General features: G+C 38.9%; 1 protein-coding gene across 2 annotated transcripts; it reads right to left on the bottom strand.

Moving 5' to 3' along the window:
• Positions 1-252: 252 nt before the first annotated feature.
• Positions 253-36,955, bottom strand: SEL1L (SEL1L adaptor subunit of SYVN1 ubiquitin ligase). 2 transcript variants are annotated; one of them, XM_075753762.1, is made up of 21 exons: positions 36,770-36,955; positions 28,986-29,023; positions 28,403-28,625; positions 24,637-24,804; positions 23,936-24,041; positions 22,006-22,168; positions 20,141-20,194; positions 20,001-20,060; positions 19,305-19,386; positions 18,811-18,965; positions 18,002-18,058; positions 17,212-17,280; positions 15,824-15,901; positions 14,790-14,852; positions 13,929-14,016; positions 13,525-13,673; positions 12,810-12,975; positions 11,136-11,210; positions 9,861-10,033; positions 6,196-6,324; positions 253-4,229 (listed from the first exon to the last, which is right to left on the bottom strand). In XM_075753762.1, the coding sequence occupies exons 1-21, from the start codon at positions 36,840-36,842 to the stop codon at positions 4,026-4,028; spliced, it is 2,373 nt and encodes a 790-aa protein (XP_075609877.1). In that variant the 5' UTR covers positions 36,843-36,955; the 3' UTR covers positions 253-4,025. The 2 variants fall into 2 exon arrangements, with proteins under 2 accessions (XP_075609877.1, XP_075609878.1); XM_075753763.1 differs by having other exon boundaries at positions 11,136-11,207; positions 36,770-36,928.
• Between the last annotated feature and the right edge of the window lie 23,993 nt (positions 36,956-60,948).

Here is a 60,948-nt window from a genome sequence, read left to right as displayed (position 1 = left end):
AGGGGACAAGTTTCTAGCACAGCTGAAGATACAATGCTTAATTTTCTATTCCCATGCCCCTCCTAAATTAAGAGTTTGGTGGTTTTGGGTTTTTTTGTTTTTTTTTTTTTTTTTGTTTTTTTTTTTTTTTAAGAGGAATAGAAGTGAAAGAAGTGTGAGTATCCTTTTAGGATGGAATGCAGCGGCATGTATCAGTGCATATGACTAACAGTTGACATCCTCTGTTACCATAACCACTGTGAACACTGAGGGTAACCACACAGGTGGTATCTTTATTTCACAAGATTAAAGATACAGTACAAAATGAATCTGTACATCTTTCTATTAACAGAATTTGTTTACACAATTATATTACATTTGACCAGCCTTTATACTGATTTTAAATACAAAATAAATTTACAAAACTCCTACAAGACCCTTTAAAGAACTGCAGCTGATAAAAACAAAGGGTTCCCCCCAATAGTCCCTATTTGCCATATGCATTTGCAGTAGTTCAAATCAAACTAAATCTTTTTAGTTTAATGTTCTCCAAAACAAAAATAGAATTTCAGTTCATTGTTGCCTATCTAAAAAGGAAGCAACTTGCAAAGGTGAGTGTGATCCCCTTTTATAGGCCAAAACTAGCATATAATAGGTGGAAACTAGATAATGCATAGTCTTAAAAGTCCTTTCACAATCCATGTTTTAATGTTCTTCTCCAAAAAGAGTAACATTTGATAAGTGTTTTGTTTTTTTTTACTTTAATAAGAGCAGCTGACTTATGGAAGATGACTGAAAAGTGAGTAAAACTGGCTCATAAGAGTCTCATTGGGAAGTTTGTATCAAAGGCCTTATCTTCTATTACATTGTCCCGCAATGGACAACATGAAGCAAGGAAAATTATTTCAATGGACAGCTCTGGGACAAATTTCAGAGTGATGAACTAGAATCCTGTTTTCTAAACAGTTCAGTGTTTCTTTCAACCAGCAAGAACAGCTAGTGTGTTTGATTAATTGAGTTTCAGAACAATGTTTTCCTCCATATCTTTCCACAGTTTTCCTGCATATAAAACTCCCACCGACAACAGTTACTGCTCTGTAGTTCCAATCTCCCTGCAGGGAAAGAAGAGCATATGTCTGGGAAGGTCAAATAGGCAGGCTCTGGCCTACGTTACTACAGACAAAGAGTTTTTCCATTCAAAGCATGCTGAACATACCCAGAAAGGCTTCTCTGATCAAGTTTTCCTTCTAAAATACTCCTGCATATAAACTGTAAGATAACCTCTGTGCTACCAAAATGGAATAGTACTTCACTGCAGTAAACTGAGCAACCCAGCTCCCTTAGGAAAAAAGCTGCTTGATAAACTGAGTGTGCAACAAGAAACATATTGCTAGTAAGAGTTAAATATACTTCCCTCAACATGCAAGTTTCTGAACAGAGTAGCAAGGGATTGTCACAAAAACTTAAGTCATGTTGTAGACAACTGATTTAGAAAACTTATTCATTTCTTTAATCCCTGAGTTAACTTGTCATTACCTATGTTAAGTACCTTTTTACTACTACCGCTTCATTCAAATGAATGTCATCTGAAAAAAGTTAGTGGTAGTGATTTGGTGGAAGGGAAAAAAGCATGAGAAAGACTTCCTTATTGCTTCTTCAAAAAGCAGTTCTTTAAAGCAAAATATCTTGCTGATCTTCAATCATTTTCTTCTGCTGATTTCTTGGATATAAAAATGCATCAGGTTCAGTGAAAGTCAGCTGTAAGACTGTCACATAGCAGCAATGATGAGAGATTCTCATGCAAATAGGATAGAGCTTTTAGAATTTAGTTCTAGTAGATCAAACAACCAAAACATTTTAATAACACAGTAACAAAATTGTTCAACAACCTAAGAGACCAATATCAATGAACCAACGGCATTTAACTGGGAAAAAAAAAATTTTCCATATAATCTTTAATTTATTCATGCCAAGCTAGAAAGAGCTATTAAGTGACAGAGGCAAAAACACTTCAGAGGGAGTGTTCAGAAGTCACAGATATCTTAGAAATGCAGCTGGGGAGTGCTGTACATTTTAGACACTACATTTAAAGTTCAATACTGTTCCATCTGCTAATGATGATTAAGACTGAACAAGACATTCCTCTATCACATGCTGCAACCTTCCAAACTAAAAGGAAAGATTTGTCTTCACATAACCAGCATAAGCATTTTGAAGTACTGAGAAGTTCTACTTATATTTTAATACTAGCCATCCATGACATTTCAGTTTACAAAAGAGCGGATTGCTTATCTTCTCTCCCAAACTACAGATATATGGTCTCCTTACAAATGTATTGAGTATGAAACCATACCAAAATCTCAATTCTAAATAAAGTGTATTGATCTGTTGCTGCCAATCCATTGGAAAAAGATTTGCATGAAAGGAAGCCCTTAACCCTTTAAACTCAACATCTTTTGTGATAAGGTAGTTAAAGCCTCCTCATTTGTATTTCATTCAGCTTTAAGACAGTATATTCAGAGGGTTTAATGCTAGTACAGAAACAAATATTTAACTGCCATTGGTAAATAAGAACAGAAACTTCTGCACTTCTTGCATCTAAGCTACTCCCCCCCACCCCGCTTCCCACTCCCAATCCCTGAAATTATAGTTCAATGAAAATCATTACTAAGTGAAGATTCTTGCAGTCCATCAGTCCACAAGTTGTATTCTCACACTCATTAAAAAGTCTTTGCACTGACCTGGTGGTATCAAGAAGCCATAAACCATTAGTCATCTTTCTCTTTGGATTTTCTTGTTATAAGGGATCCTCAAGATGGCACAGCCAGAGACATTATTTTGACTTTCTCATGTATGCCAAGTACAAGAGGTTGGTGACAGCCAGAGCACTGCTGTAATCTAACAAACAATTTTTATCAGTCAGCCAAACTTTGGAGTAGCACCACTGGCACAGGCCCTTTTGTAGAGACTATGCATCTTTGGGGGCCTTTTTTGCAGATGCATTAAACAGATGCATGCATGAGATACCACACGTTTCCTTCCTGCAGTGCAGATCACACACAAAATTGCTGAAAATTAAATACAGAACTTCCACCTGTAAAAACAACAAAAAAAGTAAGCTAACTCACCGAGATTTCTGGCTCTGTCCTTTCTTCACTGTCCACAATAATACTGGTGCTTTCTGTAATCTAGATTCAGCCTCCTTGCAAGAGCAAGTTTAAATAATTTAGGAACATTACCAATTTGTTTTTATGTCATGAAGTATTGCAAAGTACATAGGCTCCAAAACAGTTTTAGAAGGATGCAAGATCTGGGCATCTGTGGATAGTTTTCAACTGATGAGCTTTACAGACCCAATCTGTCCCAATTCACCTCCTGGGCTACATACTGTCTGCTGAGAACTGTCTACTCTAAGGGGAATGGAGGAAAATACTCAAAAGAAAAAAGCAAAACTGGAGAGTGGCATGTTTGCTGGCTTAGAGTTTATAAATAATCCATGTTAAACCATCCAAGACAGCATAAAAGACCAAAGTGTAAGAAATAATGAAATAAGAACTGTAGAAATACTTGGGATGCAGATCAGAATATACGTTCATACAGCTCTAGTCTTTTTAGTTTGAATATAGTTCAGTTTCTTGGACTTAAATTGGCCATAAAATAATTATTGTTATTACTTTTACATAGGGCAACTGCTATCAAGCAGGCAAAAACCTTCCAATGCTAGCCTTCTGCTCTCTCTAGGAGATGAAAAGGACTCTGAGTACAGAGGAACTAGATACAGCAGGCAACATTTTTGTAGTAGCACTCTCGTGTTTCCATGAAAAAAGCCATAGTGTTATTCCATTGGCACTGAAATAACATTCAAATGTTTCAAAAGAATTTTCTTATCCCTGAAAAAAGGCATCATTCTAAGCAGCTTTCAGACTTTTTTTTTTTAAACCTCTTTGCGCCTCTTTTGGGGGAGGGACTGTTGATCCACAGTCCTAAATCACAATGAAAACTGTTCCTTTTGGAAAAATCCAGTTCTTTCACTGAGGCTGTTGTTGCTATTGTGGTGGTTGATGCTCTGGTGGTGGTTCTTGTTGAGGCACAGCTGGCCGCAGTCCTGCTGGTCTGGGAATTGCCTGATGTTGCCTTTGTCTGTAGGCTATAATTGTTCCCAGAAGCAAGGCGATGATGGTCATAAGGTAAAGGTCCCACTCAGGCCCCAGCAACTGGTCCATATCAATATGTGAGAATATCTCCCTTATCTAAGAAACAAGAAGTCCACATCATGTCAAAGAGCAAGAATGGGAAGTTACTTTCATTTTAGATTTGACTTGTAACATTTTTACTGTACCAGTTTTAAAACTCCAGTAGCTCTTTTCCTCTGAAAAAATAGTATCACATCAGTGAAATTCTTAATTTCCATGAACTAAATGCCAATAAGACTAAGAGGCATGCTGTACAGGATGAGCTATTCTATTTTCTGTTCTAGAGATGAAGGCTCTTGATACATAGCTTTGTGGCTTTCACATACAGAGCATTAAAGTACACAATTTAAATCAGAATGAGGTAAGTAACCATACTAGTTGTCTTAAAGAGGAGCAAGTACCACATATAGTGAACTGATCAGTCCAGCCAAATTAGAAGCCATCAGCTTCCAATGTCAAATTACCATGAATGACAGAACATTAAGGATACTTATGTGGTACAATGCTGAGATTTGTGCAGATAACGTACAGGGAAGTTAAAGTGACTTACTGTTAGTTTTGATTGAACTACTTTTTTATTGGACTTCTATTTGCATAAGCATTAGCCAACACACTTTATGCTTCGATGGTATAGAGAGTCATTGTCAATTTAAAACTTGGAATGTCCGTGTTTTGCATACTAGCTTCTGAGAGGTACTTACTCAATTGATTTAGAGTATTTTGACTGTCCAATCCTGAAAGTCTAGTCTCAAGACTACTGTATTTTGTCAAACTTAGCTGTTTTGCCTGAACTTGCATTTGCTCTAAGTGGTAATAACTTCCATACCATTTGAACTTATGAAGTAAACCAAAAGGCAGTAAGGCGTCAGAACAGTGAGAAATATTTCAGTCACTATATGGTGTGCTGGTTTTGGCTGGGATACAGTTAAATTTCTTCATAGCAGCTAGTATGGGGCTATGTTTTGGATTTGTGCTGAAAACAGTGTTGATAACAGATGTTTACATTACTGCTGAGCAGAGCTTACAAAGAGCCAAGGCCTTTTCTGTCTCTCACCCCACCCCACCAGCGAGTAGACTGGGGGTGCACAAGGAGTTGGGAGGGGACACAGCCGGGACAGCTGACCCCAACTGGCCAAAGGGATATTCCATACCATATGATGTCATGCTCAGCATATAAAGCTAAGGGTAGAAGGGAGGGGAACATTTGGAGTGGTGGCATTTGTCTTCCCAAGTAACACATGATGGAGTTACACATGATGGAGCCCTGCTTTCCTGGGGATGGCTGAACACCTGCCTGCCCATGGGAAGTGATGAATGAATTCCTTGCTTTGCTTGCGTGTGCGACTTCTGCTTTACCTATTAAACTGTCTTGATTTCAACCCACAATTTTTCTCACTTCTATTCTTCTGATTCCGTCCTCCACCCCACTGGGAGGGGAGGAGTGAGCAAGGGGCTGTGTGGTGGGTGCTCAGTTGCCATCTGGGGTTAAACCATGACAATGGAAAGACTGCACCTAGATTCCAGGCAAATATTTTTCTCAGTGCCTTCACTCAGCAGAAACTCTGCATAACAACTAAACTAACACAAATAGTATTTTTTCCCCTAGAAATCAAACACAACTCAAGTGGGACTGTTACAGCTGAATATAAAATAGCATGAGAATTAGGGCTACAAAAAAGTATTTCTTTTTTCCTGAACAGGGATTATGTCATTGTAATCATCTGCTTAAGTTTGATAGCAGATGGTCATAGATAAGAACAGTCAAACAGGTTAACTAAATTCTCTTCAAGGAAAGAACAGCACAGAAGAGCACTGACTGCACATTTCAGTTTCACACAATTGCACAAGAAATAGGAATCACAGCTTCAGTAATTTTCTCAATATGCAGCAATACAAACCACACCTATCCTAATTTTTCAGAATGCTCGTGTGAAACTTCTACTTAAGTAAGACTACAACTGAAGCTTCTTTTAAAAATGGAAAACACTAATGCAGAGTTAAAAGGAAAATCAGCAAAACTTACATTGATTTCTCGTACATACTGCAAGGAATAAATCACTCCAAGCTTGCAAAGCGCTAGGAAGACTGGAACCTGGGCATCTGGGCTTGCTTCAGCTGCCATATCATAGAATCGTTTTGCAAGATGAATATCCTAAAGTTAAGGAAATACAAAGCTCAATTTTGAAGAACTTGATAAATTAACCATAAAACAGAGCTTTTTCTATAAGCTATTGTACATTGTCATTTGAATACAAGATTTTTGGTCAAGTTAAATGAAAACCATTCACTAAAACTTCCCCTTTTATTCTGAGGGATGTTCACCTTTGCATAGACAAGTAAAGGGAACCTTTGATCTGAGGATGAAGCTATTGTAACTGATGCTAGAATTGAAGGTCACAAAGAGGTTAGTATTAACATATTCAACCTATGCACTGTAAACTAAGGCATATATTTAGGTAACTAGTACACTTTAACATCTCCAACACCACACCAAACATGAAAGACTAAGAAAACATGAGTCAGAATTACACAGCAGCAGCTCCTCCCAGTTATACTACAACATGCCTGCTGCATAGTGCAGCTTCTAACCATTTCTGCACGTACTCCCAAATTAGATTCTACTCCTTATTCAAAATGGACATAACTTGTATTAGTGAGGGCAGCCTGGCAAAAGCATAAGCACAATCAGCCAGCAACTTCAGGAAGAGCTTAAATTAGTGTTTTCTTTTGTGGTAGCTGAAGCAAGATGGCAACTCTAGCAAGAGCAAAGAACATGTGTACCTGAATAGTTTAACTTTCCTTATTTGTTTGGGGTTTTTTTGGCTCCACTTCAGATACATATTGCACAATGTTAGGATACTTGGATACAAACTGCCTATGTTCACTCAGTGATGTGAAGAACAGGCCTGTGTAAGACCTACCTCTGGAAGTGTTCCAAGTCGGACACTTAAAATGAACATGTGGCATGAAGTCCTGGAGATTTCTCTAATTTTATAATTTTAATCCTGATTGTGAAATGCCATAAAGATTTTCTGTTCATTGTTACAGCAAAGCTTAATTCCGTAACACATGTGGAAATAACAGTATGAAAATCAACACATTATGTGAATGAGATGTACTAGCTCACATTTTAGTATTTTAATTCAATAGAACAACTCTGAATAACTCCTTGAGCCTGGGAAGTCTGTCTTTTGTATAACTATTTAAAAGAGTTTCCTTACCTCCTTTGTACTGCGCTAGGATCTGCTTCATACACCGATACTATATCATGGCTTATTTTCATTTCTAATTAGCAAGTATTGCATTCTGCTTATACATTCTTCACTCTCACTTGACAGACAAGTGAGAACTGTAGGAGTCTGAGCTTTAACACATAAATAGCATTGAAATACCATGCCAAATCTTAAAAGACAACCATGAGAAAATTAATTTGTTCTTTTTTTGAGCCATATACAGAAACAGTCTCCATTCTGACATGCAGGCTCAGGAATTGGACAACATTAAATCTATGAAAAGTGTATAACAGTGTACACATGTGAGATTTCTAAAGGAGCTTAATAATTGGTATGAGTCTGAAAACCATCTACATACAGGAAGCATAGCATAGAATCCTGTAAGTAAGAACAACTATTTATTCAATAAGAGAGAATAAGGCAAAAGCTGTTTAGGAAAAAACCCAATAAGAAATACTGTATTTATTCAGGATTATCCAGAATGAACAGTGACCCGAATTGAAGTTGCACAGGCCACTTTATTGGATCATTCTCCCTACCTATGGAGTGCTTGCAATCTTAATGACGTGGCCATAGGTGGGGAAAGAATAAGAATACACATCCTTTTCTTCAAGAAACTAAATCCCCAATTCGTTAGATACTATAGTGCTAACACTTTATACTTCTCTTCCACAGGCCTCTAGTGGAAGAATAGACTTCATTGGCAGACATCACCTGCTACATCAGGAAGCATGATTTTAACTGTCAGTCATTTGCAGAGGTACTCAAAATTCAGCAGTTTCCATTCTGGGAAAAGCAAGCCAAATACTCTTTTGCTTCATTCAAAACTCAGTCTTTTTCAGACTACTCTAGCCCAGGGCCATTTTAGTCTTATCTAGTCTGTCCTATATCTCCACCTTCTCATCTTTCAGTTGTAAAGTTTAAGGACACAGCAAGCAAAGGCAGCACGTATCCAGAATTCCTAAGACAGGTTTTATACAGGGAATTTCCTTGCTTAGACATTCTCAGTGCTTCTTTCCCGTATCTGTACTATCTCCGTTTCCCTTGCAGTTCAACTCTTCCTTCCACAGTGGATTTGTATGAGAGGAAAGCATTATTCATCTGCATAAAGCAAGGCTGCACATGCTCATTGTGACCCCCTGCGTACTCATTTCAGCTGTGTAGCAATCTCTGCTTCAGGTTGGAGAATACTCTGTGCAAATGGTAGCATTAGGACTCATTTTTCTCAAATTCTTAGCAGTTATACTGAATATTTTGCTCTAAATTGGGTTGTTTTCAAAGCAGAAGAAATAACAAAGTCCATGTCTGAAAGGATTTTTTTTTTTAATTTTAAAGAAAACCTCCCAACTTTAGCACTGTGGCTTTTAGCTGGAGGCTCCTTTTTAGAAGTTAACTAGTTTTGAGGACTCAGTTTAAAGAAAAAACAGTCCTAAAATAAAAGTTGAAGATAAGCTTTAGAAACATTGCTGTTTGTGAACTGTACTGTCACTTCTACAGCTAGGTCAGTATGCAGTTTTCAAATGTTGATTGCTTGCTGCTGCCAAAGTAACAATATTGCCCTAAGACTTGCCCTTCACTGTTCTGACCTTTTGCGAAGAATTTAGGGGAAAAGAAGCAAAAATTGGTCTTCTAGTATGCTAACAGAATAATTAAAAGGTGCATACCTAGACAAAAAACAGATGTTGAAGCTTACTGAAAATAAGGAAAATGAAACAATTTCTTACAGTTTCAGGTAACCCAGAAGATATGACTAAATTTATACATTAATTGCATGAATTAATCATACATTAAGGTAAGGTAGGCTACTCAACATTAATATGAAATTACTAATTACATTATTTTGACACATACAAGCACATGTTACTCTGGATTCCATAAGTGTTCATTAACTCAGACAGCAATACACCATACGCTGCCTAAGAGAACCAGATATACTGCCTTCTTTTAGGCAACATAGTTTGTAAAGCAAATTGTGGCCTAGCCTGATTTGAAAAAAACATAGCCAATAACCATATGGTTGGTGGTGCTTATGGTTTGTTACGTGAAGATGCACAGAAGTTGTTTTCAAAGTGTCATGATACAGAAAACAAGTTAACCAGCGTTTCAGGGGATGAGAACAATCTTGTGCTAAAATACTCTGAACCTGGAATTGATTTGCATTCATTTCATTACACTTCAAAGTCTTGAAAGCATTATTTGATCATATGGTACTCTTTTTGCCAATCTTCACAATTTTGGGCAAATAGTTTTTTCCCTGTCTATGCCTCATTTCTTCGCACAGCTAAGTGTGAAGCGGATATACTCATCCATTTGCTATTGGAGAACATACTGGGAGACAAGCTAATTCCTACGAAGTGGTTATATAGTGCCCAAAGCCCAGTAGTGGTTATGGACTTAATCTCGTATTAGTAAGTGCACTGTAATGAAGCAGACTACCAGCCTACAGCTTACTCACCTGCTTGATGCCCAATCCCTTCTCATGCATGTAGCCCAGATTAAACATTGCTTGGGCACTGTGCTGTTGCTCTGATGCCAGTCGATAGTGAATAAATGCAGTTTCATAATCGACATCAGTACCAAAACCATAAAAATGGTAATCTCCAAGTTTAATTCTTGCAACAGTATATCCTATAAAACAAAGATAAAATAGCTAGGCAAAGAAAGCCTTTTAGTTTCATTTTAAGATGCAATAAGGGCTTTAGTATCACTTTCCACAGTTTGCACAAACTGTTTCCCTTTCCCCCCCCCCACATAAACAGCTTTTTTTTTTTTAAAAAAAATTGGTTTAGCTAACCAAAATGCAAATTATTTCTACTTTCAGGAAAGTGCGTTTTCAAAGTAATGCTACCAACAATTTTATTGCTATTTAGTGGCATCAGTTGAAAAGCTGTATCATGTTGTTCATACCCACTTATTACAGAAACATTTTTAATTTGTTATATGGTCATTAATGGCTTCAGCTTTGTTTTTAAAAGAGACACTGAAGACTTGAAAAATAAAGTCTCTCATCACCATTTGGTAATCAAATACTTCACCATTCCATCCTCACAATTTCCAACTTTGTACTAAAAGCCAAGCAGGTCTGAAAATTTTCAACAAAACTCTTAGGCTCCATTTGCATGATACGCTTTCTTTTAAATAAAAAGCTAGTAGACAGACATTAATGTAGATGCACCCATATGAAAGTTAGAGACCTCACACTAAGATATTTAATCATTAAGTTCAGTTTTTCTTATTTTAGAATAGGGTCACAAGCACCAGAGTTTAAATTTGGGTTGGCTGGACATCAAGACTGTTCTTCATCACTGAGTTTTACTTGCTTTGAACAGGAAATTACATTTCTTATAAATGATAAGTACCAATATCCTAAGTAGTACTTTGCATCTATTTTTCCAAGTGGATTTATTTTTAGAAAAGTCAGTGTAAACATTCCTAATGCTGTTTAACACTGCTCTATAATTCCATATGGAATGGCAAGAGAAAGACCTGTACATTTGCATTTTAGTCCTTTTAAGTTTTCAGGAACTCAGAATGGCTCAGAACTGCAAGCATATTGCAATGACATTATAGCAGTGGAACAAAGGAGAGCAGCTACCCTATGTGGAATTTAACTAATGTTGAACAGGAGGAGGTAAGCTTTCCCTCCTCCTCTGTTTCATAAAAGCATGCAATCAAACATTAATGGCTCTACTAAAAAGAGACTAACTGGAATTGTGCAGTATGGACATACCTTGAGAAGCTGCTCTATTCCAGTGAAGCAAAGCTCGAGGATAGGTTTCATTTTCTCCTACTATGCTGGCTTCTTCTAGAGAAGAAAGTAATTCAGTTAAATAGGAGCATGGTATATACACACAAGACCACAAAAACCCCCATGCTTATATTCAGTCTGCTGAAATGAATTAAGAACTTGTTTGTGATATAGTACAGATTACTTCAAGATTCAACCTATCTGAAAGTTACAAAACCCCCTTTCATTTATATGGTCTTTCCATGTATCTGCCCACATAAAAGCTAGGAACAAACTATGATTTCACCCTGAAATATTGCTTACCAAGCATCTCTCCCATTCATGCTCTAGGAGATTCTGAAGCATACTTGAGAAATGTCAGAAGATACAAGTCTTTAGAGCACACAATTCAGGCTCTGACAAAGGTGCACTCAAGTACAAGGCTAAACTATAAGCTATTTTAGTTTGACCATCTGGAAAAACAGGACCAGTCAAGTAAACTCCTTAACCAGCCAGAGCCTGCATATTTTATACATCAGTGCTACAGCTACTTCAGAACAGAAGTTATTTTACTTGTCCATGTCACAAATTGAGGGCTGCTTAAGAATCGGAGTTCGGATAGTCAAAGGATTTACAACTTTTTCACTTCTAGCGTAAGTATGGTTTCAGCTATGCCTTCTCACAGTTGACATACAGATTTTCTATATAAAGGGTATTAAAAAATTTTAAATTCATCTCTGGTCAAGATGCAGATATATCTGAGAAATGACAATCAGAATTTTAACCCAGGGAAAGATGCTATTTGTTTGCAAGAATGCACTCCCAGCCGAGGCTGTCATTGCTGTAGCTTATTTAAAGACGAGTCAGTAAAGCACCTTTGAAAAACATTAACTGGAAATTAGGATGTTAGATTAGCCTATGAGCCACCAATAGCTGTTTTTGGTATTAAGATTCAAAGCCCTAAAGCTGGTTATGAGACACCTAGATTTCTGGATTTGAGATCCAGAAAGTTTAAAATAATACATTTTGTAGTTTCTAGAAAGATTTGCCACTTGCACTTTCATTGTTTCTCCATGACCTCAAACTCTAAGAAATCCAAGTTCTAGCCACCTAGTTACAATAAGAGACCTGGGACAAGCTTTTTAAAAGTCTAACCAAACCAACCACCCAGCTCTTCATCCCTGCTTCAAAAGTAGTACGAGTAAAGTTACAAAAAAATCTGGGGAAAAAAAGGTGCTGAGAAAAGACATTATACGATAAACAACAAAGAAAACTGAAACTTGTATACATAGTAAAGGCCAAAGGTAAAACTAATGCAATTCCTACTTTATATATTTAAAAATAAAATGTTAAGGGTATGTTTAGGAAGTCAAGGAAAGAAAATTTTCAGCACTGTGCAAGTTTCTAAAGCAACCTCTCCTCATCCCCTTTTTTAACTCCTGTAAGTCAGAATTTAAGTGTATTCTAACTTTTAGGCCAGAAAGCTATCCTTAAGAGGTGAAAATTGAAACTGACTGCTTTCCAGCGTGAAGGGCAGGAAAGAGGACAAGAGTCTCACTGAAGTTCTAACTGAACAAGAGCTATGTGATTATATCTTCAAGCACTCTAGTGTTCCACTAAATTGGCTACTGCAGGCGGATGCCAAAAGAAACTTTCCATACAAATTCATGTCCTTACTCTGATCAAGTATGAAAGCAGCATTGCTCTGTGCAACTTCGTATCCTTGTTCTGCCAAAAGAAGGTACTGAACCACAGCAGAATTTGAATCACCATCTTTATAGCTGTTGTAGGCAGTCATCAGTCTTTCAGACCAACGCCCCCGTTCACACACGTTCTTAAACAACTGAAGAAGAAAAAGAAAGGGAGAAGACTGGTTGTCAGAAACTTCAGAAATTTAAGTACTGCAAGAGGTAAACTTTTAACATTAAAATGCCAGTTGAAAATATTTACATTTCACAGGAAAAACTTGATAGACTAACTCACTGCTGAAAACCAGCTTACTTTAAGATACAGGTTACTAAGCAAATACATGCAAAGATTCAGATGCTTACTCAGAATTATTCTTAATATCAGGTATTTTGTTACACTTAAACCCACGTCTAAGTGAAAAATTCCGTACTTATAAAATACCAATGTTTGCTTTGTATTTAATTCTTTCAATTTTCTTCAAAGTTAATAAAGCAAATACAAACTTGCCACATCAACATAAAAATATACATTATACTCATGAGATACAAAGGAGTTTGAGAATATATCACTTCCTTTTGATTGCCTGGGCTCTGCAGTCACCAGTGGATTTTATTTAAGACAAATTTCCTATATAAGCTGATAGGGTTATATCCAACCTTTTGCAAGTCAGTATTATTTGACCTTTATAAATGGATGATCTTACCTCAACAGCAGTATGACAGGATCGCATCACGCCAGTGCCAGTAGCATGCATCTGAGCCAGATTATAAAAAGCCAGAATGTGGCCACCCTGGGAGGCCAAGTTAAAATATTTCAAAGCTTGTTTATAGTCTCTCTTGACTCCAATGCCATCTAAAAGGAAGAGTAAGTCATTGCTATTCATTCCTCTTGAAAAGCAGAGTTGTATGAAATATAGCATGTACTTACTGTTTAAAATTATTAAAGAAAAACATTTTGAAAGTGTTACAAAAAAACAAATAAAATATAAATTCAATGCAGTAATATCACTCACACACAGTATATCCACACTTCTAATGCCACCTAGTGAAGAATTACTGAAAGGGCAGATGCTTAGACCCAGCAAATCATCATTTTGATGCCACTTACTGTAATACATGGAACCTAGTTGAAGTTGTCCATCAACCCATCCCTGTTCTGCAGCCTTCTGGAAATACTTCAGTGCTAGCTCATAGTTCTGCAGGAAGATTTGGTCCAGTCATTAGAGCCTTGCAATACACCACAATTTAAGTAAAGAAAGAAATGACGCACGTGCAAGTGCGTGGACAGATCTGTATTACAGAAAAATTGCAGCAAGATGTTCTAGTGTGAAAATATTCACCTGGTCAAAATTTGAAAACAAAAAATGAAATACCCTCCAATGATATCAGCATGTCTTAAGTCTGTACCTATCTATCTCAAAGCTGGCATCCATATATAGCATTGCTATGAATGGTTATGCTTAACAGAATGGATTCCCTGTTCTGTTTCTAGAACACCTATTGAACTTATTTTCTCAACTTTGGTCCAGTTCAACTTTTGAATATCTGCTTACATGGCTAAATATAAAACATTGGACAAGAAACCCTCTTGTGGGAAAAGCAACAAGGGCAAATGAACTAATTAAGAGTTGCAAAGTGTTCCTCCACTCTCACAAGATACACAAAATGGGGACAGTTAGGATTTGTTTTATTTCACAAGAAAATTAGAGCCAAGTTCAAAACTGCTAAAAATTCACACTGCTATGCACTTCTAATAGCTTCAGCAACATTTTCAAACTTATTAGAAGCAACTCAGCATGTTTCATAGCTGCTAACTCCATAGTGATTTTTTTTGTTTTTTATATTACAGATTTCCTCACGGAATTTTCAGTGTAACAGAAATTTTCACAATTAAGTCTTCTATAGTACTTCCCCTCCAGAGAAGGAGTTTGCTGACAAGAAGAAGTTCAGGCGACTGTCAAAAGCTTACCACTGGAACACCTCTTCCGTAGAGGTAAGCCATTCCTAATCCACTCTGTCCAACTGGATTACCCTGAAAACACAGAAAAAACTTCTGCAAAGAAAGGCAAAACCTACAGCTACATCTTTCAAATTTGTTATGTCTTTAACATCACTAAAACAAATAGTGCTTAAGATAGATTTGCTTTGTAACTTTGCTCCTAGTAAGAGTGTTTTAGGGAAAAATAGCGTCTTTGGTAACTTTTATTCAGTAACTACACAGGTGATAAACACAAAAAACCCCTTTCAACATTAGTTATGAAAATCTACCGTGCACTTTCAAAATGTCGTACGAGATGTAGAACCCATAGCCATAGAAAGGGAGGCATTAATAGCTTATTCATCTTCAGCAAATTGAGACATCCTTGCTCTAGGACAGAGGTGTAGAACAGCAACCTAGTTGTGGAATGCAAGAGCCATGAAGGCAGTCGTCTTAACACCAGTCCCTTCAAAACTTTATTTACTGTGTTTCACACGCTAAGTATCTTTCCTCAAGGTCTACTCATGCTTTAACTGTACAAATGCTACCATAACGGATAGGTCAAAGACAGACACAAGGGATTAACAGCCAAAAAACAAACACTCCAATGAGATGAGAGACAAAACCAAACCATTATCTATTCACTGACCACAAAACAGAACCAAAATAACATAGTATCAGTGTACTGTAAATTTCTGTGACAAAACAACTACATGTTAATTTTCATTAATCCAGACAGAATTGCACACTATTTAGGTGGACTAAATAGTGTGCCATACTGATGGCAGCATTCATGAGAGTTAGACCCCTTGTGCTGAACACAGCTTCATGAAGCACCATGACCAGAACCAGAAGCAGTTTCTGACATCTTACACAAGTAGAGTTTAATTATGGGATAATCTGGGACAGAAGTTGGGAGTAGGTGTATGCACATGGAAGTGAACAAAAAGAAGCATTTGCAGCATTTCTGAGCTAATCAACTTCTTAGTGAATATGCTGTATTTCTAGCTTACAGATAATCATACCATATCAGCAGCTTTCTTGAAATACTGAAGAGCTGTTTCATTGCTCTGAGGTACAACATCACTTCCTTCTGAGTACATCTGAAGGAGAAAGGCATTATTGAAGAACAGCTGAAGAAGACAGTTTAGCATGAAGATCATGAAGCATCTTCACTTTGCATATGAGAGAGAGACTATTGTACTATTAGACTATTCTGACTATTGCATTACTGAATAATCATTAAAGAACTTGCCCAGAAGCAGAAAACACATCTTTACACTGCAAAATTCAGATTCAAAGGGTTTAATTTTCTAATGGAGAATGAACTGCCCATAAAATTAAAGTTTTCATGAAAATATCCTTCATTTTTGAGTTCTACCAGTGTGCAGTGAAGAATATATAATCAGGCAAAAATCTTGTGAGACCAGTGGATGCCAAGGTATGTTGGCAGTTAAAATACTTCTTGAAAACAAAGCAAAAATTGGTTACTAAACCCTGTTCATTTCATCATTTATTAGATACAAAACACTCAAGCAGTAGAGAAAGCAGGAACCTGCAATTTCTCCTGTCAAGTGCCTTGACCAGCACATTATACTATTTTTTCATGCTGTAAAGACATGAATTTTGCGTCCTCTACTGCAGTGACAGCCTGAGAAAGATAAGCTAGAGCTGCTGCTTATTGCAGCCTAACCTTCCTTAGGAGGTACTCAAATGGACTAATAAGGATTTAGCTCCTCACAGGGTGAGGGTAGCCTGTAACCCAGATCTCAGACAAGTGACCTAAATACCTTTCTAAGCAGTAACACATTAACATCACCAATAGCAGCTTGTCAATCATGTTTTAGATTAAAAAAGGGACTTTAATCTGAGAAAACTGATACAGTGGCCCTCCTTGCAGAGAGACTCAGGCTTTGGTTCAGAGTAGATACAGACCTATTGGCCACTCTGCCTCAGATGCCTCAGTTCTCTACACAGAGTAAGAATACAGATGTCTTTGCCCCTTCCTTCCTGAATTTACTGTTTCTCACCAGGCAAAATTTTGAGAAGCCTAGCTTTTCTCCCACACACTCTGTAGAAGAGCATGGCGGCCTACTTTGAGTTTTGAACTCCACCACAGAAAAAGGACATTTAGGTATTTAACTATTTAATTAAAAAAAAAAAATCTTGTTGAAACACTATTTAGAAAAAACAGAAGTTCCTAAAGTGAAGGAGCAAATAGAAAATTTAGACTAGACATCATAGACTATGACACTCAGATCTTGCAGGACAACTCAAAACAGTAGCAAAACAGAAGTACTTAGATTCCAACATTCAAGTTTTAGACTGCCTAATATCAAAAAGTAGGAGGCATCTGTTATTTTTCATTGAAAGGCAGTCAATTTGCATACTTCTGAGAGTGTTCATAACTTACCTTTCCTAGAAAGGCCATGGCATGTGAATTACCAGCATTAGCTGCTTGATTGAAGTACTCAAATGCTCGCTGTAGGGAAGAAAACAAGTAGTTTAACCACCATGACTATGATTTGAATACCTTTTCCTGCAAATGGAGCAGAGGAGAGTAGATTGTTTGCCAAGTTAACAGGTTGTTCTGGGGATAAGAGTTATCAATCCCACCTAATTTAATATGTGTAATAGGGTTCCCCACTTATAATCAGAATATTGAGCAGCAATCCTTCTCAGTGTATTCCAAAAATCAGAGAAAAAACAACCTACAACTGCTACTATAAGCAAACTACACAGGTAAATCTTACTTCCTTATTGTACCTCCAGCCCTGTTTAGAAGAGAGATCTGCCAGTTCCTATTCCAGTTTTACACAGAGCTTCTGTCTACAGAAGCAAAATATTCCTGCAAGCCACATAAAGTAGACTATCATTGCTAAGGCACGCACAGTGCATCATGAAAATTCTACATGTAGAAAAGCTCAGCCAGTTTCAAGTACTACTTGATCAAAACCTGGTCTTTATCTTTGACTTCCTAATTTCTAAGATTATTAGTCTCAAACTACTTCTGTAAGAAAATCAGCTCCATGAACTAGTCACATAAAGATTAAGTTTCACTGAATGAATTCTTACTGAACAAGACTACTGAAGTCATTAAATACCTCATGGTGGTACTTTTAACACTTTTGCCTGTGGTCTCAGCTATACTTTCTCCACCTCCACCAAGTATAACAGCCATCAGAGCTATACAGAAAGGGTACCTGATGATTTTGCTCTACTCCTCTTCCTCCATGCAAGTGCAACTGTCCAAGGCCAACCTAAAAAACAAATTTTACATTGCAAATAAGTCACTTTTCCCTAAGGACTTTCTTCTTCTAGTAATACAGATACCAGTCAGCTAATTACATGCACAAAGACAGACCACATCAGAGTTAAAGATGTCACAAAGTCTAAAAGCACAGATTGGCTTCAGTAACTACAGTACAGTCCTATTTTTTCCACATTAGCCTAAGTGGAAATTTATCCTAGATAAAAGTGACGTGACTGTCCCAGATACAAAATAATAGTTGTTCACTTGAAGAATTAGGTAGGCAGAATTAAGTCATATATGACCAAGTTAATTGTGACAATTTGTGTATATTAGTGTCCTCCCCTCCTGCATTGTGTGTAAAAGAGGTCCAGCATGCAGAAGACACGTAGAGCAGAAGCAGCAAGAAATTGAGGTCGCCCGTTAGGACCAGTTCTTTTGATCAAGGCTTCCTCCACAACATCTAAAGCTATCCTTAAACTAGTCTGGCAGGTTTCTAGTGAAAGCCAAGATCCTCCTTTTGAACATATTAAAGTTGTAATGTTTTGGACTTATTTTCCACAAAAATTTGCATTTTCTCTGCAAGTTCTACCTCAAATACTAAAATATAAGCCACTTCTCATAAAAACTAATCAGGAAATAGCAACCAGGTTGATTTAGGAGGAAGAGAAAACTAAAGCTCTAACATGTCTCTGTATTTCATAAAGGTGTTCCTGTAATTCTTGGAAACCTCTGCATGCCATCAGGTGAACTTAATCTTACCTGTGCTTGTACATCTCCTTTCTCTGCTAAAAACTGATAATACTGAATCAAGTCTTCTTCTAGCATCCCACTTGCCATTCCTGGATTTTCTACTTCATCTGCTAAGCGAATTCGCTGAACCACTGTGCCACCAGTCAAAGAAATGTCACTAGCAACTGGAAAACAGATAAGAAATTTTCAGACAGTTTTGTTCAATACAAATATTACACTGCAACTCAGTAAACACAGATCTCTACAGAGCTTCAAACTGTTACTCAGAGAGAATTAATTACTTTGACACTCTCTAAAAATTATATTAAAGAATTATATTTCAATAGATAGAAATAAAAATAGCCTGTCATGATTCAGAGCCAAATAGACAACTTGTTTAATAGCAGGAATTTTATATGCTAGTTTTATACTATTAGTGTTGATAGTACTTATAGTATCTTCTAGGTGAGTGATGTAGAAATACATAGAAAATCAAGAACATTAGCCTAGTAAAAAGTTTTTACCGTGATTAGCTACAAGTCGGTAGTGAGTGAGAGCAGATTCACAACTTTGAAGGACTCCTATCCCAGCCCAGTACCGGTAACCCTAGAAAAGAAAATATAAAAAAAAGTATGTTGTCAAATAACCAATAGTCCCATATCATTTGCCAGGTAACAAATTTTTTTTCACGTTACTTGAGCAAGATTTGACAAGCCAGTAAGTAAAACAAAGGCCACAAGTCCATTGTGTCTGCATTAAAAGCAACTGACTGATGCCATTAAAGGTTAAGCATAGCCAATATACTTCAGATATTACTCAAGAAAAAGCAAATAAGCAGAATGATATTTATGTGTGAAAACCTAAAGCCTTTTACTTTATGTCTTAAATGTCACAATACTGATTAAAACAACATCTTCTGTAAAGATCTCTGGCTTTCACAGTTCTTGTTAGCCTATAAAAATTAGACGTCTGACACTTCTGCTTTAAGTCAAGAGATGTAAACATGGTCCACCTAAATTCATAGTGCTATACAGCTTAAAACGAGCAGACTTCTCCTTAAGTTAACAAGGAATAATAGGGAATATACTATTGCCCACCCAATGCATGCATGATGATATAATATTTGGACAGTGTATTCACATGAATGCAAAGCTTAAATTTTTAATGTAAGAGTACAAAAAAGTTCTTGCATGTGCAAAGTTATTAACTGTCTTACTTACCAAGATCATATGGGCGATCAGATTTCCTCCTAAAGCTCCAAAAGTGTAATACACTAGGGCCTTAAAACAAAATCATTGGTTATTTAACATCTGCCTCCAAGATAAAATACAAGAGCACCCACTGAAGATTCCAAAGTTACCTTAGCTTGACTAGAATTGACTCCTAGACCAGACGCATATAGAAATCCAAGAGCCTAGAAATAAAATAAAGTTTGTCAGCACATCCTTTGAAAAATCCAGGATCAGTTTTCCTGGAATACATAAGTATAAAGTCAACCAACAATTCAAAGCTGTAAAGAATATGCCAAGCTCTACCTTCACTTCGGTACCTCCTATATCTAGGTCCTTCCCTGCCCCTTAAAAAATATGAAGTTTCTAAACTATTCGGTTGTCTAGGACACTAACATCTTGCCAGAATTCAGTCTAGTGGATCGAACACAAGAAGAAACTATTACTTCCCTGAATGCCAAAAGTAGATCCAAAGGTCCTGAACAGCAAAAGTAAGTGAAGATCAGCAGTATCTGTCAGGTTATTCATGTATCTTATTCATCTCATACACCATTGCAAACACACATGAACTATGACCTTCTCTAGAAGAGTCTTAATGTTTATCTAACAGATCCTATGAACTCACTATTTTGCATCTGTTCTGCCATGGGTAAGTTGCATTTATGACTATAAATATAAGCAGTCAGAATGCACAGAGCTGTTTGGCTGAGGTTTTTTTTTTTTTTCAAAAGTTATTTTTATTCTTAAAATTTACATAATTACTGCTCTATCCATAACACCTGTTACAGCTGTAGGGCTCATAGGAGAAACTAGTAGCACAGAAGATAACAGTGTGTGTATATATATATATTTATAAAGGTGTCTGTATTTCAGTGTTCTAAGACTATTCTAGGCAATTCTGAAAGTATACAAAAAAAAATCACCTCATGCAGACAATATTGAATTCTAGACCAATAAAAGACAAGGTCTTCATTGAGATATAAAATCTCTAGAGAAAACATATTCCTGCTTTCTATGGTAAAGCAGCATTCCAACATTAAAAAGGGAACAGTAGGAGACTTGGTAGCCAAAAAGCTAAAAGAAACTGGATAATTCCTAAAGAAGCTGACACTTTCAAAACAAAACAGAGAACTAAATAGTATATGCAGAAATTGATACATTAAAATAGGTAACGGACGCAGATTTATGACATTACATGTGAACAATTACATATGAACAATTCTATAATGTTCAAAGGCACATGGACAAAGTCCCATTCCACCAAACAGCTTTCAAGATTCCTAGGAGTTTATAACTTTCTAGATTATAAACATGTGTGTATATCTACCTATCTCAACGAAAACTGCAGGTGAAAAGCCAGAACATCCCACACAAACAGCAAGAAAAAAGTAACACAGAGTTTCAGAGAAGATCTTGTTGGCTGGAGTCACCTTTATCTACCTGGGTTTTTTTGACTTACACATCCAATCTAGTCAGTCACACAACAAGTAAGAAATTAAATGAAAAGACCATCACCATACTATATCAATGGTAGTTTAACGTTTTTCCAAACTCAAGGAGAAGACCTGTTTCCATGTGTTTACCTTGAGGGTGCAGATGCCATTTGTTACTGCACCCTCAGTAATACTAGCAGCATACAGAAGCTAGGCAAAGCAGAAGCATTTGGGGGGGACAATCTTTGAACCAAAGCAAGGCACTGGTGAAATTTTAAAAGGTAAAGGCAATGAGTAGTCAGGATCAAGAAATGCTTAGGCAAGCACTAGTAAAATACATCTCCTAAATCAGAGCCTGAACCAAATGCTTTACATCAAGTTTTCAAACAATTTAAAAAAGCAGCACTGTCTGCTGTCTTTTTTTAACTAGGTAGATACCACTTACTGTTCTCATTCTATTCTGGATGCAAGAACAATCTATAAAACCACCTTAGAACAAGTACAATCTATAAAACAATTTATAAGCCTATAAAAACTTCTGTAGCATCTAAGGACATACATACCATTTGTCCTTTAGGAGAACCTTCTTCTGTTAGTTTTTCAAATAGTTCTTTTGATGACTGGATGTTCTGCTTCAGGTAATCCCCAAACAACAAAGCGTAAGACACTTTTTCCATTGCCTTGGTATGATTCATGTCAGCTGCTTTCAGAAGATACTGATACGCTCTTAAAAGAAAAGAATTTCTTAGTCACCTTGAGGCAGAGGAGCAGATACCATTTATAAACATGAAGATTCTGGGGATGTGTTTTGTTCCTCTGGTTTAGCCTCTATTTTCTACTAATGCATCTACCTACAGTTGTTTTCCAGCTCCAAATCACCAATCTACGCAACAACTCATATGACTTAGCTAACACACACCAGATTTTAATGTTCACTTTACTCCGTACGCAAAGCAGTATGCGGTTCTTCCCCTGTAAGTTATACAAGAAATTTAAGGTCAAATGATCATGTGTTTGTAGCAACAATTTTAAGTTCTGTGCTAGGTATCTAGTAGGACCACTAGTTTGACAGCTTCACAGATTATGACAGAAAAAAGAAATCTGAAAAAGACTATGGAGTCTCTTTGATTTGTTGAGTACAAAAATCATTCCAATGAAAACACTAAGTGTTGCATGCAAGACAACTATACATATGACCAATTTTGTGATGAAACAGTCACGCTAACAATGAGCAAGTTCTCTGGAAACTCCCCTTTCTATTTCAGCCTCAGAACTTACAGTAGTCCTCCAAAGTAATTTCACAGCAGCTGGTTTCACAGCATTTTAAAAAACCTGTAGCCTTAAACATCATCACACAGTACTGTCAAGCAAGCTTCAGCTTGATTTCTCATAGACCTTTGATATTGTTCCAACATTTTTCTTTACCTGTCCTCCTTTCTATTCTCAGACTTGTCTTCTTTCTTTAGGACAGGCTGAGCACATCTGGTTCCTCACATAATTTCATCTTCTAACATAGTGTAAGGTGTTCAAGAGAACTGAGATCTAATATTGTTTTACAATTCCTACACTAATATTTTATACAAAAGAATACTAGCCAGAGTTTAACAGATACTGTCTCCATTTGTCTTTGCCAAAGCGTGATAGACAACCAACCTCTAGTTGTGCTTCAGTTTCCTTGATGCATCAAGTAGAAATATGCTCCCTTACCTCCATGAACAAGTTTAACATGGTAATAGTGCTCACACAATAACCAGTAGCTTGAAGTCACCACTTACTGATGAAGTTGTCAACGTGAGCACCAGGGAGTTCTAAATTAATATAGCTATTCTTAATTATAGTGGTAGGCTGACAACTATTTCATCAGTAACTGGATGAAAGTAGTAGAAAGTAAACAGACTAGAATGAACAGAACACCCCTACCATTATTTTTTGGGTTTTGTCTACAAGCATTATCCTTTTCTCTCATACAGTGTTAATTATTAGAGCTTCAACAATTCGTTGAGATTAAGTTTACTACTATTTTTATGGTGACCAAAAACATCAGAAAGCAGAAACAAAACCAGAGCAGAACAAGAAATGCTGATTTTTTTCCCCACTTACTCTTTGAAGTAGAATGAGAACCAGACTATAAGAAATATTTGAAAAAGGACAATTATCTTGTATCATGTTCTCAGTTTTTTTTCCTGGGCAGTTGCCACATAAAAATTGTGGCTAGAGAACTGCAACACCATCTTGCATTAAAGGCGATATTTTGATGACATCCACTCTTCAGAAATTAATCTTATATAATTTGTAGTGGATTCAGAGGAAAGCAGGCATAAATTTTTTTCCAAATACCCTGAAATTACTATCTATTTTCAGTACTGCATAGTTTGATGCTAAGTCCAATAAAGTGCAGAGTCCCAGGACAACTCATTTAAGTTATTTTTCAGTTAAGCTACAGTGTCTAGCCATGTCATCTTTCTCTTGTGGGGATGGAGGAAGTAGACTTACTCTTTCTTCTGAGCCTTTTTACTGCTTTCATTAAGGATCTTCATTCCAGTCTGATAAACATCCTCAGCTTCTTGCATCTGCCTTCTCTTATTAGACTGCTCTTCAGCTAAAACAAAACAAGAGTACATTAAGAGCTCAAATTATACAGCTCTCTCAAAATTCCTAAAGGGAAAATGCAGCCAGAAATACATGTCTGAAGACCAACAAACAACCCAAGTGATTACAAAAAGCTGTCCAAAGGAGGTGTTGGATATCTTAGTAGACAGTTTCTTCTCACATGGTGTCTGTCATGTATGAGTTTGCTCTTAAAATATTCTTTTCATTGGTCCAAAGCAAGCTGTGCAAGAAAGAAAGGTTCCTCCTTCAGGAGGACGCTTCCTAGAGAAGGGTTGCCTTTGTGCAGCAGATCAGCAAGTATAATGGCAAACACTGTCAAACCACTATACTCCTACAGCCTCGGAAACGAAGAGTTCTATAGACGCCTCCACTGCAAGATTTCACAAATAGCTTTGGGAAGCAACATTTCCATTATAATTTTTTCCATCATGAGAACTTTTCCCTTATAATTACTTGCATATCACAGTATAAAATGGCCATTAATATACGACAGGGAGTTCTAGACCCTGAAATAAAGGGCATTAAGAGGACTGAAAACACTAGCTTAAGAAAGCATTCCTTGAACAAGACATCAGGTTACTTACTTTCACAGAAGCCCCACTTCTGATCTTTCTTGTAATCATAGGTTGTTGCACACCAAAGCCTGCCATCTTCCCTCCCATCTGCAGTGCACTCTGCATACTCCTTCTCCATGAACAAAAAGGGGAAGTGGCAAGGTTCACCATCTGCAGTGCCTCCAATAGCTGTCAAAACTGAAAATACATACCCAGGAATTAGACTGCTTTCCTTTATTCCACTAACTTAAGTCATCTATTACATAGAGGAAAGCCTACCTAAGTTGGTTTTAATTTCTGTGCACTGCATATAATCAAATTCTCAGTAAAATTTCTAATTTACAAAAGCCTGAAAAAGCAATTATTTCTCTAAATAGCACTCGAAAAAATGTTATTTTTAATTAGGAAATGAAACGGAAGGTATGTAACTTCTTATATTCCTCAGTTCCAAGCAAAGAAATTATTTTTTGTTTAGATTGGAGAAGGCAAATCTCAGTTACATTTTTACTGCCTACCAACATAAACAGTCCTTCCTTTCACTTTCTCTCCTCTGCACTCCCTTCCTCATGCAAAGGACTACCCTCAAAGCACACTTCAGTGCATACATTCATTTGAGCCCCAGGGTTAGACAAAATCATGACAGAACCACTCACATTGCCAAATGTGATACTGAAAGTACTTGAATATCAGCAGGGAGTACGCTTAGAACATAAAACTGTAAGAAAAGACTAATTAAATCACTATGAGTCCAGTCATTTTTCTATTGTTGCATATACTTATATTGAAAACTTAATTTCACTTTGCCAATATATTTAAGTTGCATTCAAAATTACTTTGAACAGCATGACTTATCATTTCTCATGCACTAGAATATCAAAGGTTACTGACTCCAATAGTACATTTTTTTAAATAAAATCAATCTTCTATGAAGACTAAGAATTCTCTTCATTTTTTGAAAATGAAATTATTTCAATTAGCCTTAGGCTTTTCTCTTTCACTAAGCTTAATCCAGCAGCTTCATTTGAAGGCATTTGCAAAGTCATACAATTGAGAATGTCAATTATACAGTGTTTTTTCAAGTTAAGTTTGTAATTTTCATGGTTATAGAGAAAGCTAGTTCTTTTTTTTTTTTTAGGGTCTGTAATTGTAAGGCCTAGAGATCATACTAATTTAAAAATTTCATGTTGATTTTTTGAAGCATAAGGAAGTCTCCAGAATTAGTTACCCTGTTCAAATTGCTCTTCTTAATCTGATTCCTTCGCAGATGTTCTACCACATCACTCCAAGTTAATTATCCCATAACACACAAGGAAAAATGTTATTTTCAGAAATTGCTTTCAAAAATAATGTGTCCAGATGCAATTAACCCGGAATCATTTTAGACAGCTGTTAACCACAAAGTAACACACAAACTCATGCTAAAGGGTACATATGACTACAACTGATGGGACCTTTTATCACTGTCATTTGAACAAACTCCAGGTCCAGGTTATTAACACTACCTGACAACTTAAGTTTTATTTGTATTGTTTAGTACCACGTCTCCTGTATTGAAAGCAATTGGACACGAACCATTTACACAGTGCTCTGCATGAGAGTTAGCTGTATGCTAAAGTTACGAAATTACTCTGCCCCAGTCCTCCTCCTTCCCTTTTTTTAATTCTAAATTCAACTATAATGCGGTTCCTCCCTCCCCCCCAGAGAGTAACAAATACTAATGCCTAAATCAACACAGCAATGCTATCACAGGATAAAATGCTCACCACTTATTTTATCATGTAAAGAATGATAAATACAAACTGAAGCAAATAATTTACTCAGAGGATAAATTACTTTTTGTCAAACTGAGTGTACAAGTAGCAATTTACCTGTTTTACTATGTCTGAATAAAATATATGGTATTTTATCACAATATTTTGTCCCTATTTACTTATATCTCATACTTTATGCTGCATGAAACCCAAATATAGATTACTCATAAGTACTGGTTACATTACTGTAAGATTTCTCCAAACAGGAAAACAAATGCAGCAGAAATTGCCAGCTCTGTATAAACTTGTTGGCAGTTTTCAGCAAAACTTCTTATTATGGGACTTGATTGTTACAAAACATACAACAGAGAAGATAAATAATTAAAAAAAAATACCATTTTCTTTACACACAAGACCTCCTCACTAATCAGAAAACAGCAGGACAACTTCTTTATTAGAAGGGTTAAAAGCCTTAGTAGTACTAATTCTAAATTACTGAAGATGAGATTTTTTTTTCTGCTTGACATCCTGCAAAATACACATAGAAACTTGAAGAATATTATTTTTTTTTCCATGCAATCTCATGACCACACACAGGAGCCAAACTGTATTCAGAAAAGCTTTAACCTTCCTTTATGCAGTCCTGTCACCAGTAGCTCATTCAAGAGATGTAATATCTGTACTTGAGGTAGATTCCTGTCCTGCTCAGTTAAAGTTTGCCAGTAAAGCTGTCCCTTAGCAGTTTTTGTTCCTGCCAGAATACAAGCACTTTTCCTTCAGAATTGCTTTTTAGATAAAACCAGTAATCCTTCCACACACAGAGCTTATTTACCTCATAAGAGGTTCCAGAAATTGTGCATGACTTTAAATTTAGGGTTTTTGAAAGTCACTTGCAGTATTTTGACAGGTGTAGTTAAAAAACTTAGTTGCCAGGGAGCAAGCCTCTGGTTACACCCTTCTGAAGTGAAATTAAAAGTACCTCAAAGTTTACTTTTGAAATAGACTGCACTGACTAAACAAGGTGAACGTGGTAACATGGTGCTTAGCTCACATGTTTAGTTAGCACTGAGTTGTGTGGTGGTGTTTGGTTTGGGGGTTTTTTTTGTGTGTTTTTTTTTTTTTTTTTTTTTTTTTTTTTTTTTTTTTTTTACAAACTGTATGCTAGTTCTGCATTAGTAAGGATGGCTTATTAGAAAACATTGCAAGTTGGTATATAACAGAGCTGATTTCATAACTCCTGCTTTCTTTTGACATTCAAATCTGAGTTGAGAAGATAGACAAATACTAATATTACCATGGAACTATATTTTTTCAGTAAAGTTGAAGATTTACTTTTTATGGACAAGTGAAAAGGAAAAGTCTTTGCTGCATAGGCTAGGGTACTCAACTGTGCCAACTAGTTATCATTCACTACTAACTGCTAGTCAAAAAATAATTTAAAATTTATATTTTTATTAGTAGTAAAAAAAAGAAATACTAGAATTCCCTGGGAATTTAGGCACAAGGATATTAAGGTTTTACCTATATTTAAAAACTTACTGAAGTTTACATGCAATTTAGATGTTGCCCTCAGGCTCCCAATGCTGTCTGAGAAAGCTTGTCTTTGCATTGCAATTTGTTCCTTCTCTATCAACTGACTCCAGGCAAACAGCCAGCCAGCAGGCTGAAACACTGACGCAATTTCTCCTTCTATGGCTGGTATAAATACACATAGCATAGTATGTGTACTTGAGTCCTATTTGAAGAAATCAGGACTTTCTCCTTTTGATAGTTAAAGCTTTCCAAGAAGATGGAAACAACTAGAATTATGAAAAACCCTTTCAAATGCGTTTAAAAATACCACTCAGATTTCAATCACAATATATTCGACAACTTTTTGATGTTACTTTCTAATGGAAAAGGCAGCAATTATCATTCCATTCCAGAAAGGTTAAGGCACACTAGTTATTTTGTATGTTCAAAATTAATATTTGTGTTCATCCACATGCCATAGTTACTCAGACACATCTTTCTTGCCACTTGTTCAAAAGTCTGTGAGCAGTTACCTGGACTCTGTATTTCTGCTTCTTCCAAATCCTTATTTAATAGATTTGACATTTCTAGAGAGTTCAACTCTTCTAACGAATTCTCTTTTTCCTCCTCTTGACTGTGAAAGTTCTCTTCATCTTCCAACTGAGAGTCTGATTTCCCTGATTCAAGGAAGATCTGACCCGCTACCACTCGAGTTCCTGTGGAATGGTCCTTTACCTGGTCCTCTGCAGATAAAGTCTGAAGGAAAGCAGCCACATAATTTAGAAGATTAGAAACTTAGCAGCAGCAGCTGGCAAAAACCCCATTACTTTTAAAATATATGATTAATTAAAATACTAAGTTTAAACAGTAGCATCAAAAGTAAGTTGAGCTACCTCTATCAGCTCTCATTGACTCTATCCCTTTCAGTTCTTTTTAAAAAAAAAAAATTCCTGAGGATATAACACAACACTAATTATTCTGATGCACAGAAGAAATTAATGAGACAGCAAGAGCTACAGAACAGTTTAAAATAGGAATCAAATCATAGTTCTGAATTTCAGACTTCTGCTCTCACTCCACAAGTAAAACAGGATGACTAGAAACTTATTTCCTTACCTTTGACTCCAGTGATTCATCTTGATTTCCCTCTTCATCTAGAAGAGATAAGTCAGTAAAATGCTTTTCCATGAGTAATTTTCTCAAAAATAAAAATAAGTTTAGCTATAATATTGTACCATGGTTCTGAGATATTCTAGTGTACTAAGTTGACTAATGCACTTCAGAAAGTCATTATTAGTGTTGTCAGGAAGAATAAAATGTTTCACAGACAATCCTCTTCCTTAAATTATATCAACACAACTGTGCATCCAGTACTGAAAAAAATCAGTCCTCTAGATTACTACACATCTGAATTGTTCCAGTCCAACTAAACTACTTAAGGTACATATCAAGTGAGAAGGGCCTATGGAACCTAAGGTTTTTAGTCACCAAATCAGCTTTAGTATAAATAGCTTCAGTAACGACCAGAAAGTTACATTAATACCACCCCATTTATAATTAAACATTGTTCTTTACAGAACGCCAATTAATTTTACCTAACCATCATATATATTCAAACCTTTATATAGAGGTGTCTCTTCAGAACTGTGAGAAATTAGTTTGCCTTCAAGATACTGTTGAAGAGCTGCAAGCCTTGTTTTAACTCTCATCTTTCCTATCTGAATGGGCTATGATATGATATTTGATTAGAAAGATTGGAAAGATATGAAGAGGTAAAGAAGAAAGGCTATTTGGCAGAGATCTAAAGGAACAGAGATGAAAAGGAAGATGATGATAATCAGAAGAGCTTATTTATGACAGCTTTACTATTGTTTTGCAGAACTGTGCCTCTTTTCTTCGCTCCTGTAACTTAAATGGGCCACTCTCTGCTTCAAACAACTTGGTTTGCACTATTATGTGGACTGAAAGCCTCTAGAATCATCACAGCCAAAATGCAACTGTTCCGTCAGCAGTATCTGATACCACCTCATTTAGCTAAACAAAAGCCCCCACATTTGAAAGAAGATGCTACAGGCCTTACTCTCTCTGGTACACGACTTGCTTAAATCAAAATAAAAGCTCAAAATATAAAGAGATGACTAAGCAAAGCTGCCACTAACTCGTACTACATTTAGAAATCCTCCCCTCTTCTGAGACTCTGGGCTGTGTAATGCCCTATAGCAGTGGTAAAGCATTGACAGGCTAGAGACCTGCAGTATGACCAGAAAAGGTACCTAAACTGATAGAAGTTAGTGCTTGGTACATGAGATACACCATTTAGTATGTTCTGGTTAGCTATTAAAGACTACCTGCACAAGTACTGAATGCCAACAAAACTCTCCAAAAGTTTAGAGAGCTGACCTACTGTAAGCATTTGCAGCAAACAAAACTCAACATACTTTTCATCCTCATGCAAGTAAATTGTCTTACCAGAGATAAATAATCTCTGAAGTGACAAACTGGAAACATGTCACTTATCAGCTCATGTTTTGAGGACTATTACTATAAAGGGAGCAACTGCAGATATTTGCAATGAAAGGGCTAATCTTGGAAGCCAGTTTCTAAAAAGTGATTTCCACACTGTTATTTGAAGTATAATTTTTTGATTAGAACAAATAGTAAAAAGATGAGGATCAACTTTAAGCTGTAATAGCATAATAAAAATCAAGAATAAACGCTAAGACTTATAAGTAAAGCTTATTAAGGTGACAAGAAGTTTGACAATTGCCATGGTTTAACCCAGCAGGCAGCCAAAATAACCACACAGCAATTTGCTTGCTCCCCTCACAGTAAGATGGGGGAGAGAATTGAGAAGAAAAAGGCAAAACTCATGAGTTGGGATAAAGGCAGTTTAATAGGACAGAAAAGCAAGATATTACTAATAATATGCAAGTAATGCACAGCACAATTGCTCACCACCTAGAACCGATGTTCAGCTAGTTCCTGAGCCATGGTCCCTCCTGGCCAACCCCCCTGCTATAAATGGAGCATGATGTCATATGTTACGGAGTATCGCTTTGGCCAGTTTGGGTCAGCTGTCCTGGCTGTGTCCCCTCCCAGCTTCTTGGACGTCCCTCCCCTTCTTGTTGGCAGGCCAGTATGAGAAGTTGAAAAGCCCCTGACTACTTGGCAACAACTAAAATATCAGTGTGTTATCAACATTATTCTCATTCTAAATCCAAAACACAGCACTATGGTAGCTGCTAGGAAGAATATTTAACTCTATTCCAGCTGAAACCAGGACAACAGTGCAACTGAGACATAGATAAGTCTGTTGAGCGTACTGAAGAGGATATAAAGCTCAAAAAGTTTGACTGCCAGCAGACAGAGGATTAAAAAGTATCTAGAACAGCTGGTGTGGGTAAGCAGCTGTACCCTACAGGTCCAAAAATGAAAGCGTGTAGAGCCTGTCAGAAAAAGTAGTGGAAACAGCAAAAAGCACTCCAGATGAAACAGACTCCGCAAAGTAGCAACCAAGGTAGGATAAGAACACACCCCAGTTTGGAAAAGACACACCAAGAGAGCCATAAGAAAAAAACCAAGGATAGCTGCATTTTTGCAGAGACCACAGTGCTTATCAGCTTGCAGAATCTTAACAGATAAGGTTGATTGTGATAAGTCCTAACAAGTTCTACCACTAACTTCAACACTTCAGATCACCATATTACAGTTGGATTTTAAATATGGTAAAAGTAGGCATTTAGGATACTTGCTGGTCCTTTCTATTTTGAAACTGAGACAAATTTGAAGTTACCATGTTACCCACAAATTACATTCTACATTCCTAAATAATTTTGATCTAAAACCAAATGCCACCTCTACAACTTCAAACTCCAGAGCTTGTCAAGAGATTCAGACATGCTTCTGGAGTGGGGGAAAACTAAGACAGGGTTAACCTGCCCAGTAGTTTATATGCTGCTATTAATATATACAAAGCACTTTTACAGTACCTGCTAATGCAGTAACAAATATCATGTGATTTTTAAAAGCTATACCAGCTAGGGTGTTTGTTTTTTTCTGTTCAGAGCCTATACGCCTGACATCACTAGCCCATTCTAGCTTTTTAGTAAAGGCTTTACTAAGTGACTTCAATCTGTGGAAGGCTGACTTTACAATGAAACACCACACAAGGTCAAATAAAAATAAATAAGGTATACCATCTATGCACAGATATCAAAGAACAATTTTATTGTAACTTCATATGCAAAGTAAAAGGTTTCCTGAATTGAAAGGCAAGAGACATTTCAGCAACATAAGGTAGAGCTCATTAAATGTTTGGTCATCTTCCTTGAAGGTAAATAAACCTATTTCATTTCTATTGCATCATTTAAATTCTCTCTGAAGGAACTAGCTTTGTTATTAAGAAGTCGTACCTAAATAATTGTTTTCAAAACAGTGGTTCCAAAACAGCAGCAAGGCAAAACCAAAATATTAGTTTAGCTCTGGGACTTCCTTTTAAGTTAGGCAGATGAGGTTGCAGTGATGACCAATAAAGTGACCAGAGGAGGGATCACTTACAGCCTTGTTATTTCACAGAACTGCTGACTAATGTGCACCCGCTACTCATAAAAGTATGTCTATTTCTAAGAAACAGTTAGGAAAACTATTCTGAAAGTGTTAATGAAAGATCTATGAAAGGTCACAGTTTGACCTAAGAACAGCTTATTAGTCAAGGCTCAACCACTGAACAAAGTCACAGATGTTATGTTTGTGCACCTGCTTCAGAGATTAAAGCTGATAGTTTAGTTTGTTTTTCCACAGTTAAATTAAAAAAAGTAACTGACTTGTTAAAAATTTGGGTCTGTTACCAAGGCTGCCTAATTCTATAAACCCCTTCTGAAAAGGGCCAGTTGGAAAAATCAATCCTACCATTTGTTAGACAAATTAGGGAGATGCAGTGATATATTAAAAGGAAAACGTAGACAAAAATATCAGTGGCTCAAACAGGCAGCTGACAACATTGTAGAGAATGCTTCACTTACAGCATTGAGCTGTAGATACTGCTGCGCGCTCTCACACCCAGCTAGGACTCTAGCGCACTTCATACAGCTAAACACTTATTTCAACCATCCAGCACTTCATATATAATTAAAATCAACTTTAAAATGTATTCATTTTTCCTCAATCAGAAAGCCCAGTGTTCAATCAAGTTTATTTAAATATAGCAAAAGTACTCTGGCAGCTAAGCTAGATAAAAAGATCCTACCATATGCTGGATAAAGATTCTGCCATTTTGTGAGAATTACATTTTCAAGAGAACACTATGGAGAGAGAGGTAGAAACAAGAGCAGCTACACAGTGTGGTTCAGCAAGAATGTCATTAGCTTGAGGGAACCCAACAGTTCCAAAGTTTTGCTGTATTAGAAGAACAAACCAACTGACAGCCTATAAAGCTAAAGGACTGCTACTACAAGACAAGAAATACTATTAGTTTCAAAGTTAGACTGGTCACTCATCTTTGGTAAATAGCCAAAAATTCAGTAAGTGCAAGCAGTTGGCAATCTCCCAAAGCTCTGATGAATGCCCTAACTGATCACTGCAGTCAGTTTCCTTCCAGTTTTTACCAAGCTCTTGAAGCTTCAAATACTATCACAACAAAGCAACTACTAAAAGTTTGCATGCCCTGGAGCAGTGATCTCAAGTGGGGTGTGTACACCCCAGGGGCTGCAGGAAGAAAATACTTTTTGTACCATTAATAAACAAACCTTTTCTTAATACAGTGTTTATTTCACCTTTATCTCATTTGTTTTCATTTCTGGTTTTGTGCATGTTTTATGATGTACGTATGTTAGTACAGTAGCACATAAATGTATTTTTTTTTAATAAGTTAAACACTGAAGATGCATGCCCAAAAGTTTTTTTACCGAGGGGTGCATGAACAAAAAAGGTTTGGCAACAACTGCTTTAGAGCATCTATCAGATATTTCCTGTGGTATTTTCAGTTTTTCTTTCAATGTTCTTTCTGTGCATGTGACTAGTTAGACTTTGAAAGAGAATGCAAACCCTGTTTATCTTATTCTTGCAGGAAAAAAGAAAATCTTAAGAAAAAAAATTACCTCAGATTTCTACTTATCCATTTTTCAACTGTTAAATTCATCACAGAAACAGACTCCATAGCATAGATGCTATTCCTATTACATGAACCTCTAAAACTTGCAGTGAGTTAAGCAAAATCCTTAAGTGGCATCTATTCAGCAAGTCTAGTTTCAAAGTATCCTTGGCAGCAAGTAAATTGTTCCCAGCTACAATCCATGCAGCATATTCATTTTAGTGCGACTACAAGATTGAGATATAGGCCAGCTCTCACCCCAAACACAAATCTTTTTTCCAGTCTCCTCCCAATTGCTGGCTAGCTATTTACGAAACTCACCCTCCAGCAGTTCCTCTGTAGGAAGTGAGATTCCCTATCAGGCAACGAGGCAACAACTTTAGGGAATGTTCTTCAGTTAAGTAAGGTCAGGAGGGTCAGGGAAAGCTATGAGCTCTGTCATTTGAGAGAACAGGTTACAGAAGTTTCCCTCAAGTATATGACTGGGCTCATTTGTCCTACCAGTCAATGAGACAGTATGAAAACTTTTGCCTATCACTGAAGTTAGTCGTGGAAGGTGCTGGATAGTCAGAGGAAGAATCACTTCCTCTCTTCAGGCAAATGAGAGAATTTCTACCTCTTGTTCTGCAAACAAGGGAGAAAAAACCCCAAGAGTCAAATAATATCAGCAATCAGAAAAAAATATGAGAAGATATTTTTCAACATTCTTAATGAAAGATTAACAGAAGCAGCAGAACCATCGCTACTGTGAAAAACAGAAGACAGCCAGCTTTGCTTGGAACACACAGAGTTACCATTTTTTAGCTGCTTTTGCCAATTCCTTGTGGACTCCCTAATATTCTTTCCCCAGTCTCCAATGTTCAACTGCTTCATAATCTGTATTAATATTACATCTCTAACAAAATAGCACCCACTTCCTTCGACCTGAGTTTTTTTGCATTCACCTAAAGTGTTCAATAAATTGATTTAAGCAAAGTTTATGACTACAGAGTTTAAAGCTATAATTAAAAGACTCACTACCAAAAAATCCTCATTAAAAACATCTTCTGAAGTCAGGAAATGTAATACTTGAACCATTTTTACTCATCCTTTTTAAAACCCCTCCCTTCAATGTACTCACATTCCAGATGACTGTTTCCAGACCAGACATTAGGAACAAACAAGTATTCAAGGAAGCATTTAACACAGTCTCTAGGCTTGTACCAGAATCTACTAGAGAAAGTGGTTCTGTTACTGTAGAAAATCAAAACAACCATGAAGTGATGATTCTATGACTTTCAGAACAATTCTTGCCAAAAATTGGAGCAATCAAGGTCTTCCTGTCATAATCTGCTGCTAAAAGCTGGACTCCAAACACCCTCTCCTAATTAATTATGGATATTAACAGTTTTATCTCACAGTAGCAATTTAAGTTTGGCACCAACTCTTAATACTTCATGTACTGTACCATGTGCTTTCTTGGGCCTACTAATCGTATTAGTTCAATTGACTCTAAACATATGGTTCTTAAAGGCTGAATTAAGCTATCGGAACTTCACATTCACAAACACAACTTTGTGATAATGGAAAAGCAGTCAAGATGGAAGAGTTGCATGCTAGGACAGCCATAAATGCACTCTTGAACAGCCCTTAATTTTGTCACTTAACTTCCACGTACACAATAGATGGTTCATCCGATATGCACACAGTCTCACCTCACCTTAGCTTTTTTCTTTATACACACTGTCAGTAAGAACACATCATTCAAAGTCTAGGTACATTTCTGGCTTCACAGAACTTGTACATATCTTTTTCTACACTTTGGGAAGTGCTAACTTACAACATTACCTACAAAGCTCATATAACTGTGCTTGATATCTAATCTGAACTCCAATAACATCATAACTTGAAATTTCAACTTCCTACTACAGACATGAAAATGAACCCCAAACCACAGAACTCACCTCTAGAGAAAACAGTAAGTTACTTTTCTGAAATATCATTGACAGCCTAAAAGGCACATCCCCAGTAGCACTGGATAAGGCTGTCTATTAAAGAAATGCTTTCTGGCTTTAGAAACACTATATAAATAAATGCATTGCACATTCCCCCCACCTGCCCACGGTGAAAAGAAGAGTGTGGGAGGCAGAAACCCCAGGAAAGGAAGTAGATGACTATATATGAGAAACACACAAAACCCAAGCTGCATAAAAACAAAAGAAGCAGAAAAAAAAGTATCATAGCGATGTAATGCAAGCCCCAGAAATGCTCTATATATATTTGCATGAGAAAACTGTTCTGATAACGCTAACCAGCATTATCAGCTTCTCAGCAAGAAAATGCATACTAGGGAAGAAAAAATATCTCATTTCTGTTTTGAGCTGAGAAGCGTTACCAGGTGGGCTCCTGAGGAGCTGTTTAAAGGCAGGGCCAGACTAAACAATGTATTCCCCTCTCCGGCCTACCGAGCAGCCCCGGTGAGGCAAGACCAGCAGGCACACGGTGAGCAACGGGCCCGCCGCCCCTCGGCAAGCCCGGCTCCGCCACCCCCGCTACTCGCGGCGACGCAGCTGACAGGAGCCCAGCTCCCTTCCTCTCCCCTCCGCCGCCTCAGCCCCCCCCGCCCCGGCGAGAGCGGAGCTGCCCCCACGCACCCCAAAGCCCCAGCGAGGATCCCCTCCTCCGTTGCCGCCGCCTCCGCGCCCCAGTGCGGGCGCCCGCACCCCACGGTACCCGCAGCACGCCCCCCTCCCTCGCAACAGGCCATGGGGGCCGAGGCCGCCGCAGAGGTCAGGCCCAGCGGGACGCGGAGAGGTGGAGCCCCGGTACTAACCTGCCGCGGCCAGTGCTCCGGCCCAGAGCGCCGCCAGGCACAGCACCAGCCCGAGGCGCGCCCGCCGCCCCATCCCGCCGGGCTCCTGAGGGGCTGCCGCCGCCACCGAGGGGCTCCGAGTCCTGCTTCCTCGCCCCGCCCACCGCCCCGCCGCCACCAATCCGCTGGTCGCGGTGACGACCAACTACCCACTGCTGGTCGCAGCACACGCAACCCTCCAGGGAACGGCTTGCTCTACATGGCCCGCTCCGATTGGCTCAGGGACGTACTGGTCGTCGGTCACGCCCTCTTCTTGGCCAATGGAATCACAAAAGAAAAGCACGTGTCCCAGCGAGCGCCGGCCACGCCAACGCGCCCTTCCGAAATAACGGCGGCGATTGGCTCGCGCGCTCGCTCCTACAACGCCCACAGTGCCTTGCGAAGGCCTCGGCGCAGCCGGTGACCGAGGGACAGCGGGGACCCACTGCGGGACAGCGACTACGTCACCCACAACCCTCCGCGCCAAACTGCGCGGTGAGCGGCAGTGTCGCGCGCAGCCCGCCGGCCCGGCCGTGAGGTGCCACGGCCGCGAGGTGCCAGTGCCGGCAGCGGCCAGGGCCGCCCGTAGCTCCGCCCTCCACCCCAAGCTGGGCGCCGAGGTCCGACGGCAGCACCACCCTTCCCATCTGGGGACTAGAGGCCGACTAGGGAAGCAGGGCGGCGGCTCCGTGCGGCGGGGCCCACCCTGTAGGCGAGCGGCCTTTCGGTGGCCGTTTGTAGCGTCGGAAACGCGGGGGCGGGGCAGCGGTGAGGGCAGCGGGGGCGGCCGGGGGCGGTGGGGGCGGTGTAGCGTCGTCTTCAAAAGAGCGGCTTTACCGGGCCCTAGGAGCGTCGTGAGGAGCTGGGCAGAGGTAGCAGAGAGACGGGGAGGGAAGAACTGGGGCTGGCTCTGACTAGGGAACCTTCCTCGCTGGGGCAGGGCCTTCGGCCCGCTAGGCTGGCTGCGGGTTTTGTGACAGAGCAGGGCAAAAGCTAGGGCTGTAGCTCCAGTCTCTTTTATGGGGTACTTGGAAAGGCAGGTTGAAGGTTTAGCTTAATTTACAAAGTCTTATTTTACTTATGGCACTTTTATCATCTGACAATAGGTTTCTATATCAACCTTTTTTCCCCAGTGGAAAACTGTAGGGTTTATGATCTTAACTTGCTTCTAAAAGCAACAGGGAGCCTTATTTCAGACAACAGTGTTCCAGGCAGCTGAACACACTTTATGGATTAGGTGTATGGGAAGCAGCAGTAAATTAAATATCTGTCTAAATTAGCATAACTGAAGCATGTGGAACTCACAAAGGATATAATTAGTTGAATTTTCTCTTCAGAAAGGTGTCAGCTCGGGGAAGGGACTGAGGGACAGAAATCATTGGTTCTTGTAAGAGTCACAACTTTTTTTAGGTCAGTTAAAAAGTAGCAACAAATGAAGCAGAACCAGGGTCACAACCTGTCATGGACTGAAACATGACTGGGTAGTAAATAGTACTGCATCACAGGACCACACTGTTACACAATGCTGTGGTGAATTACAAAATGGATTTGTCACACAGTGCCTAAATAGTGTTAAGCCATCTCATCCTTATAGCTCTACAGTTGTGGTCTCTGCAGGGCAAGAGTAGCCACCAGCAGGTGTGTTTTTTCCCCATGGGAGAGAACAGTGGGATCAGTGGAACATGCAGTCCTACCTAGGGCTGGTTGAATGGTTTTCTGCCTGATGGGAGTGGGTCTGCAGGCAGGGGAAGGCCTGTACTGCTTCATCTAGGGGGCTTCTGAGTAGCATGTAAGCACCTTGCACAGATCTAGTAAGTGTTTCTGATTCTAATTAGGAGAATATTAGTCAATTTTTTTCTTGCTACAGGGCAGCTGTAACAGCATCTGTTAACTTTGGCAAAACCAAGCTGTGCAGTGGTGTGGCAGCACTGTTGTTTCAGTACAGGCCCGAAGAGGTTTCACCAGAGCAGTCCCCTGCACTTGGACCAGGCCCAAGTTTAACCTCTGTTGTGCTAAGTAGAACAGCGTTAAAGCCTGACTGTGAACATCGTTGGAGCAGCAGGGTGGGGCCATGGTGTGGGAGGCCATTGGTGTCTGCCCAGCGGGGACAAAGGCACTCAGGCACGGCTGTAGTACAGGTGTGAGGGGTTCCTCTGGGGCAGGCTGCCCAGAGCCCTTGTGGTGTTCCAGCCCTGGAGGCATTCAAGTCGTGAGTGAACAAATCCCTCCTCAGCCTGATCTAAGCTCTCCTGCAAGCAGGAGTTGGGCTAGGTGACCTCTGGAGGTCGCTTCTAACCAAATTTATTCTACATCTAAAGCTGGGGGGGGTGGGGCTGTTAAGTGAAATGAAGGAACAAGAGGAGAAATACAATGGAGGAATGAGATTTTTTTTTCTGAATTAATTAATCACCTTCTAAATAAAAAATCAGATAATATTGCGGTCTGAGTTAGTTCCAATTAGTTTAGTATATGCTGTACTCTAAGAGTGTGGTAAATTTATTGCTGCCTTTCCATTTATGTGTGCAGCAGCCATAAAATTCCCATTACTTTTCTTAATCAGTTTTGCATTTGCATCTATGAAGCTTTGAATGGAAGCTTAGCTATTTTTGCTGTGTTTCTCCTCCCTATTCTGTGCCAAAATTCAGTGGTCTTTTATGTACCAGTCCAAGTGACCAGACAAATAATAAGAGCTCAAATTGCATCCTCTATGTTTTAGGTACACTTAGGTTTAGTTCCTCAAAGTGTTGTCTAATCTAAATTTTCAAGAGGTTTTTTTTAAATTGACCTATTTAAATACTGCCTAGTACTTGTATGGCATGATGTAATATTAGTTATCCTCCAGGTAGGAGAATGGAAGTGTGTGAGTTAAGTTTTGAGTAGTTTAGTGATACGCATGACAACTTTCTGAGTGTTTCTCACAATCTCTTGCTTCTCTTCTGTCTCTATAGTTTGATCACACAACTTTATCCTTTGTGGCAACACTGCTTTTTACTTTGTGGAAAATTTCTTGTATGACTTTTTGTTTGTTTGTTTTAAATGTGGAACTGCAGAAGTGGGAGAGGTGTGAAGCTTCGTACATTTTGAAAAGAAATTTCCCAAGAATCATCCTTGCAGAATATTCTCATAAAATTTTACCACCTTCCTTTAAAAAAATAAAAAGGAGCAAGTTTCAGCCACATCTCAGGGAAGGTTTCTGTCCCAAAATACGCTGGCTTTCTGACAGATTTTTCTGACAAAAAGGACACATTTTTTCCTTTTTTTTATTAGAGTGCAGAATATATAGTTTTAGACTAATTTTTTATAGCTTTTTAATGATATTTTTTTGCTTTTCTTTGTTTTACTATGTGTTTTTACAGTTTCTGGATGTTTATTTCTGAGGAAACAATTACAAGGAGAATAATATTCCTAAATCTCCAGTGTTTATGGCTGTTGGAGGGTTATGGTTTTAGCAAGGCCCATATGCAAAGTAAGAGACATAATACAAATGTTAATTAAGCAAGCTGAGAGAGCAAAGGTGAAAATTACCAAGCTTAATATCACCTGGTCTGTGATAATCAAGTGCCCAGTCACAGGGAGTGAGGAAGTGATAGAGAGAGGAAGGAACATTCTTACATTTTATGTTAGAAAATAAGTTGTTGGCATGGCTTTTATGAGAATTCCAGACAAGAGGAACAAGAAGGATGTAGCTGTAAGAGCTGTCAGCCTGTCTAGACCAGTAACAAATGGTAGAGGTTAATTAGCCAACATTGTGAACTACCAGCATTTGCATAAACAAAAATGCAGATAGCCAGGTCCTGTTTCTCCTCTCCAGCAGGTAAGAGTTGAAGCTTATTAGTGAAAACATCAGCCCTTGCTCTCTAGCTTCCCAAATACATCCACATCGACCGTTCTGTTTAATATCAGTGTGGACTCTATTATCCATGCCTAGACCCTTGGTCCTTACCCACTATGCACGGCCTCCCCTACTTAACCAGGTAGGCTGGCTTGATGTTCAGTATCAAAACAGATGCACACGCTCATGCACTGTTCTCACACACATCCCTTGCTCATGCATCCCTTAAACAGCTGGTCATCTAATGTCCATGCATGGACCCTGTGTCCCTTACCTGGTTACTGACTCAGACCTGGCGTCTTTCCAGATACAAGTCTTCCTGGCTAGTCCAGCTGAAGTTTTGCTAGCAAAGTATGTGTGTGTGTACACATGCATGTACACACCATTAAATTCCCTAGGAAAATATAAACAGTCTGGTCTCTCCAACTGCTGACACTTAGACCTACAGGCCCTGTGAGCCACAGGCCCTGCTCCAGTTGCTGGTGCTTAGACCCTAGCAGCACACACCCCACTCCCAATGGTGCATGATCCTTTCCCCAGTTGCTGGCACCCAGATCTCTGTTGTGTTCTGGTCTCTCTGTTGTTGGCACCTGGATCTACGGGCCTGGCGACCCATGGTCTGTGACTCAGCTGCTGGCAATTGACGTTGTAGCACTTGCATAGGATAGAGTGAGATTACAAAGGCAAAGTCAATAATAGGATTTAATAAGAAGATGGGATACAGTGTGTTCATCAGGTATAGGGCTCAGACAACTGTCCCATGTTTGTTCCTCTGCTATCCGTCCTTATCTCTCACTTTTCTTGCCTTTGTCACTTCCCACAAAGATCCCATAATTTTTGTATAACCCCGCAAGTTCAATTATTCCATGTTTTTGGTACACTCCTCCAAATCCCCTCCCCCCCAATATCCCATCATACTCACAAAAATCTTGACTTCCTCCTATTCCACCCCCCACCCCAGACTATGCCTGAATAGTTCTTTTTAACAGCCCATCAATCAGTGACTGAAGAATTCTGGTCTTTGCCTTATTGCCTGCTTACTAGCGTTTGTGTGTCTGTTTGCTTTATTGCTTTATCACTTTCCTTGTTGGTTGTTATTTCTGTTACACTCATTAGTCCTTAACCAGATAGCTTAATGAACCAGGTGCACTTATGTTCTATGTACTCTTACAGTGGCATAGAGAAAAATACTCTTGTTTGTTTAAGGTCCTGGAATCATGCTGCTTTTTGTATTGGTTCTGCTTTTACCTCTGCTATTGAGTTACTGCTATCACTTGGGTTTTTTTACTGCTCATTTTCTCAAGGGAAGAACTCCAGTTATCTTCAGTGAGCTTTCCTATAGGATTTAATGAAACTTGAGTATTACATGCTTACCAGAGTTGTAACGTTACAGTCCCAGGAGTATGAGTTACTTGCTTGTATAGATTTCTTACATCTCTGAATTCTGCTAAGAGCTTCAGCTCTCTGTCTAGTGTGGAAACCTTCCGGCACGGACATTTGGTGTGCTTGCACTAAAAATAATGTTATCCAGTTGGCTGTGTGCTCAAGGTCCTGTCTTTAGATGACAATGAATAGCAAACACAAATGATTTTGCAGTGTGTTACAGCATAACAAATGCCAGCCTACTCTAGAGATAAAGCGTAGTGACATCAGGCCAATCTGTGTACAAATCTGGTGAAAACGTAGTATTTGTAATTTTAAAACCATTTTAAATATGTAATGCTGTGCAGAATCAGTAGAATTCTTTTCTAGCTCCTAATTTCAGAAGCTGGACAAAATGAGGAAAATAGTTTTATTTAGAAGAAACATAGTCTAACAGTTAACAGTCTATAATTGGAAATTGCAAGAGATAGTCCGTTCCCTTTCTGTACTGCTGCACATACATGTGAATTTAGGTATATTAGAGTGTCTTTGACATGATTTCCTGAGAGGTGTCTCATGAGTCCTGGTGCAGATGCAGAAGGAAATTAAAACTAATGCTGTCTGCAACCTAAAAATTTCATATATGTGGCACTTCACTTGCACTGATGGATGTAGCAGTGTCAGTTGTTGTAATGGCAATTTCTAGAATAACCTGAATTACTTTAAAGTAAGAAAAGCTCGAAGGACTGAAAGCCTTCAAGGTAAAATAGGACAAGATAACTAGTGCAGCAGGGAGATGGGTTCAGGGGCGAGTGGGACCTGGATATGATGTTTCCCTTTCCAGCTTGTGAGTTCTGTTCTTGAAACTTTCAGTGCCGACTGCACACCCAGGACCAAAGCAAGAGCTCTGGTCAGTGATCAGGTGAGCAGGCAAAGATGCACGTGAGATATTCATTAGGGGAATAGGGTTGGGTATTAACTGGGAAACAGCCCTAGAGCTGCAATTCTTGGGGGAACACAAAACCAGATGAAGAAGAGTGCATCCCTAGAAGGTCGTATTTTGCTATAATGACTGTCCCCTAGCTTCTGTGAACTCTTGGGTATCTAATTTGTGTTTACATTGTGGCAACACTTATTTCTGGAGCTTTTTCAGAGTTAGCTCATAAGTATGGTTATTTACTATTCATAATGCTTTGCTTAGAAAATTCGAGTCATTCTGCTGGAAAAACCAGAAAACAATCACAAGGTTTAAACTATCAATCATAAATAAACAATCTTAGCACTTATGCAGGGTGTAATTTATTCAGAAAAATGATTCAACAAACACTTGCAAATAATGAATGAGTCATTTTTTTCTGAGGTTATAGAATCATAGAATGGTTTGGGTTGGAAGGGACCTTAAAAGATCATCTAGTTCCAACCCCCCTGCCAAGGGCAGGAACACCCTCCACTAGACCAGGTTGCCCAAAGCCCCATCCAACCTGGCCTTGAACACTTCCAGGGATGGGGCATCCACAACCTCTCTGGGCAACCTGTTCCAGTGCCTCACCACTCTAACAGTAAAGAATTTCTTTCTAACATCTAATCTAAATCGACGTTCCTTCAGCTTAAACCCATTACCCCTTGTCCTGTCCCTACACTCCCTGATAAACAGTCCCTCACCATCTTTCCTGTAGGCCCCTTCAGGTACTGGTAAGCCGCAATTAGATCTCCCTGGAGCTGCCTTTTCTCCAGGCTGAACAACCCCAACTCTCTCAGCCTGTCCTCATAGGAGAGGTGCTCCAGCCCTCTGATCAGCTTCGTGGCCCTCCTCTGGACTATCATCTCCAACAGCTCGATGTCTTTCTTGTACTGGGGCCCCCAGAGCTGGACGCAGTACTCCAGGTGGGGTCTCACAAGAGCGGAGTGGAGGGGCAGGATCACCTCCCTCGACCTGCTGGTCACGCCTCTTTTGATGCAGCCCAGGACACGGTTGGCTTTCTGGGCTGCAAGCGCACACTGCTGGCTCATGTTGAGCTTCTCATCCATCAATACCCCCGAGTCCTACTCCTCAGGGCTGCTTTCAACCCATTCCATTAATGGGCAACAGGAAATGGTAAAAACTGATCAGCTGTATATATTTAGAAACACGTATGTAGAAATAACTTACATCTAAAAGAACCTAAGACTTGATGGAGTAAGAGGTCAATATTCAGGGTAGATGTCAGCCCCCCCAGATTGTTTGAAGCGCGTCATCAGAGAACTGACTTGGGGTGTAAAAATGGGACTAGTAGGAGGTTGGGACTGAGGCCTACAAGTTGGGCTCTGCTCCTCAGAATTCGAATAGCAGCGCAAGTTTTGCCAAAGAATATTCGGCAGAGTTTTGAGGGGGACTTCCCCTCAACAGCAGAATTAGACTGTTGTCACGCCTTGATTCTGTAGCTGCCACAAGTGAGGTGGTGTAACCAATTGTGTGCCTGTGGGGCAGAATAGACCACTGGACTTTGAAGAAGGCAAGATGAAAGTAATTGGTTGCTGGCTAGATGTGCAGCCATATTTCATTGCTTCCAGCAAAGGCTGCACTGGTCTCACCTTGCCACCAAAGGATATTGTCACACTGATTCACACACAGTTTTTCCGGCCATCAGTTTCATTGTCTTTCTGATGTCAGGCCCCTGATGCACTAAGAAGCTGGCCTGCTTACAATATTCAGACATGATTCCAGTGGTAAAAGCATGTGGTAGGGAGCAGGGGAGTAAAATCAAGCAGAATGTTGTGGGTTTTTATCTTTGTTTTGGCTGTGAAAATCAATGTTCAGTTTACTAAAAGCCATTAAAAAAGCATTTCTCTGATCAAACATGAGACATGAAGGAAAACTGGACTGTTATCCTGGGGGGAAATGGTTTAGTGATCAGATGTGTAGCAAGAGAATAATGGCAGAGTATCAAACTTATTTTAAATATATTTGCTTTGGCAAAAAGGCTGTTTTCTCTAATGGTTTAGTTGCTCCTGTTTATAGTTTAACTGTAGTTAAAAGGGTAAGCGGCAAAGTGAGAGAGTCTTGCATGCAGTGTGTGAGCGAACTGCGGTTGAATTTATACTGAATTTGATGTTCATGAATTCATATAATCTAATACAGGGCTGAGTGACTTCGTTTTCACTGCATGCTGCTCATATGATTGAGAGATAATTTTACATACTTTTTAAACAAAAAAGTCTCATGGGAGAGAAATAGAAGGCTCAAGGACGGAAGAGAAATCAGTAATTGAACAGAGAGGAGCAAAGGAAACCGAGGAAAATGAGAGCAATAATAAAAGTGTTTGGGAAGAAAATGTGGTTGAAGAATGATAACAAGAGCTGGAACAACATGGCAGGAGATCGCTGTAAAAAACTCTTACAGGAGAGACTGCCCAGATGTGCAGGTTTGTGCTGTCGATGGGGAAGATAAAGAGGATTTACAGAAGCTTTAGCTTTCCACTGCTTGGCATCAGCAAGTGTGCCACAAACTCCTGTGTTGCATGGCTTGGCTGTAGACCCCCCAACAATCTTAGAATTATGTTTGAGAGTACTCTGAATGTATCAGTTTTATATTTAGCAACACTAAGGCAGATTGCACCTTCAGAATTCCTGGGAAAAGAATAGGATATAAAAAGGAATGTATGTTCAAATCTTTACACAGCTCCGTTGACTCTATCTTAAAAAGGATAACAGGACTTAGTAGAAGGTACAAAGGCACTGAGGATGTTCAGAAGGATGGACCAGCTTCAGTGTGAGAGGAAACTAAATGGACTGGAACTTTTTGTGTTGGGAAAGAAGCAGTTGAAAAAAATTGTTAAAGGTTTGTGAAATTACAAATAGTATGGGGAAGACATGTAGAGAATGATTACTCACCGTTTCTAACACAGGAGTTCAGCAAGTACCCAAAGGAATGATGACCAGATTTAAAACTAGAGGAGGAAGTCCTTTTTCACCCAGTGTGGAATGAAGGTTAATGGAAACTTTTTTTTTCCCCCATGAGTTTTTGTGCTCTTTTGCACTTCAAACTATGAAGAAGGGTGTAAAGAGCAGGTCTGTTGTTGATTAAACTTTGTGACCTGGATCTGATCTTCACCATAAATAGTACACACTGCTCTGATCACAGAAAGCTGGAAATGACCAAGAGAAGCTGTATTTCTGATACTTTGTTCCTTAGGAGTTTTGTGTAAGCCATTGCTGAGGACAGGATATTGTCCTCAGTGAACAGCTGACCTTGCACAGTATGGTTGTTGGTATATTCATGTAACCGTGTTAGTCTGTTCCAGATAATTCTCCTTGACAGGTGAAAATTCTAATGCTGTAGAGCCATGTGCACATAAAGTTGGACAAATACGTCAAAATAAATAGTGGTGCATGAGATCCAAGGTGTGAGTGTCATGATTTCTATCCTTAAAGTTTTTTAATCACCATTAGTTTTTTCAAGGGATCCAAGAGGCAGCAGTAAATCAGAGGCTGAAAACAGGTTAGCTAGTTCAACTGAGAGCATGCAGCAAAGATGTACAGTCTTTTTATAAGTCTGTTATAAGAAGACAAGGGAAGAGAGGCTTGCCATAATTTCAGCTGGCTACAAAGTGAACTTTCTGTAGTTGATTGAGTAGAACTTCTTCAACTCACAAACCTTTAGGATGACATGGCAATTAATCATAGCAGTGGAAGCAGGGAAGTAGATATATTAAATGAAAGAAATTTGGGCTCTGATAACTTTTTTATGTATTCCTCTCATACAGTTTCCTTGGATACTGTGAGTGTGATTTAAATAAAAATTTTGTCATTGGCTACAGGGATGATTTCCCCACTACAACGTATCAATATTTGGGGATATTTTCACATGCTACTATTTCTATGCTGTTCTTAAAAACAAGAGAGAAAACCACTAAATGTCTTAGTGAAACACTAGGTGGGGTTGGGGCCTGGGGGTCGGGGGGGCAAAGGTAGTCACAGGTGGGGTATAAACTGAAAGAGAATTTAAGTACCTGCCGTGGTTTAACCCCAGTGGGTAGCGGAGCACCACACAGCCACTCACTCAGCCCTCCTGCTGCAAGGGGATGGGAGGAGAATGGAAAAAAAACGTGGGTTAAAACAGTTTAAAAGGAAAACAAGGGAAGACAATAATTACAATAACAATAGTAATAATAGTAATAGTGATATTTAAAAAGTGATGCACAAATGCAGTTGCTTACCACATGTGGAAAAAGAACCCCTGATGCCCAGTCTGTTTCCGAGCAGCGATCCCACCTCCCGGCTACCTTCCCCGGTTACATATGGAGCACGACGTTCTATGGCAGGGAATATCCCTCTGGCCAGCCTGGGCCAGCTGTCCTGGCTGTGCTCTCCCAGCTTCTTGTGCACCTGGCAGGGTGTGAGAAGCTGAAAAGTCCTTGACTTAACATAAATGCTACAACTACCTAGCAACAACTAAATACATCAGTGTGTTACCAACATTATTCTCATGCTAAACCCAAAACACAGCGCTATACTGGCTGCTAGAAAGAAAATTAACTCTATCCCAGCTGAAACCAGGACAGTACTATAAACCAGAGGATGATGAAGACCTTCAGGAATCCCCATTTGTTTATAGTCAGATAGTGCTATAATGACTCTATTTCTGAGTAAATATTGATCTTAATGACTTTGAATGGGCAAATTTCTTGATGCTGATAGTGGTGTGCAGACACAGAACTTAAGTAACTATGCAAATGGTAGTTGGGAGCAGCGTTATAACTACCTCCTGAACAATAAAAGCTGAGAGATTAAGTCAGTAGTAGAATATAGTAGTGGATGCTAATCCATGCTGTGGGCCATGCCACAGGTGCAAAGCTTCTACTTCAGATTACTGCAGTAGGTAGTGTTTTCATAACATATGGATCCCAGGCATAATGAAACCTGTGTATGTATGCTTTTGGGTTTGCATTTTTTGGAGTATAGACCCACAAGAGGTTTCTTTTATTGTGAGGGGGTGGATGTGTTCGGATCCTGTATGGAATGCTCAAACTGGATTTTGGTAAGATAAGCTGCAAAAAATGCATGACCATAGCTTAAAATTCATGATACTTTAAACATGTAATTGTGGTATCATCTCTACTTGCTTTTTGGCTCTGGTGCTCTGGTTAAGGTATTGCCAGTCAGAGATGATTTAAAATGGGTTATTTATCTCTTGCTCCAGGAATTTGAGCTCGCCTACGGATTCAGTAGGGCAAACATCCATCAGTTCACGCGATGGATAGACAGATTCTCACAGTGGGAATGAGTACAGACTGCACTTCAGGTTTTTTTTCTCTAGTGTGATTGTGAGTTTTAAATGTTTGGTGTATCAGTCTTTTCTGACTTGATAACATTCCCTCAGGACAGTTGCAGTGGTGATCAGCTTGCTTCTGTCATGACCCTGTTTTTTGTCTGCTAAGCTGCTCTGTAACCCACAGCACATAAACGGTTTTGATGGAGCTCAGTGTTCATGTTACAAACGTCGGTACACTCAGCTCTAAACTAACTAGATTAGGGATCCAACTACCCATTTGTTGTGCAGGAGGAGCATTACAGTTTAGGTTTAAGAGCAATTTTCACTTCAGCAGAAAGCTGTCTTACTCCTGCTTCTGCCATACGTGTCACTTTAAGATTAGTAATTGGGCATCTTTCCTCAGCAGCACCTGTTCTAAACACTGATGTAAAATCTTAACAATTTAAAGAAACTCGCTTGGGGTGCAAATTGGACGTGTCCTGATTTATAGGGGGGGGTCCTCTCTACTGAAGTTTCCTGTTAGGAACTAACCTAAAATATCCAATTCCAGATACCTCAAAACTTATGAAAGCCTGACACCGCAGATAGATAGGATTTGAAGGTGCTTTCTATTATATTTACCCGCAGTAGAGATTTCCCACCCCCACTCCCCCCGCCCGGCGCTTTCGCGTAGCTGCCCGTGAAGGGTGAAGTCGCTCGCCCCTCCGGGAGCGGTCGCTGGCCGCCGTCAGCCGGTAGGTGGCGCTGCCGCCCTAGCGGTGAGCTGCCCGCTCTGCCCGGGAGCCGCTGGGGCAGCCGAGGTGGGGTGGCGTGGGGATGCTCTTCCGGGCATTCCCCTCCTCAGTGCCGTCGGGAAATTGCTGGACAGAGAGGAAGGGTTCTGCAGTTAACCTCACCTAAAATTCTGAAAATGTAGCATTTTTGGAGATATTTCCATTGTCGATTGTACTTAGCAAGTGGATCTCGTTTTGAGTGTCTTAAAATATCTCGGACACTATTGCTGATAAATATTGTGGAGTACTGTAAGCTTCAGCAAGGGTACTGCTACTTAGTATCCTAAGAATAACAGAAAAAGTTTTTCTGGTTCAGGGTCCATTTTTTTGGAAAAGTCTTGCCTTAATCTCTCAAGACTTTTGTTGCTCAACTGTGAAATGGCATTAGTAACGCATCCCTTCTTTACTGAACAGGAACTTGCTCGTGGAGTGATATTCAGATATTTTAATAATAAGGCTATTTAAATCTCTAGGTAAACACCACAAAGAAAGTAAATGCAGGGCAACATTACCTTCAGTACAGTAAATAATGTGTAGCATCATTGGGCATAATCTGCCTCACCAAGTTGTGAAAGAATAGGTGTTTTCTTCATAATGATTCAGAGACACAGACATTTCAATCTCTAAACATGTTTGAAGTGTCTTTATCTCACTTCTGGGACTGGGAAGTATTTGTATCAAAAACATGGGGAACAGTTTATGCTTTTGTGGTTCTACACTTTTTCTTTACTTTGACTATTTTTTAATCCAGATGGGACTGACTTCCTTTGGTAACTTTGTTTTCACTTTTGAATTCTGAGCAATTTATGTCTCAAAAGAATTTTATTTTGAAAAAGCATGCTTTTCTGACTTGGGACTGAAAACCAGATGAATGTGTAATGTTTATATAACACATTCCAGACTAACTGTTGCTAAGGCTTGCTGTCTAATTTAAAACTGGTCTTTCAGACTTACTGGAGATGTAGCTGAAGCTTGATGTTAAAAGTTCATCCAATTTCAGTTTTGTAATGATTAATGTTAATTTTTATCTCAAGTTTTATCTCTTTGTTCCTAGTTGTTTATTGACTGCTGAAGTGAACCAGCATATTGTGAGGGCAGAAATGGATCAGCATCTAACCTATACTGTATCTGCTGAAGAAAACTTGCTAGTTTGTTGTTTGGTTTTTTTCTTTAAAAGAAGCTATCTAGACTGAAAGGCCCTGTATGTGGTGCTCTTTTGCACACGGAAAACGTAGTATGGAGCTTCAAATTAAATGAACTGTATAAACACTTGTTGGCTATTTTTTTCCGTACAGATCTAGTACGCGTTCGGTTCAGATGCTGCAAAAAACGGATTCTACACCTGGCAGCACCTGTTGCAGCTTGCATGTCATACTTGGAGTGGAATTTTGGATTACTGAGATTATGCTGATAGATGTTTTAGAGGAAAGATTGAGGAGGGGAAGAAAGCCCTATATAATTTAGGTGGTCAGTTCCCCTTTTCATGAGGAAGGATTCCTTCAGAGTTTCTTGCACCTGTAAGTGGATGGATGAGCAATGAAACGTAAAATTGATTACCAGGTGTAACTAAGTAATTCTTTACTACTTGAGCATGCAAAAATGTTGGGTTCCCAAATGAACAAACAGAAAGGGAGAGAATCATAGAATTATGGAATCATAGAATGCCAGGTTGGAAGGGACCTCAAGGACCATCTGGTCCAACCTTTCTTGGCAAATGCTCTGTCTAGACCAAAGCACCGCCTAGACAAGATGGCCAGGCACCCCGTCCAGCTGAATCTTAAAAGTGTCCAATATTGGGGAATACAGCACTTCCCTGGGGAGATTATTCCAATGGCTGACTGTTCTCATTGTGAAAAATTTTCCTCTTGCATCCAATTGGAATCTCCCCAGGAGTAACTTGCACCCATTACCACTCGTCTTTTCCATGTGACTCCTTGTAACAAGGGAGTCTCCATCTTCTCTGTAGCCACCCTTTAAGTACTAGAACATGGTGATGAGGAGTCCCCTAAGCCTTCTTTTCCCAAGGCTGAGCAAACCCAATTCTCTCAGCATTTCCCCATATGGCAGGCTTCCCAGTCCTTTGATCATCCTGGTGGCCCTTCTCTGGACCCTCTCCAGCCTGTCCACATCTTTTTGTACAGTGGGGACCAAAACTGAACACAGTATTGCAGGTGTGGCCTGACAAGTGCTGAGTAGAGTGGGATAATGACTTCTTCATCTCTGCTGGTGATGCCCTTGTTGGTGCAACCCAGCATCCTGCTGGCTTTCTTTGCCGCTCCAGCAGAGGGGGATCCCACCTGTGACAGGTTGACAGTTTGAAAAGGAGCTATTTACCACCACCCTCTGGGTGCAGCCTGTCAGCCAGTTCCTCACCCACCACACGGACCACTTGTCTAGACCATAACACATCAGTTTCTCTAGGGGGAGGCTGTGCGGAACTGTATCAAAAGCCTTGGAGAAACCAAGGTAGACAATGCCCATCACTCACCCTACATCACCTAAACAGGTTACTTTGTCATAGAAGGTGATTGGGTTTGTGAAGCACGATTTTCCCTTGGTGAAGCCATGCTGGCTTTTCCCAATCACGTGCTTCATTTGACTTGTGATATAATAATAGAATAAGACAACAAAAAGATTACAATTATATAGAGACTTTATATATAAAAGTACATCATGCAGATACCTGTGGACAGTTGCATATGTGGATGTTTTATGTTATTTTTAATTCTCTCTAAAAAGAAAGAGAAGATTAGCAAAAGATGCTGTGACTTTAAAGAGAATAAATAAACTCTCATCTCAAGATAGCACTGTTATTTTATGTGTATTTTCTAGACTAATTTATTCTATGGAACAATAAAGTGGAGATACTGATTGATGTATTCTCTTTCTATTAGTTTATATAATTCACAGGAAATGGCAAAATTACCTTTTTGTAAAATTAGCTGTTTATTCCATTCTTCTGTTGTGGATGTATATAAATACATAAATATAAAAACCCAACAGATATTTAGTCCAAGATTAGCAATGGTGGCAGTCAGAATAAGGTATTTGGCCACACAATTTCCTGTGATAGCCATGGACTAGTTGCACAGACCACAATCACAATTTCTGAAAGTGGGCTCCTATAATTCTTAACCTAGCCAATGGATAGGTTCCTAAAAAATTGTCTTGATATGAAAAAATCCTGAGTACTTTCAGTTGTCAATGTGAATATAGTCATCTGACTATAGGACACCTAATTTGAAAATGTCAGTTATATCAATCTCCCCATCTGTAAAATAGAAATATTAATTAGGTTAAGATTAATACATTTGAAAGAGACTTGTGATCCTTGAGTAATCTCATGGAAATATAATTATTATAAAACCTCTCATGCATTAAAAATCTTTTTATAGCTTTAGAAAAGTAGGTGTTGCTGTCAATTTTGTTCCTCATGCTGATGTGTTTATTTGTACTTTTGGCTAAGAAAAAAAAGAAATAACAGATTTCTGACTTTGTAAAATTGAATATTGTTTATGTGAATTATAAGTAACAGACTTTGCTCATTTCTGTTAGGACTGCTAAAAGTCTTAGTTTGAGAGAGACAGATTTACCAGGACAGAAAGCATCAAGTAAGAAAGCACTGTGACAATTAGCATTGTGCCAATGAAAGTGTGTGCCTTGGAGGTTTAGTAATGGGATATAGTACCTTTTAATTAGAGGTCACTGGTTTGAATCCAGCTCAGGATAATTTAGTCATTTGGTATAATTTGGTTTAAAGGCCTATGCAAAATGAGTCTTAGGTCAGTGTAACTGTATTTTTAATTATCTACAACCACAGTTTTGTTGTTTTCCTTAATTGTGTGTTTATTACCAACAATAATTTTCTTAACTTCTCTAAACAGGCAATAAAATGTTAGTATGAAAAACATTTTTCTAGCTGATTACATGATAGAGAAGGACTGAACATTTAATGGAAATTGATAGCTGTCTCATTCAGATAGCAGCTATCATTAATACAGGATTAATGCAGGGGGTTTCATCCTGCAAGAACATAATTATTCTGATCTTCTGAGGCAAACTTTGAACTCTGTGAACTCTTATGCCATGTGAATAGTCTGGAAATGCATGACATCATTTGTATGAAAAAACAACTTGTGGTGAATGCTTTAGTGGGTAAGATTTTATGAAAAGAAGCCCATTATGAGGAAAATCTTCATTAGATCAGAAGGAAGTACAGAGTACAGTGCACTCCTCTGATTTTTTTTTTTTTCCTGTTCAAGGGATCCATGGTGTCTGATGACTGATAACCTTCCAATTCTGAGACAGCAAAATCCTTTCTGAACTCTTCCAGATGTCTTTTTTTTTTTTTTTTATCTGCTGCTACATGATGAACCTTTTATCTCATCTGTTCTCCAATGCCAAATTACAGCAAACCTTTCTTTTCTGTTTCAGCATCTAGGATGTGAACAATGTTTAGACCTAGTTTTCTACTTTGTGTCTTTAGTTCTATTTGTCTTACAGAAAGCAGAGAAGTATGGCATTATGAAGCCGTCTGATTTGCACAGAATACCCAGTTTTATTAAGCAGCATTGTATCTAACAGTTTTTTACTATATGAAGAATTGTATTATCCCAGGGAATTACAATCTTGATGGGAAAGGGGTGTATTTCCACTGGGACTCGTTCTAGTAAAAAGCCCCCACCAAATTATAGTGCATTTGGTGATTTGCATGATGTTTTGAATTAGGTCAGAAAGGTGTCTTGCATATTACTGGTTTTGAATATATACATCTAGCACTCTAATGGCTCATATATGTGCCATGCCTTGTACTGGGTCTGAATTTAAGGACGCTTACTGAAATCATGACTTAGTTTACTTAGCTTCTGGGTTCAGGTAGCTCTGATCTAGAAATAAGGCTAAACAGAATCCGGTTTTTGTGCTACTTCTCCTATCCAGATGAGAATTTTTAGAAGCTTTCCTTTATTATTTTCAGGTCAGTTTTGTGTGTTTATTTGAGTCACTCCCTATTACCAGTTTTTTCCCTCAGATCATATCATATGATAGATATGTTATTGTTTTGTAATATAAAATATAATAGTATATAATAGATTCTTTTAACATGAACTGAAAATTAAGGAGGACACATTAACTGTCAACGTGTTGGCATGTATGACTGCTTTGTGACATGAATGCAAAATGTAGTTGCACAAACAGATTTCCTCTCCCTTTCTGCATTTTTCCTGCACCTACAATATGAGACACTGGTCCCCTCCTAAATAAGAAATCATCCTCATTTTTCCACAGAATAGGATGCAGACAGTGGTTGGCTTTTTTTTCAGTTGTCAGATGAGAAAATTACAAGCACAAAAATGTCAGATGGAGCAATTTTCAAGAATTTCTTTGTAGTTTTTTCAATATTCCGCGGAATTGCAACATTCATCTTATTGAAAAGAATGTCCAAAGCCCTTTGGATCACCTGTGCATTGCTTCTCCTTTTACTTCTTAATCTGACAGAAAAGTACCTTAAGCCGTGCCACCAGCAGTAGTTTGAACTTGGTTATTTTTTATTAATTAATTTATAAAATTAATTTGGTTATTAATTGATGAAGGTCAAGGTCTGTCTACTGTCCAGTACAGAGCTACCAAACTAGCTAGCTCTGGTACTGTGGTTATTCTAGAGCAGCGGCGTGGAGCCTAACGTGGGTAAGTTTCTGCTGCTTCCTGACAGATTAAGCTAGTCTTTGCTGAGCTCCAAGTGCATCTGGTAGTTTACTCCAAATATCAGTGTTAAAGCCAACATGAGTTATTTTGTTCAACACTTTGAAAACACATAACTGCCTACTCCTTTTGGTTACCACTGTAGTGAAAAGTGCGAGGCTCTAGCTGATCTGCAGGCTTGGAACAAGAGTCTTGGCAAATGTATTTTCGATTTCTCTCAGTTTTCTGTTGTTTCATATGATTCCCCTCTCCTTACGTAGGCATGTGTGCCTTTGGGAAACAAACAAGTCTATATTGTAAACTTGCTTCTAGAAATTTAGCAGCTTGCTTCTGGAAAAGGGAATTGTGTTGATTCAGTGTGAGTCTTTGAGGTTGCAGAGGAAAACGTAAAGCTTGTTCATGAGCTGTTGGCTTCATTAAGAATCAATGAGCCTGATCTCACATGACTGGGAACTGGAAAAAAAAAATCTTAATATTTCTCCATTTCTTTTCCATCAGTTTCTCAAAACCCCACAGTATAACCCCCAATGGTTTTATTTTTTGAAACATAAGTACTTCAACAGCTGCAGCTTAATATGAATAAACAGAGTAGGCATGTGAACTACCGTGAATGTACCTCATACATGATGTCACCATGCCATAATCCTGGGAGCTGTATGAGAAGTCTAAAATGAAATTACATTTAGAAAAGTAGCGATATGATTCTCTTGTACTTACACCTGCCTTCTGGAAAGATAGATCTCAGATTTGGAGAAGAAGTGTTTTATGTGTATTCTGGTTACGCTTTTATGAGATGCTATCTCAGCAAACAAGAAATTGAATTTCAAAGGCTAGAGGAAAGGAAGAAAGCAGATATGACAAAAGGACTAATTCTACCTGTCTTGTCTCTCAGACTGTCTACTAAATTCCTTTTCTCCCTGTGTGTTTTAAAGGAAAGCTGGAGAAATGAGTTAAAAAATCATTGACTAGCCTTACACTAAAATCCTGTGGTGACATGTTCTTCACATCAGTTGTGAAGTGTACAGTGCTAAGGTCTGGGGAGAAATAACCCCAGGCCTGTAGGTGCCAAGGCAGAACTTTCAGAAGTTTGTAGTTCTGCATAAACGAGTTTAGATTATGCCCCTAAGCAGTAGAAGCCCGACCAGCTGACTTGCCTGAGCAGTTACAGTGCTGTCATTGTGAACTCCAAATACTTAAGCCAGTGCTTGAACTGATGTGGGCTAGAAGGAAATACTTGTCTGGATAATTACAAATAGCAAACATCTATAAAAATGGCATGGTCTTTGTGGACAGTTTGAATAGTGAAAGAGCTACATTTGGAGACTAAATTGTTTATTGTGAATTGCTCTCCCAGCTCCTCTAGTAAGTGATCTCATATATCAGTGTTCAGTGCTTCCTCAAATAAAACAAAAGTCTGGCGCTGTGCCACTGCCTGACTTCCATTCACATGCTATTAAGTTTACCACCAGCATGCATCTTTCTCTCCTTGGAAAATATACAGTTGGGCAGTACTTGACATTCTTTCTCTTTCCCTTTCCTTCCCTTAGTTTGAGTCAAGCTCCCCACACACAGCACAGTGATAATACCATTTCTTTAGTATAATTAAAAGATGTCAGTTGCAGCTTTTCTTTGAAGAATTGCATCAAGAAAATTACCTTTTCTACCCTCTTTCTTTTTTCTGTACTAATCCCAGTCATGGCAGCAGCTTATTTTGTTCTTGGTTTGTGGGTTTTTGGGTTTTTTTTTGTCTGAGAAGGAAATTTCACAGGCTAATCATGAGACTCTGGGTAGGAATGTTTAAAGTAGCTCCTCATTTCTGAAAATATAAGTGTGACATTGCTAAGGTCTCCTGAAGCAATCACTGTGCGCTACCATTGTCACACCATGGGGTTATGATGGTTTTGCAAAGTTGAGCAGTCAGAAGATGAGGGCTGTTCAAAGATTGTGCTCATAGACCCAATAGACCCATAAAGTGCTCATGGACTGGAGAAGAGTAAGGATTTCTGTAGATAGCAATGACTAGATACACGCTTACACTCCTGAATTACAAATATGTAAAACCTGCATCAGCTATCCAAGTAATCTGCTACAGTCTAGTCATCAGCTGATGTTTGAGTGGCTTGGGCAGATGTTGCTGATACTAGGTTGAAGTAGGTCAGCGTGTCCTTTGTGTAATAATCTTGTCTGTGTATTGACTTGAATGGAAAACATAAAGTGTGATTTATTTCAGTGGGATTTTGGCGTATAGTTGGGAAAGAATGTACTTGTAAGTGCTTTGCTGAATCACAGCCAATGGAAAATATTTCTAATGATTAAGCAGCAATTGAAGACAATAAAAATAGTTCTGTTAATTTGAATCTTCATATATGCTTATTAGATTTTTATATTTTGTGTTGTATATAAACTATAACAGTAGTGAAAGTCTGTGATAAATTAAGTGGTTAACTTCTCTGAGGAGGATACAGAAAAATTCATTAAGGTTACTATGGAGTGTAGTTTGTCTGGAGAATAATACACTTTTCTCTTGATCTGTTCAGAATATGTGATCTGTGGAGTGCTGAATCCCAAACGAATGGTGAAATTAGGCTGGGGAGTAGCCTCCTAAAGAAGGGAGGAGAAGCTTTGTCCACTGGAGACAAAGTGGAGGAGAAGCTTAGCCCACAACTACGTTGTGAAAGTGCTGGAGAATTAAATTTATTATTGTTCTGAAGCATGGATTATTCTGTAATGCAGACACAAGGAAGTAATGTTGAACCTGGCACAAGGGGTTCGCAGAAGGGGGTGGGGGAAACTAATCCAGATTTTCTTCAATTTGTATTAAAAGATACTGTTTATTTTATTGAGATAATTAAAAAAAAACCTCTTCCTGTTCTTCTTTTAAGGCAAGGGGAGCAAACCTTCCTCACTGAAGACTGGACTTTATTGAAGCAATCTAATTTCCTTTTTAGTCAGGGTGTTTGACCCCATTGAAGAGGAAATCAATAAATGAGATCTCGTGTGAGGTGTTTGCATGGTTATTGGAAACACTACCTGCGAGAAGCCTGGCATGTTCATATCGCCTGGTTGGGGGGGAAGAAGATGCTCAAGGTGAAATATTAGTTTCCAAATTTGAGGCATTTGAAGGGCAATTCTTCTGGGTTCTCTTGGGTCTTATCCTGTAAAGTATTTTCATGAGGATTCAAAGAGTGTGCTATTCTTTCCCTTCTAATCTGTAAGTGAGGATGGATGTAAAAGTTTCAGGGTGATACAGATGTTGAGCTCAACATAGAACTAAACCGGATTGTGATACTTGGCGAAAGTGGCCAGCTTTTATAACAAGAAATAAACTAAAAAGTAGAAATTAAGTCATTTCTGTGTGTTGTTCTGCCTTTGAGCTCACTGACTAGAGGCCGATCACCTTTGATACTTGGACTTTCTGGGTTTTGTCACGTGGTTTGATATAGAGCATTGATATTGTGCAACAGCATTTTCTTACCCCATACAGCCATTACTCCACTGTCTGATCTGTCCTCTACAAAGGCAAAAAGGAATAATTTCTAGCAGGATTATTTTATCGTTTATCGTGATGGATGTGCCCAAACACTGGAAGCCCTATGGGGAAGGAATTGTCAAATGCACAAATACGAAGTGGGAATTAACTGACCAGAAAACAATTCAGGTAAAGGAGTTTGTAAACAGTCTACAGGATTAAATATTGTTTGCCATTTGAATGACTTGATGAGTCCTTACAATGCCAAGATGCAATATTAATTTGCAGTGGATTTCCAGATAGCTCACAAGATTATTATCTACCATTGGTACTTTACTTGCTCTCTTGCTTTTCTGTAAGCTGTGTGAGCCTTCCTCTTTGCTTGTTGGCATAGCAGGCCTGTGCAAATGTATTACCTGGTTTATTCATCCCTGACTGCTTGGAGTAATGCCACATAGGGAAGAGTACTTGCCTTCAAAGATTGACTGTATTTCCTGTCTCTGACTCCTCGGTCCAAAAGAACAAAGCAGCATAACTACTTCAGGAAGATTTATGACTTCTTGTGGCACCTAGTAGTCAGTCTGCAGTCAATCTATCTGCTAGGTGCAGACTTACTTTGAGAGAGTAGTAAAGTCTTATTATTTTCTAGTTCCTGAATATGAAAAGCTGTACAAGTTCTATAAAGGTGCTTAGTAGGATTTCAGTTAAGGTGAATAACTCTCTATCAACCAGATACAAAGAATTGTCCGATAAAAAGCAGTTAACTGGCCCCCAAAAGACTTTTTATTGCAGTGTCCACTGGGATAGAGTTAATTTTCTTCCTAGCAGCCAGTATAGCGCTGTGTTTTGGATTTAGCATGAGAATAATGTTGATAACACACTGATGTTTTTAGTTGTTGCTAGGTAGTTGTAGTGTCTGCACTAAGTCAAGGACTCTTCAGCTTCCCACGCCCTGCCAGGTGCACAAGAAGCTGGGAGAGCACAGCCAGGACAGCTGGCCCAGGCTGGCCAGAGGGATATTCCCTGCCATAGAACATCGTGCTCCGCATGTAACCGGGGAAGGTAGCCGGGAGGTGGGATCGCTGCTCGGAAACAGACTGGGCATCAGGGGTTCTTTTTCCACATGTGGTGAGCAATTGCATTTGTGCATCACTTGTGTTTGTTATTATTATTATTGTTGTTCTTATTATTATTATCCTCCCTTGTTATCCTATTAAACTGTTTTTATCTCAACCCATGAGGTTTTTTGCATTCTCCTCTCCATCCCACGGGGGGGGAAGGGGTGAGTGAGCGGCTGCATGGTGCTTAGTTACCAGCTGGGCTTAAACCACGACAGGCAGAATGTGTTGAAGACATCTGCTAAGCGGGACACTGCCAGCCCCCAGGCAATATGCTTCATGTCCCTGGCATATGCACAACTAAGCACAACAGCACTGAACATATTGGCAGAGGTATGGATGCCTCTCCTCCATCTCCTCCCACTCCTCAGAGGAACAGAGTGGAACAAACTTTTGCTGCATAAAAATCTGTAGTAGAAATTCACCAGCCCTTAGGCAAGGATCTAATCAAGAGAGTTGGAACACCTCTGTGTCTGTCCAGCTCTGCTGGGCACTGATGTCCTTTTTAATGAGCTACAGCTCAGAATCTACCTTTGGTTTCCATTTGTGTTGGAAAGTGTTAGGGAGCAGAGTTTTCTGCCTCTTAACTCCCTGTATGCCACGTCAAAACCATGAAATGGAGAGTGTATATCAGAGTTGGTGGTATCTAAGATGAAGTATTTTCTGATTCTCTTAAAAGTGGTTTCTTTTGGCTGTGTTTCTCACAGGCAACAGTTCTATTTTTAGATTGTAAAACAATTGAGCAACTTCTAGGTTTATGTATTTGCCTTATAAAAATAATAAAAAGTAATTCTCAACATTCAAAGCCTAAGTCAAGTGAAAAACATTTAAGTAGCAAGTCTCTAGATTTTGCTTGCAGTTTAATTTGATTTTTTTTTTCAGTGAGGTGTGATTTCTTCCATGCACATTGTTTCTTAGACAGTCTTATTGCATCTTTTTTTCCCTGTCCTTCCAGTATAAAACTGACATGAGTACATTTTTGTCTAACAATTTATACTTTGTCCCTGTGTTAAAGCAAGCCATGGGAGGAAAAGGTGAATACCAAAAGATACTAGGATCAAAAGTCATAAGGTGGCATTTTTAAGGTATGTTAGGAACATATACCTCTCCAGTTGTTTGATGTAAATTGGGTCAATTGAGTTATCTGTTGCGAAACTGAAAGTAAAATTATAAATACTGATGCAGGATAGGTAGAAATATTTAGCAGCTGTTTCTGCTCTGTTTTTTAACCCTCCTATGATATTATGGATAGTATAAATTTATTCATTATAGTCAAAGTGGAATGTGGGGAGCACCAGCTAAAAGTATTTTATGACCTGCAGTTCTGGAACCCTAATAAATAAATAAATCTAGCATTTGAATTCTCTGAGCCATTAATTCCATATTAAAGAGCATTGGAGAACGGGGAAGCTCTGTAACAGTTCAGGAGTGCCACCAAAATACCAATGTTTAAAAGTATTTTAAGGGACCATCCGACACCCAAGAGAATAGCTACTTTCACATAAGTCTTGGCAACAGAGCGGAACAGTTTGGGCGCCTTCAACAAAAGGTTAGAGACGAAGAGCATATTATTGTCAGTCAAGATGGCTTTATGGAAATGTGTCCTGTCAAACAAAACTGTCATCACTTGACAAGATCGCAAATCTGGCTGATGAAG

Source organism: Balearica regulorum, chromosome 5, assembly GCF_011004875.1.
Source record: "Balearica regulorum gibbericeps isolate bBalReg1 chromosome 5, bBalReg1.pri, whole genome shotgun sequence".
Taxonomy (NCBI): Eukaryota; Metazoa; Chordata; class Aves; order Gruiformes; family Gruidae; genus Balearica; species Balearica regulorum.
Note: the sequence above shows the minus strand (reverse complement) of the source record. Positions and strands in the feature narration are given on the sequence as shown.

What these genes read in the sequence shown, in the direction of transcription:
- SEL1L (XM_075753762.1), bottom strand. Translation starts at nt 36,842, where the DNA reads ATGGGGCGGCGGGCGCGCCTCGGGCTGGTGCTGTGCCTGGCGGCGCTC. An exon ending in CCATGGCCTTTCTAGGAAAG is followed by an intron (nt 15,902 to 17,211) that starts GTAAGTTATGAA and finishes TTTCTCCTTCAG; the next exon opens with ATGTACTCAGAAGGAAGTGA. An exon ending in TCAAGAAAGCTGCTGATATG is followed by an intron (nt 14,853 to 15,823) that starts GTATGATTATCT and finishes CTGTGTTTTCAG; the next exon opens with GGTAATCCAGTTGGACAGAG.